At 40.1% G+C, this 72,089-nt stretch overlaps 3 protein-coding genes and 1 pseudogene across 3 annotated transcripts in view; all 4 read left to right on the top strand.

The window, feature by feature from the left end:
- The window catches only part of LOC137262142 (carcinoembryonic antigen-related cell adhesion molecule 6-like), a 12,203-nt gene extending 2,623 nt beyond the window's left edge, over positions 1-9,580 (top strand). Inside the window, exons 2-13 of the mRNA XM_067799956.1 lie at positions 280-298; positions 370-527; positions 1,646-1,945; positions 3,443-3,709; positions 4,549-4,671; positions 5,033-5,051; positions 7,058-7,113; positions 7,461-7,482; positions 7,819-7,874; positions 8,436-8,552; positions 9,035-9,050; positions 9,397-9,580. Of these exons, the coding sequence (XP_067656057.1) occupies positions 280-298; positions 370-527; positions 1,646-1,945; positions 3,443-3,709; positions 4,549-4,671; positions 5,033-5,051; positions 7,058-7,113; positions 7,461-7,482; positions 7,819-7,874; positions 8,436-8,552; positions 9,035-9,050; positions 9,397-9,580 (1,337 nt within the window). The remainder of the gene's footprint in view (positions 1-279; positions 299-369; positions 528-1,645; positions 1,946-3,442; positions 3,710-4,548; positions 4,672-5,032; positions 5,052-7,057; positions 7,114-7,460; positions 7,483-7,818; positions 7,875-8,435; positions 8,553-9,034; positions 9,051-9,396) is intronic.
- A 10,093-nt stretch (positions 9,581-19,673) lies between these two features.
- LOC137262036 (cell adhesion molecule 4-like) lies at positions 19,674-28,528 on the top strand. The gene is made up of 11 exons (XM_067799858.1): positions 19,674-20,004; positions 20,791-21,093; positions 22,690-22,956; positions 23,410-23,540; positions 25,241-25,254; positions 25,953-26,008; positions 26,345-26,366; positions 26,690-26,745; positions 27,306-27,422; positions 27,986-28,001; positions 28,345-28,528. Exons 1-11 carry the CDS (start codon positions 19,722-19,724, stop codon positions 28,526-28,528), a joined length of 1,449 nt encoding a protein of 482 aa, XP_067655959.1. The 5' UTR covers positions 19,674-19,721.
- A 6,962-nt stretch (positions 28,529-35,490) lies between these two features.
- Positions 35,491-52,947, top strand: LOC137261937 (carcinoembryonic antigen-related cell adhesion molecule 1-like; annotated as a pseudogene).
- Positions 52,948-62,000: 9,053 nt separating this feature from the next.
- Positions 62,001-71,839, top strand: LOC137261843 (carcinoembryonic antigen-related cell adhesion molecule 6-like). Its single transcript, XM_067799681.1, has 11 exons — positions 62,001-62,286; positions 63,554-63,853; positions 65,888-66,154; positions 66,722-66,844; positions 68,488-68,509; positions 68,860-68,915; positions 69,315-69,336; positions 69,685-69,740; positions 70,600-70,713; positions 71,315-71,330; positions 71,644-71,839. Exons 1-11 carry the CDS (start codon positions 62,001-62,003, stop codon positions 71,837-71,839), a joined length of 1,458 nt encoding a protein of 485 aa, XP_067655782.1.
- The last annotated feature ends 250 nt before the right edge of the window (positions 71,840-72,089 follow it).

Below are 72,089 nucleotides of genomic sequence, written 5' to 3'. Positions count from 1 at the left end.
CAACAACAACATATATTATTCACAGGACAATATCGTAGCACAACGTAAGGTTCACCGGGAAATGTTTATAAGGAAATATTGTCCAGTGAACCTACATTATGCGACGCATTATATCAGACACTGCATCTGTCAGTTTCTGCTCACCATAGTAATGGCTATGTATCTGATTCTAATTACTTTTTCGTATACTGCTCTTGCCTCCATGATAACTGGATACCCATACACTGTTACACGTGTTGGTGAAGATGTTACCATGACCATGAAACCAGACAGTGTCAGCTTTACATATTATGTATGGGTGGATGTTTCGGTATCTGTGAGACTGTTACTGGTTCACCCCTTGTCACACCGTGTAGTGGTACTCAGTAGGACCAGGAACAGATACACCGGGAAGGACTCACCATCACAGACCGGACAGCTGAGGTTTACCATCTACAATGTCACTGTACAGGACGCTGGTACTTACTACTGTCAGGGAAGCAATGGACAGAAAGTTACTGGGTGTAGACAGGTCCTCGTTGTGGCACGTGAGTAGTATATGAAGAATGAAGCTTAACTGTCTTAATGCATCTCCAACATGAATGAACAGTTGTTCAACCTTGTATTACCAATAGTGAAAGCTTAGGTGAGAGGAAATTATCGGATATGGTGACATGAGTCTGGAGGGAATGTTTGTGTTAATGTGTGTGTGCTTGCGTGTGTGCAAGTGTGTATGGTGTGTATGTCAACTATTTCAGAGAAACGCTGGTTCTTCTGTACCTGCCGAGAAGAAGCTTTATCGCAGGTTAACATGTATAAGTGTATCCGAAGCGATTAGTCTTGCATCTTTCAATGCCTCTCTCTGGAAAATACGCTTAACGCGATTCAGCCAGTAGTTGTTTGGTAACTATCATACGTAATCAACAAAACGGTTTGGAGTATTAAGATATAGCTCTAATGTTCTTAAGCGCGGTGTTAAAAACAACAGTCCGAATCCACTTGTCTTGTTGCTGTAATCCCAAGCGCCAGTCAGGGTAACAAAAACTAGCATACCTAACGTCATTTGCGACGCACCTTGGGATCAACTGGTAGGACAGTCAGGCTCCTTGACATGGTTGACACATGTCATCGTACCCCAAACTGCGTAAATGTATGCTTATGATGTTGATCACTGGATTGTCTGGCCCAGACTCGATTATTTACAGATCTCCGCTATATAGCTCGAATGTTGTTGAGCGCGGTGTTAAAAACAACAGTCTGAATCCACCTGTCTTGTTACAATGATCCCAAGCGCCAGTCAGGGTAACAACAACTAGCATATCTAACGTCATTTTTGCGACGCACCTTGGGATCAATCCAGCAACCCATCTCTCTCCGGGCAAATGATTTATTCATCTGACCAAGGGGAAAGTAGTTGTGTAGTGCATTAATCAACAAATCGGTTAGGAGTATTAGCATCTCGCTAGCGCTTATTTAATTGACAATAAAGGTGAATACTTCATTAATAAAAGTGTCAGAGCATTTAGTTCATTCAGTTTATTATGTCTCAGTGAATTCATATTCTAAAATGTTTTTCACAGACAGGCCAACCACACATTTAGTAAAACCATGTTTATTGGCATTGGTGTTAAGATCTCGGATCATTTGTTATATTTTTTTTTCACAGAGAGACCAACCACACCTACTATCTCCGGACCTGCCTCACTTGTATCAGGTGAGTATGTCACCCTCACATGCTCCTCCTCCTCCCGGAGTCTACCCCCGGACCATCCCCCACTGACCATGACCTACATCTGGAGGAGGGACATAGCCCTGCTAGAATCTGGTGATGAGTCTCCTACAGGTGGAGATGAAATGACAATACCCCACGTCACCAGAGAGAACCAGGGAGACACCTACAGTTGCCAGGCTGTGGAGGAGGGGCTGGAGTCTGACTGGAGTCACCGACATGTACTGGATGTCCTCTGTGAGTAAGAACGTACCCTTGTTTACGGTACAGGAACCTCACATATCTACGCAACTTAGTATGAAACTTACATAGAACCGTTATGTCCTGAATCATTATTATGATAGTATCTTTGTGGTTTGGATGGGACTTAATGACAGCAACATAATAATGTGTCAATATACATATATAGCTCCAAACTCCACACCATGTTTACTCATAGCGCTAACAAAAAGGCATTACTGGCGTCCGTTGATTTAGAACTTTTGGAAGAGAACACAGCCAGAATCTGTGGTGAGGGTTTTCAGCTCCAAAGGCAAGCGGTGTCAGGTGTTATGTCCAATATACACGAACACTTTAAAATTATGTCATGTCATTGTTGCTCACCTGAACATATGTTTTGAATGAGCAAAATCGGGCATGGACCACTCAGCACAAATACAAAAGATCAACACAAAACTAACAATACTTAACATGTACTGAATCAGATTGAATCGGGTTACGGAAAGCGCCAATTTATGTTCCTCGGGTTCGCAATTCTATCGTCAAACATGCAGATTTCAGAGAATGTAAATGTACGGTGACGGACAAAGGTCAAAAGAAGGTTATGTAAAACATCAGGAAAATACGGAAGACAGGAGACTCAATACCAACCACGGGGCTAAATGTTCACGGCATTTCAAGGAAACATTGCTGAGTGGTGGGCGTTCACTAAACGAAGGGGGTTTTAACTGGTTACCTTATTTATAGACCACTGCTATATAGCTGGAAGATTGCTGAGTGCGGCGTAACACTCAACTCAATCACTCACTCACTCATGGGTCTTTTGTCCTCAAAACGCTTCTTTTTAAAATAGTGACAACATTGGGTTTACACTTAAGAATATGGTGAAATGCATGAAACGCTGACAATGTCTGATACAAGCACTGATAATTAGAGATATAATCGTAAGGGCATCAGATGAGATATACAGGAACGTCAAGATAATACATGAATCGAATTGTCAACGTTGGTCACGCGGAGCATACCGATGACAATATTGGGCGTGTACACACAAAATACAGGTGATCGGAGAATCCAGCTGTTAACAAAATCTCAGTTGAGCGGCTGCCCAGCTCGTACAAAGGAAACATTGGACGTTCCCGCCGAGCGGGAAACTCCCGCTCGCGGTCGACCATCCAGTCGGAATACCTGACGGATACGTACACGTATGACTTATAGGAACAAAAACAGATTATGCGTAATGTGTCGTCGTTTGCATTTGAATGTAATGATTCGTGACAACAGTAAGATCTTTGAAACTGGGAGTCTTATATTGGTGAGCCTTGACTCGACAAGGCTAGCAGATGTAGATGTGATCAGCACTAAAAGTAGAATTGGCATGAGAAAAAAATAAAAACTCTAAACCGAAAGTTGATGAAAAATCAATTCAAGTGAAATTGATATATGCTGGTATTGGTATGATAGAAAAAATATCAAGTTAACAAATTGTTATTTCTCATCTCACATGCTTTGCAGATGGACCTGACCAGATACAGTTTGATGGCACAAGGGACAAGCTGGAGGTAGAAGAAGGGAAACCTGTAACAGTGAGATGTTCCGTTGACTGTAACCCTGCCTGCACTGTAACCTGGTGGGACACATCCAGACAGATGGCGATTACAGGACACAGGAAGGCTGTGTTGTCTATACCAGCTGTAGATATGTCTGTATCTGGACAGTACATGTGTCACGTCAACAACAGCCATGGGAATGCATCACGCAGCCTGACACTAGAGATCTTCAGTAAGGCCTCCACAGATTCCGGAAACATATTTCGTCGCAGAATATGTAAAATTCAAGATTACATTTGAATCAGTTATATAATGACTTTTAAGTTTTTACTCCCTTCAAATTTCTCAAAACACACAGACATTCTGAACAGGTATTATACAAACTAGCAATATGGCTCAGGAGGTCAATCTTGACTATTAATGTGATGATATGACTGACTGAGTGACTGACTGAGTGAGTGACTGACTGGCTCACTGACTGGCTCACTGGCTGGTTGAGTGTAAAAACGATGAAGTTCTTAGAATGGTTCTGCTGTTTAATATAATATAATACCTGTGAAGATAGCTTTGGCATCAGCAGTGAAAATGGAACGATTGTCGGGAATTCTAGAGGCGACAGTCTTGGATGCAATGACAGTAGCACTGGCAACTTGACCATTATTATTGGATCCGTGTGTGAAAATGGATTGATTGGTGTTGTATCGAGAACGCAACTGGTTGTATTGCAGTTGGAAAGTGTTATTTCAGATGAACATCGGAAGGGTCAACCCAGTTGACATGTCGTTAACCTAATTAAAATCTTCTTAAGAGGCTTGATGTTACTGGGGTATAAGTATTACTGGGGCATAAAACTCCACTCATTTACTCACTCACTCACCCACCCACTCAAATTCGCAGATACGGTGCAGCACTGGTTATATCTGTAATCCTGGTATAAATTATATCTCTTGTATTTTGTAATCACATCATGTACCTTAAATAAAGCAACATATCTTGGATGTTATTTGTTTCTGTAAAGTAAACAGGATTATACAATGCTAAACTGAATATTGTCCATATTAAATGTTTCAGCACGTGAGCTTAATGAATCTGGTGTCGTTTCCATCGTCCCAGTGACTGCTGTCTCCTCCATCCTGATCGTGGTCATCGCCGTTGTCGTCATAGTTGTTGTTTGTAGAAAACAGAGACGTGGAGGTAATACTGTGTGATGTGACAGTGAATGACTAGAACTCGAGAGTGACGTGAAGTGGTCTCTCTCACAAACACTTCCTTTGCACTTTGGTTCAGTAATTACGTATACCGATCTCACTTAATAGCGTGTTGAGTGTGTGCGTGTGCGTGTGCGTGTGCGTGTGTATGTGTACGTGTTGAGTGCATCGTCACTAGAGAGGGTAGTGGGAGAGGGTAGTGGGGAGCGGGGAAAAGGGCACGTCAGATATTTACCAGAGTAGTACTTTAAAACGTTTTACCCAACAACTCATATACATATATACACCTATAGAAATGTTAAGCAATAGTAATAAGTATTGATTTCATGCCTCTTCTTTGTCTGCAGAAGATACAACAATACTTTGGTATGTCGCGTCTGATGTCTATTGCCACACATACTCAGTAAAGAGTTAGCTAATAATTATTTCACTTCATACTGACATGTGATACATTTTCGACGAAATGATCATTTTGTCCTACCTATATTAACTGATTCTCTCCAGGTGTGATTTGTAACGTGTCTGTGGTGTATCTTGACTAAATGTAAAAGTGTCCTTGATGGTGACAATTGGTATTCATCAAGGAAGAAGGCCATGTCTGTTGTGGGGAGATGGAATTTGAGCCAGGCCTTTAAGGAAGAGTTTGACAGAGAGGATAGATTATAAGAGAAGGCGGTGAAAGTATACTGAACTACTTTAAAAACGCATCACTGGGATAAGACCTTGAATCTCCGTGATAAACGAAGAAAAGAACTTGTCCTTGTTGAAACCGAAGTCGTCAAACAAGATTGAAACACGAGTAAAATCAAAATTAGTCATTCTCAGTTTAGTGCAAACATGAATTAGCGATAACGTTGAAGGGGGTCACATTTATTTCCAAACGCGCTCAAAAGTTTCACAGTCAGTGTCAGTAACGGGTATGGCCATCATTTGCATCATCCTGCTGGAAAATGTGAAGTCGTTGATCTGCCTTCCTGTTGGGAAAAGGAACGACTCTTGTTCTCAGTACGTATTCATTTGAGCTGTAACTCGACCACGACAGACGTGCACGTGTGTCCTGCCATCACTACACTCGCTACAAATCATTACGCCTCCATCATCCCTGCTGAACTCAACAATGGGCGTTACGCTGTCCACGTCGCCCTTGTATATGCATGACTGAGATGAGATCAGGACTCGTCAGTAAAGAGAATACTTATGCGCACACAGTCCCAGCTGACGTAATCACAATCGTACCGTCTGGAGACTGACGATATCCCTTCTTCCGTGAATGGTAATGTCTCTTCTGGAGATTGACTTGAACCTGTTCCTTAGAAAAGAGTGAAGACAATGCGGCGATCTCGAGCTGGACACATGGTTGTCAGGATGTGCTCGATCACGTGTGGTGCCAAAGTCAACAATTTGGTGCAGTTCACAATTTCGGTGTGATTTTGGTGCACAGTTGACTGATCTGACAATGTGTCGTGAAAACGTCACGTTTTATGCACGTTTACGCGATTTGCAGGTGAAAAGGTGATTTCCAACAAATGGTGGGTCACTTGACCATACAGGAATGCACGCATTTCTTGGTGTGCATCAAGTTCATCTGTGAAAGTCAGATTACATCAAGGACAGATTCTGTTCGTTTTGCCTCCTCCATAATGAATGATAATAATATGATACGCGCGTTTCTAAAGTGGTTCAGTATGGAACCTTCAAGTTGATGCTTGAAGAGGATATAAATCAACAGTGTGCACAAATTTACATGTTTAATGGACTTCAGTTTCCAAGTGTTTGCTTCAAGACACTGGTGTTAATCAGCTGACATTTGTTCTACAAACATGTCGTTCTACAAATAGCAAGATATTTATTTCCACTTCAAAGATGTATAATTATACAGGAAATTCGTTTATCTTCTATTTTTCATCTAACATTGTATATATGTCATTATTTACACAAAAGGATTTGTTTCAGGTAGAGGATGCACATATAATCGGTGAGTAAGGCTAAATGTGTAAACAGGTGACTTAAAATTTTGTAGTAGCTGCTAATTGTCAAGGGTATTGTGGAAACACTTAATCAGAAATACAGTGATTTGATTAGCTATACTTCACTTATTAGTAGCAGTATATGTGGAGCATAAGCCCAAACAGAATTAATGGCACATCGCTAATGAGCTGTTGGTGTCAAAAAGATTTCGTTCTTTCAGGTAAATGTTAGAAGAGCGTGAAATACCGATAAGGCAGAACTTGCTTACCCATTTTGTGAACACATTCATGCATATAACTGTAACAGCAATATTTGTTCCTTGCAAGATTCTGTGTCTGAGGAAAGCTGATTGTTTTTTGTAAATATTCTTGATTCCAACCACTTTCTACATTTCCTTCCACCAGCGTTGTCACATACACCCGTGACGCAAACACAGACGGAGGCTACGAGGAGATAGTAGGTTGGTGCAGGACGTCACTGTTATACGCCACGTCAGTTAAATCTGATGACGTTAAAGAGGTCATACGAATTGTTAAAGGGGTAGTGTTATGTAGAATGTCTGAAAAACAGTCCTGGACTTGTTGCAAGCTGTCAACATTCAAAACTATGGGTCTTTAACATTTTAAAATCCGTGACAACTGTTAGCACTGATTGACCTTCTACTGAAACTCATACCGTATGATGTACAGTTTCCCTTAAACTCTTAAACTTCTAAATGGAGAAAAAATGGTAACATCAGTGTGCAAGAAATAAATATATACTTTAAGTTTGTATGCATAATTGTTCCCACACACTTTAAACTTTCAGAGAGAGGATGTGCTCGTCATCGGTGAGTATGTTCATCAATCTTCAAGTAAGATGAATAATGTTTCATCACCACATTGGTGTAATTACCCGTGGTAAAGTGGTTTTCATCAACCCATGCTTGTCGTAAAAGGTGATGAACGGGATCGATGCTTATGTTGTTGAACACTGGATTATCTGGTCCAGAACCATTTATTTACAGACCGTTGACATATACCTGTGATATTGCTGAGTGCGGCGTTAAACAACAAACCAACCAGACAGAACTATACACGACTTGGAGCGCGATATGAACTGAGAATGTGTCACAGCTTAATAATTTCCTCTCATTATGCTCACGTTCAATGTTCACTTTTACCAGTCTGGTGTCGTATCACAGGGAAGACGAAAACGATGGGAGCTACCAGGAAATAGAAGGTTGGTGTCTGAAGGTTAACAACTAGCGTGATTTGTAAGGATTGTGAAACTCGAACTGCCGTATAGGGTACTGATATGTCAAGTAAACGTAGCTCGAACTGTCTAGTGTCTGAAGCCTGGAACGGGAGTCGTGTCTCAAACCAACCAAGGAGACCAAAACCCCCGATTATTTAGTCTGAAATAGCCATAATAGAATAGTTAAAGCATTGTAAATAGACTCGGATATTCTAGATGTGCGAGTAGTTATGACATTTCTCAGTGTTCATAAAGCACTACTGGATATTGGTGATAGGCCGTGTTAGGGAAAAGGATCCACTAGTCTGGAGAGCTGTAATGGTCATCCCGGTGAATGATTCTTCCTTATTCATCGCTTACTTACTTTATTACGTTATAGTTCTTGTAGAGGAAGATACTAGTTTGTCAGTTGACATTATTTATGTCATCAAGTTAATCAGTGCTGTAACAGGAACTAGAAAGTACACCATGATGAAATACGTCGCTGCATTGTCACTTGAATTATCACACTTAATACAGATATGTGTCATCTTTGTCTTATATCAGAAGGTGATGCTAACGTAGACGACCTCGTCCCCATCGTAGCTGTCTACTCCGTTATGCTGACTGCTGTGGCAGTTGTGGTGGCAGCAGTCACTGTTCTTGTCTGCAAGGACGTGAAAGGTACAAAGAGTGCATGAACATTTTTGCAGGCAGTGTAACTTTCAATCCACCTCCAATCCCCAACACACCACAACCAACAAAAAATTACCTCAACGTGCAGGGCCTGGTCAGAACCTGTCTTCAACAACATATATATCATCTATATGCAGCATATATGAAACAAGCGTAGTCTAGCTGGGATATTGTTGAATGCAGCGTCGAACAGTATACGGGCATATCCATATTTTGTTCCCATTTTAGTTTGTGAAGTTTGTTTTGATTCTTTTATTGAGTAATGGAGCGGTCGGTAGGCCAGTGGAAAAGGTGTTCACGCCACAGACTCAGGTTGGATTCCCAATATGGGTATAGCCATATTTATGGTGTTCTGGTTTTGGTGATGTTGATGGACTATTCTGAGAGCGACTAATTCTTTACTGTTACTCAGTGTTGGATGAATCGATCCGTTTAGAAATGTACAAGTTTGTGTTTTGTTTTACTTGCAGAGAACCAGGACAACAGGTACACGTTTTCATGTTTTTATCTTAAGTGCTGGAGTCAGTCATCGTAATAACTAGTGAACAAATCTTGATATAAACGGTTGCTGTCTTCTGTGTCAAACACCATTTACTCAACGTACCATTAGAAATCTTAGACTATAAGCCGGCATTGATTACCTGTGGAAATGACAGAGAAAGTAGCAATTGTACCTATGTAACTGATGCACAATTTGCTAAAAAAAAGTGTTGGAAATCTATGATCATAGTTGAAGTGGTTTATAGGAGTTGATTTCCTCTACACACCGCTTGAAAGAAAAATACATGCACCTATGGGCAAGTGCAATATAAGTGTAATGTTGTGATTACAGATGTGGTGAATATCTCACTGTGATGGCAGAGAGATTATCCCATGACTTCAGTCATGTACCTCGTGCTTCCAACAACGATGTCTTGCCCCTATACGGTTATGAACGACTCCTGCGGGATCAGTTCCCCATCTACACGTCTCTCCACCCTTCATCTTCCTCAACAAATGACCTCGGTACCAGGTGAAGCCCAAACTGATGGTAGAGTTCCACATCTGGACGTGTCTCCACTTTTCAACAGAGCCGATGCATTTTAACATCTCAACAAGCTAACGTTTCAGCTGTCAAAACAAGAGTACTTGATTTACTAATCACCCAACAACAGGAAATGTTTTCCACGATGCCATTTTTAACAGAGGATTGTACTGGTATCGATCTAGGAGCTTAACTGATGTATATCAAAGTATATTAACAACACTGATTTAGCATAAACATTTTTATTCAATTAATAAAGTTAACACCTTTTATTTTCGTTTCATGAAACTTATGTTATATTTCATCAACAGCGATAATGTGAAAACACAATTTTTCAATCAATATAGCTTTAACCTGTTTTATCAGAAACATTTAACTCTTATGCTTTCTCAGCACACCGATCAACATTTTATTACTCATCCGTTGTAGATATCACTGTTAGATAATTTTAGAAAGTTATTACACATTGTGTAATAACATCACGTGATGGCGTACGTATGACGTCAAAGTGTTTTATTGTTATGACGTCAAAATGCTAATACCTCGGTCACAATAGCATAAGACCTTGCTTGACTCTCGGAAAGCTTAGTGTCATCACACTAGTGGAATTCCCAGTAAAGAAGTACTTTGCTCGATATTATTTTGCTAATGCTGGGTGGGTAATTAATAAAATACGGGAGTGTGTCCCGTGTAACACCATATTTATGAAATTGGTGAATGGTATCGGTATCTAACGAGCGAAAGCGATTTAGATACCAAACCATTCACTCGTTTGATAAACATGGTATTACACGGGACATAGTTTAGGTTTCTCTATATATCAAACACTACACACACAATAGGATTGCACATGGTAATTTGCACATGAGCTAAATGGATGGGCTTGTCGACTAAGGCTCCACAATTTCTTAATTCCATAAGTCATCAATAACGGATCGGTTTCCGATTGTGATCTTTTGATTGTCAGCACCTCAAATAAAACTCTACATAAGTATAATACCCATTTGCAACATACATGCACACGCGCACGTGGATGCACAGGCACACGCGCATGCACGCACGCACGCACGCACGGACTAACAGTCTCACACACGATTCAATAAGAATCGTTAAAAATCTTTGAATCGTTGTTTTTATGTCTTCTATAAATGCTTTAAAAGTTTTACATTATTTTTAAATGCTGCAAATTTGATCAACCAGATTACTTCAAACAGATCTCCCTTATTGTACAGGAATGAACAGAATTCACAGTACTGCTTTCCTACTTCTGTATTGGTATCACTCTGCCTAGAATGTATTCCTCAGGAAGTATTTGTCTTAGGACTGACGTATCGTGATCTGTAGCTTAACACCAGCTGACATTTGAACAACTGTTAACAACCCGTTTCCTGCAGATATCAGTCAACCACTCTGGTAAAAGACAATAGAAAATCTCATCGAAATGTCTACTGATATCAAATATATCAACACAAGTTGGTAACAAATATCCGAGGCTTGGCAAGGATATTTTCACCTTTACCAACGGGTATTGATATAATTGATATCAGTAGACACGAGAGTGAGATTCTGTTTATCATCCAAAAATCAATCTTGATTAGTTTTCAGTGAAAACTGTACATGTCTGAACAGAGCACTGCCATCAGACTTCCAGTGCATCGATGTCATAACATTGTGACGTTATCAAGTTCATGACGTCATAGCATTGTCAGGGCTTTGTGGAAAATCTACTGTCAAAACGATATCTCCTACGAGATGTCGTCTGATCTGACACAGTCCATATCTCCCGTGGAACACAGTTTTGGATGATAAATGCTGAAGTTACAAATGGAATGTGAAATAACACCCTTCGAAAACGATACAGCCTTGTATTTCTGTACTGTGACACAGAAAACGATCTTAACTGTACGTGTTTTCAGATCGGACAAAGGCACGAGACAGTTTTCAGTCGAGCTGGGCGTAATAGATCGTTAATGACCAGGAAGGAAGACGTCATTACAGACTGGTTCTTAAAATATGGTTTCCAACTACTTCATGTTTCCACTTATTTACCAGTCTGTCATTAACACGTCCAGTCATCAAAGACATGCTCTTCTAGTACCACCACTGCTTTCTGTTTCCTGTCTTTAATTCCTGTCTGACACTTTTCTTCCAAGGCGAATTTGCAATTGTTAGTTACTTGAGGTATGCTGCCAAAAGTACCCTTTCAGAAAGTTTAACTTCTAGGTTTAGAACTGCAGGAGAGAGTGGAGTGATAGTCCGGTTCAAGGGAACATTTTAATCTTACCACATGTTCTGCATTAAATATGCTATCTTAAATTAGGTATATATAATAGTCCAATTCAATATTTCATGGAACATTTAAATGTAAGAATATAGAAAGGATTTTTGTCACATATACCCAATACTGTGTAGGTTGGTGTCAATGTTTTCACTCCAAGAAAGCTTCTACATACAAAGATGTGAATGGTTTGTATATTTGTTACGCTCTCTAACTCAGCAAATCTCAGACACATGGAGTAAAATAAGAATAATTTTAGTGTCAAATATCATGAAGAATTATTCAAACTGATGGCATGAATCTATGTAATATTTGTCATAGTACAGTGCGAGAGAGTTAGGGAATCAGTTCTCTTGGTAAGAGGTTTGACCGTACCAACCCATACACAACATATTAGTAAAGGGAAATAAGAATGTTCTAATTATCGCCATGAATTTATTGTAAATTATGTTGAAACTGATGTGGCAATATGAGTAATCTTTACCTAGTTAATGGACCAGAAACTATTTGCTTCACTTTATTCATTCTTCTTGTATTTCAGTAACCCCATGTTTCCAGAAGACTGAGTCATGCATCAACTTTTTGCAATTAAATGGTTGCACTTCCCGACAGAATTAAGAGGAAATGAAATCTGGAAATAGTCCATCTTATGATTCTGTTGTGAGATGTGAAAAAAGAAATTTTCCAACCGATTATATGTCTTTGACAGATGAGTCAAGATCTGGCCACCATTTTGACGTCACCAGTGAGGTCATTGAAGGAACGGCGTGTTGGTTAGGCTTTAACAGAAAGGTTTACAATTAATTATTACAACATGTTCACAAAGCAATCAGCCATTAAAGGACCTGAACATCACATGTAGATTTGTTACAGATACTAGAATGGTCAGGATAATTGTTCAATTAATACTCTACACATCACCACTGTGGACGTTCACAGAATCTACATTTTCACAAAACAACGTAGTGTTAAGAGTCTTATATAAACAATTTTAAACATTAATGCAGAATATATGAACCATACGATAAAGGCTGAACCGTTGCACATCAACCTGAAGTTAGTGTAAAGGGAAACAAACAGTAAAGAGATGTCCATTAGATTTAAGTTAACATAGAATAGCAATAGTAAAGACTTCTCGGACTAGAAGAAAGTAAGGTTATATACTTGACTGAATTTACTAGGCTCTCTGATTTGTGACTGTAATCCATATTCTATTCTATTCTAGCTATCACAGATAATCGCGTTTACAGACAAAAAAAACCCCAACTTACGACGACGTTGTTTTGTTGTGAAATTGAGATTATATCATATAGTTGGGACGAAGCATCGATGGTCAGTCGCAAGTATTCCACGAAGGCATATGTGGCAGGGGATTTGGCCCTGGGCCATATACACTCAATACAGAAAAACGCACAACGCCTTGGTTCTGTTAGCTTTAGAGATACTGGGCCCGGATATTCGTTACCAGTGTGAACTTTGACATGGTTAAGACTGGGACGCATGGTCAGTTAGTTTTAAAATCTCCATTTTTCAATAACACATCAAATATGCTTATTCCACGATGATATATTAGAAGCAATTAATACCCAGATACGTATACAATGGCACGCTCTCGAGAGATTTTCTACCAATTATACCAACTGCCACTTCTCGAGAGAATACTACCACTTATTAAAACACCAACTTCAGTCTTATCCCATTTAAAATGCGTATCCCTTTCGGCAAACCATAGTGAAAACAGTTCAATCATCTCTGGACGAAACTAGATATTAGGTTTACATGTGTATTCAGTTCACATGCTATTTAGAAAGAGAATAGATATTGGCTAAGGATATAACCCTGTCGTCAAATCAAGGCTTAACACATGAAGGTTCTCGAGTGTATATAGCTTGTACGCCATTTAACATTTTTGAAGAAACTCCTATCCTTCCCAAAATCATTCATGGTTGATCAAATCTACAAATAGAGAATAAACTTCCCACTTTTCTTTTCTATAAAAACCGTGAAATCACGGGAATAAATATACATGTCAATGTGGACTATCTCTCGTCAAAATCCGGCCTTGTCGTAGGCAATTGTCCAAAATATACGACGTTTTTCTCTAAATAGATGCCTATTTTATTCTAAAGATGCTTGAAATTATGAGATCGGAAAGAGTCACGACATAAACTGAAAGTCTGCAGATTCGTGACCTTACTATGGACGGCAGCTATAATACTAGGACACGCCATCAGCACACGAACAGTCTTTCCACGACTTGGTATGGCTGGCACGCTCCTTCCGTGTAATGACATTGACCCCCCGTCTACACCGTCAACGCCGACTGCAAGTGGAAGAGGGTGGCAGCGACGTGATTGGTAGAGAGTGCTGTCTACTGATGAATGTTGGATCAGTCTGTTCAGAAACGGCGGCTGGGTTTATCGATGTCTCGGAGGGTCTTCAAGGAAAGAGACGTCTTGGTATAAGGCGGCATTTGTGGCGACAGAACAACTAAAACTGTACTTTTATCGTCGGACCTCTAGACCTCCGTAGTCCCCCTCTGTCCTCCTGTGGAATCCCTTTAATTTCTCATTTCAGTCAGTGAACTTCTTCCTTCGTCGGGTGAACCTTGCGAGTTAATGTCTTAACATGTGGCAGTTTTAGCACTTGGGACTTTATTGAGCTATTCCAGGCCGGTTTGAGAAAATACAATAAAAGCAGGAAAGAAAAAGCAGAGTATACTGAAGTGCTCCTTGCCTAATTTCTGTGAGGTGATGAAAGTCTCACGGCTCTTTCTCGGGGATCATTAACAACAACAGAATTTTGGTCGGCCTGAAACTCAAACTGAAAACCTCATGTTTCACATTTGTCAGAAGAAACAGCACATACGGCATGACTAGTTTTCACTGCTACAAAATGTTTATAATAGCCAACTAACTATTCCAGTCGAATATTCAAATAACCGCTTTATTCCCTCACAATATCGTCAAACTGTAAACTGTATTATGGGCAAATATGCCGGCATAATGAATAAAACAATCTGTCTGACTAACGAAATCTGGTGACTCGCTGACCTGGTTGAGAAATACCATGGTATTCCGACTGAGCAGGTTGATGTTCATACTATTGATCACTAGATTGTCTGATCCAGGCTCGATTATATACAGAACTGTGCGATATAGCTGCAATATTACCTACCAAAAGCAGTTTTGTGAATAATCTGTCATCAACGTTACTTGTCTGTCCATATGAATGTAAACACCTAATTACTGACTATTAAAGGTTAAGACCTCGTAGGCATGTGTTAAAATTCAACGGGAAGTTACCGTTTTTTCTAGGGAAATATTATCCATCGAAACTAAATATTTCATCTCTTGTAAACAATTGTTAAAGTGCGTGATGTGTCAGTATGAATTTACCACGCCAGTAGCTAGGTTTTTGACTTACATTCTGTTTTTGGGCTTACGTGCGTGCGACATGTACCTGTCAGCTGAAAAGAACATTATTTGAATTACATGAGCTTTACATGACTTTTTATAAGTGACCAGATTTCTCTAATAAAATATTATTCAGAGAAACTAGATAGTTTGACGCCTTAATTTCTGGTTTACATATCGTTTGCTTGCCTGTATACGTGCCATGTATCTGTCAGCTTGTAATATATTGAGAGGGTTTAAATAATGTGCTTGAATATTTATGTCAGCCTTGTTTTCATGAGTAATATTTGTTTTGAGTGCAGCTCTAGTCTCCATGACAACTGGATACCCATACACTGTTACACGTGTTGGTGAAGATGTTACCATGGCCATGAACCCAGACAATGTCAGCTTCTTATATTTTGTATGGGTGAATGGTTCGGTATCTAAGAGACTGTTACTGGTCCAGTCCAAGTCACACCGTCTAGAGGTACTCAACAGTAGTTGGCTACAGCACCAGGATCAGATACACCGAGGAGGACTCACCATCATAGACCGGACAACTGAGGTTTACCATCTACAATGTTACTGTACAGGACGCTGGTACTTACTACTGTCAAGGAACCAATGGACAGGAAGTTACTGGATGTAGACATGTCCTCGTTGTAGCACGTGAGTGGAGTTAACAGAACGGTATATAAGTAAATGAATGTAAAACGTAATTAACCATACGTGTGTGTTGTATACGTGCGTGTGTACATGCGTGTGCATGCGTGTGCTTTTTAGGAGTTAAAGATGGAAGTATACATGTGAAGATCAGGGCGGGAATTGGTCTTCATTACCCATTGCTTGTCGTAAAAGACGACTAAGGGGATCGGGTACTCAGGCTCTCTGACTTGGTTGACACATGTCATCGTATCCCAATTGCGTATATGTATGCTCATGGTGCTGATCACCGGACTGTCTGGTCCAGACTCGATTATTTACAGATCGCCGCCATATATATGGAATGTTTATGAGTGTTAACAGCCATGCAACCAACTACTCACTCGCAGTATTTTAGACTTGTCTGTGTAATATTTTGATATTTCGAAGGATATTTCTTATACCTTCTTATACCAATTTATCAACCGTAACAATTATGATATTAGTTGAAAATGGTTCCCAAAATAATTAAGGATTAGAGCTTGTTAATTTGTTTTTGATTCGAAAGTATATTTGAAGAGTGTTCGTAACTGTCTTTCTTCATTGTGATCTCTTTGAGCTCAGAGTGCTGCATATTTCTCATGCTTTATATTTTGAATTCCTAATCCCACCACAGCGGTTGTGTTCTCATTTGTTAAAGCAAATGTACCATCATGTATGTTTTTGTGTAATCAGCTGCTTTCGGAAAAAGAGTTACCAGTGTGAAAGTGTAACCTAATGTTTGTAAAGAATGCACTATTTTCACCCTCGTGCCACATGTATTTTGTCCATTTGTCCGGTTTATCCTCATGTGTATTGCTGTTAGAGGTGAATGTGTGTCAAAGAGCGATGTGGGGAGCTTGACTGTGCATGAGACGAGCAAGTGACATGAGTTAAAGTGTATGATGAAGGGAAGCAACGAGGAAGAACCTAACATACGCAACAGCACTGAGACTATTATAAGCAAAGCATATAAACTGGTCACATAATGTACCATTTATGGCATGAATGCCAAAAATGCAACATACTTCAACAAGTTTTCATACGAGGAGAATCGAACCTACCTATACTCAAACAGCCCTTGACTTTTCATTTCAAAGTGTCGTTTCACTAAGGTTTTGGCAACACTTCAGACAGAACTTAACTGTACTTGTAGACGCTGTATTAACTTTTTCAGATACTGAGTTTTCAATGTCATCTAGTTCTTTCCATATTGCAACACATTGACTCACTTTGGTTCGTGCTTAATCCATAAATCACCAATGTTACTGTCTGTAATGGCCATGTTGCAGTGCAGCACATACAGCTGTTTCCTTTATTCTTATTAGTCAAAAATACCTTTCAAACATGGTGATTCACTGTTTTAGAATTTTCCATTCTAACGCTTCTAAGTCTGTTAATCCTTTGTGTATGCCAATCAATTCGGAAGGCCGGGTTTTGATTAATGTGGAGGCTCTTCATGGCAGAATCTTATTGTGTACTTTTGCACATATGTATTTATGTGATGATCCTCTGATGATGCATGTCAAGACTCATAACGAAAACAAGGAATTCCACAGCTATTCTCTGTGTGCCAAGGTTTGAATTTGGAAGGTTTTGTTGATGGTGATGTACAGTGATGATCGACAGTACAGTGATGTACATCAAGTGAAATCCTTCACCAAGTCTACCAGGAGTCGGTCACTGTGGAGAAGCTGTCTGACAAACCACTGCATCGTGTATGGATTTACAACGTCTTTATTATTTACAACACGACTTTTCTGGGCTACTTCCTTCCCTTCATCAAGTGAAGGACAGAATATGATCACAAGTATCGCAGGCATTTTGCAATGAGGTTTATAAGGACTATTTGTATATTCCTTGAGGTATGTAGATTGAATATCTCTCTAAATAATCACCCTGCTGTCAATAGGAACGAACCATTAAGACAAAAGTCATCAATATCCCCTGCAACTGTATGCCAGTGTTTTGCTGTGCATATGGTAGAGTGGGAGGCTTGTAAGGTTTTACAGTTGTGCTCCTAGAAAGAACACTACCACCAAAGTCAGTCGAGGTCGAAGTTGTTGCCATCTAAACGCCCAAAATATTTTATTCAGATATCCAAACCTAAAAGAAGGCGTCACTATACCACCAGGCCTATCCATATGCCAAGTTTGGTGAAGTAATAGTGAACAGTTTTAAGGTTCTGTTCCAATTTCAATGTCAAACGTCTTCTCAAGGTAACAAAGAAAAAAAACCCAACCAACCAACCAAACAAAAAATAACAAACAAATTTCACACACTGGTGCAACACCCGAAAGACACATCTAGGGATGATGGTGAACAAAGCGAACATGTGTACCACGTTTGATAAAGCAAACGTTTGGGTGATCTGCAAAGGACATGGAAACCTAAAAAAAATTCGTGTCCGGGTCTAATCCCCGAAAGGGATCAATTATGCTTGGCATGTGTTCCAAGTTCTACGAAGCTAGCTACGAGATCTGCTCTGAACAAGTTGACATCCCCTTAATCACAGGCTAAGTCATTTCCAAACGGGGAAACCATATGAAACCATATCTGGGTCTAACCTCGAAAACACACATCTTGGGATCATGTTTGACATGTGTACCAAGCTATCACAAATAGTTCAGGAGACCTGCTTCGCACAAAGTTTACGGAAGTACGGAACTCGTTTCTATATCCCTGGGATTTTCCCTCCCCCGCTGGTTTACACTTGCTATCAAAATTTCGGAGTGGTGTTTCATTCTTCACATCAAAACGCTACCTGCCATATTCGTACTGCATTATATTTTGTATGTGTGTACGTGAGAGGAGAAAGACGTGGCTGGTCAAATAGTAAATGTTTGATAGAGGGAATATTACTCTTGACAGTTCACGAGAGGGTGAATCTCGGTGTGAGTGGTTGGGTTGCAGTGGTGTGTGGGTAGAGAGGTGTATTCAAATTAAGCAGCCATGCTGTGGAGGAGGTGAAAATATGTATTTGTAAGCACTGAGATTTTAACATTTAATACTCATTTGTCAGCGAAATTATATTTAGCGTTATCGCGTCATGTCAGATTTGTAGACAGATTATCAATATTTTAAATAGGTATCACTTGTAGCGATACCCCGAGTCAAACACAGTACTTTTCCGTACAAGCAGTAAAACTGATTGGTGAATCAGTGGGTGAATGGGTGTGTGAATAGGTGGGTTGGTGAGTGAGTGTTTGGGTAGGTAAATATGGGTGGGTGAATGGGTAGGTGAATGAGTGAGTGGGTGATTTGGTGAGTAGTTGAATCGGTGGGTGAGTGAGTGGATGAATCTGTGCGTGAGTGGGTGATCACCAGAGATGGGTTTGACACATTGTATCCATGTGGGCGTTGATGGAGGACATATTCACAAAAAAACGTATATCATTCACAGTGAAATATCGTCGCACAACGTAAGGTTCACCGGGAAATGTTTATCAGGAAATATTGCTTAGTGAAACTACATTATGTGACGCATTATATCAGAGACTGTATCTGTCAGTTTCTGCTCACCGTAGTAGTGACAATGTTTCTGGGTTCCATTGTGTCCGTAGCACTATGTGGGTTCGGTATGTATCTGTTTTCGAAAACTGAAATATATATTGAATCTCTGATTAAGTTGCTTTTCACTTTAATCTTACGCAATGTCTAACGTCTGTATCTAGTGTTGTTGAGTTCTGATTCTAATTACCTTTTCGTATACAGCTCTAGTGTCCATGACAATTGGATACCCACACACTGTTACACGTGCTGGTGAAGATGTTACCATGGCCATGAACCCAGAAAATGTCAGCTTCCAGTATTATTTAGCGGGGAATGGTTCTGTATCTAAGAGACTGTTACTGGTCCAGCCCAAGACACACCGTGTACGGGTATTCAACAATGGCTACATTACCAGGATACGATACACCGGGGAGGACTCACCATCACAGACCGGACAGCTGAGGTTTACCATCTACAATGTTACTGTACAGGACGCTGGTACTTACTACTGTCACGGAAGCAATGGAGAGAAAGTTACTGGATGTAGACATGTCCTCGTTGTAGCACGTGAGTACTGAGTGGAGTTAACAGAACGGTAGATAAGTAAAAGAATGCGTCTAAACTAAAACGTAATTAACCATATATAAAGACTCGTGTGTGTGTACGTGCGTGTGCATGCATGTGCTTTTGTCGAGTTACACATGGCAAGCCTACTCACAGTATACCCGTGAAGATCCGGGTTAGAATTGGTCTTCTTTACCCCTTGCTTGTCGCACGAGACGACTAATGGGATTGGGTAGTCAGACTCGCTGACTTGGTTGACACATGTTATCGTATCCCAATTGCGTAGATGTATGCTCATGATGCTGGTCACGGGATTGTCCGGTCCAGACTTGATTATTTACAGATCGCAGCCACATATATATATATATATAAGGAATGTTCTTACGTGTTAACAACAGTCCAACCAACTACTCACTCGCAGTATATCCGAATCCACCTGTCTTGTTGCTATAATCCCGAGCGCCAGTCAAGGTAACAACAACGAGCATATCTAATGTCATTTTTACGCCGCACCTTGGGATTAGTCCAGCCAACTGATTAAATGTTGTGTAGAACATTTAATCAACAAACCGATTAGGAGTATTAGCGTGTCGCTGGCGCTTATTTGATTGACAATAAAGGTGAATACGTCATTAATAAAAGTGTCAGAGCATTTAGTTCATTCAGTTCATTTAGTTCATTATGTCTCAGTGGATTCATATTTTAAAATGTTTTTCACACATTTCGTAAAACCATGTTGATTAGTACTGGTGTTAAGGTCTCGGCGAAGCTGTTAAATTTTTTTCACAGAGAGGCCAACCACACCTACCATCACCGGACCTGCCTCACCTGTATCAGGTGAGAATGTCACCCTCACATGCTCCAACTCCTCGTCCCGGAGTCTGCCCCCGGACCACCCCCAACTGACCATGACCTACATCTGGAGGAGGGACAGGACCCTCCTAGAATCTGGTGATGAGTCTCCAACAGGTGGAGATAACTTGACAATAACCCAGGTCAGCGGAGAGAACCAGGGAGACACCTACAGCTGCCAGGCTGTGGAGGAGGGGCTGGAGTCTGACTGGAGTCACGAACATGTACTGGATGTCCTCTGTGAGTAAGAACGTACCTTTGTTTACGGTACAGGAACCTCGCATATCTATGCAACTTAGCATACAACTTACATAGAACCGTTATGTTCTAAATCATTATTATGATAGTACCTTTGTGGTTCTGATAGGACTTAATGACAGCTACACAATAATGTGTCAATTTATATAGCTCCAAACTCCACACCATGTTTACTCATAGCGCTAACAAAAAGGCATTACTGGCGTCCGTTGATATAGAACTTTCGGAAGAGAACACAGCCAGAATCTGTGGTGAAGGCTTTCAGCTTCAAAGGCAAGCGGTGTCAGGTGTTATGTCCAATATACACGAACACTTTAAAATTATGTAATGTCATTGTTTCTCACCTGGACATATATTTTAAATGAGCAAAAAACGGGCACGGGCCACTCAGCTGAAATACGAAAGATCAACACAAAACTAACAATACATAATATGTACTGAATCAGATCAAAGCGATTGAAAGTATGGCATGAAAATTTCATGTTTACAATTTTCAGTCAGGAGTGTGTGATTTGACCCTGAAAACTCTGACCATGCACAGATGCAAGAAAATTATGGGAAAAATAATCTACAGTGATTTATCGACGAGTACCCGTAAAGGTCCCGGGGTAGAATAGGCCTTCAGCAACCTATGCTTGCCATAAAAAGCGACTCTGCTTGTCGTAGGACGCGACTAACGGAACGGGGTGGTCAGGCTCGCTGACTTAGTTGACACATGTCATCGGTTCCCATTTGCGCAGATCGATGGTCATGTTATTGATCACTGGATTGTCTGGTCCAGACTCGATTATTTATAGGCCGCTGCTATATAGCTGGAATATTGCTGAGTGCGGCGTAAAACTCAACCTACTCACTCACTCACTCATGGGGTTTTTGTCCTCAAAAACGCTTCTTTTTAAAATCGTGACAATATTGGGTTTACAATTAAGAATACGGTAAAATGCATGAAACGTTGACAATATCTGGTACAGGCACTGATCATTAGAGATACAATCGTAAGGGCATCAGATGAGATATACAGGAACGTCAAGATAATACATGACTCGAACTGTCAACGTTGGTCAGGCGGAGCATACAAATGACAATATCGGACGTGTACATACAAAATACAGTTGACTGTAGATTCCCACTGTTAACAAAATCACAGTTGAGCGGCTATCCAGCTCGTACAAAGAAAACATTGGACGTTTCCCCTGCTGCGGTCGCGGTCGACCATCCAGTCGGAATACCTGACTGATACGTACACGTATGACTTAGAGGAACAAAAACAGAATGTGCGTAATGTGTCGTCGTTTGCATTTGAATGTAATATTTTCGTGACAACAGTAAGATCTTTGAAACTGGGAGTCTTATATTGGTGAGCCTAGACTCGACAAGGCTAGCAGATGTAGATGTGATCAACACTAAAAGTAGAATAGGCATTGAGTAAAAAATAAAACATAACCAACTTCAAAAGTCTAAACCGAAAGTTGATGAAATATTAATTCAAGTGAAATTGATATAAGGTGGTATTGGTATGATAGAAGGAAATATCAAGTTATCAAATTATTATTTCTGATTATATCACATGCTTTGCAGATGGACCTGACCAGATACAGTTTCACGGCACAAGGGACGATCTGGAGGTAGAAGAAGGGAAACCTGTAACAGTGAGATGTTCTGCTGACTGTAACCCTGCCTGCACTGTAACCTGGTGGGACACATCCAGACAGATGGTGATTACAGGACACAGGAAGGCTGTGTTGTCTATACCAGCTATAGATGTGTCTGTGTCTGGACAGTACACGTGTCACGTCAACAACAGCCATGGGAGTGCATCACGCAACCTGACACTAGAGGTCTTCAGTAAGGCCTCCACAGATTCCGGAAACATGCTTTGTGACAGAATATGTAAAATTCAAGATTATATTTGCATGAGATATGTAATAAAGTTTTTACTCCCTTCAAATTGATGCAATGACAGTAGCACTGGTAACTTGACCATTATTATTGGATCCCTCTATGAAGATGGATCGATGGGTGTTGTATCGAGAACGCAACTGGTTATATTGCAGTTGGAAAGTGTCATTTTAGATGAACATCGGAAGGGTCAACCCGGTTGACATGCCATGAACCTAATTAAAATCTTCTTAAGAGGGGTGATGTTTCTGGGTTATAAGTGATATAAAACTCCACTCATTTACTCACTCACATCATGTACCTTAAATAAAGCAACATATCTTGGATGTTATTTGTTTCTGTAAAGTAAACAGGATTATACAATGCTAAACTGAATGTTGTCCATATTAAATGTTTCAGCACGTGAGCTGAATGAATCTGGTGTCGTTTCCATCGTCCCAGTGACTGCTGTCTGCTCCATCCTGATCGTGATCATCACTGTCGTCGTCATGGTTGTTGTTTGTAGAAAACAGAGACGTGGAGGTAAAACGGTGTGATGTGACAGTGAATGACTAGAACTCACAAACACTTTGGTTCAGTAATTACATATACCGATCTCACTTAATAGCGTGTTGAGTGGATGCTTGTGCGTGTGCGTGAGTGTGCGTGTGCGTGTGTGCGTGTGTGCGTGTGTATGTGTTCAGTGCATCGTCAGTAAGTTATCCCTTTGCACTTTCTTATATGTAGTGAATAATGTATGACAGTCTGGGAAAACGACGCGCTGGTTAGGAAGGTGGGGATGGGGGATCAGATAGTTACCAGAGTAGTACTTTAAATAGTTTTACCCCACAACTCATATACATCTATGCACCTATAGAAATGTTAAGCAGTACTAATAAGTATTGATTTCAAGCCTCTTCTTTGTCTGTAAAACATGTAACAATACTTTGGTATGTAGAGGCTGATGTCTATTTCCACCCATACTCAGTAGAAAGCTAGCTGATAATTATTTCACTTCATACTGACATGTGATACATTTTCAAGGAAATGATGATTTTGTCCTACCTATATTACTGATTCTCTCTAGGTGTGATTTGTTACGTGTCTGCTGTGTATCTTGATTAAATGTAAAAGTGTCCTTGATGGTAACAATTCATCAAGGAAGAAGACTAAGTCTCTTGTGGGGAAATGGAATCTGAGACCGTCTTTAAGGAAGAGTTTGAAAGAGGACAGATTGTGAGAGGAGACTGTGAAGTATACTGAACTACTTTAGAAACGCACCATTGGGATAAGACGTTGAATCTCCGTTTTAAACGAAGAAAAGAACTTGTCCCTCTTGACACTGAAATTGTCAATCAGGGTTGAAACACAAGAAAAAACAAAAGTAGTCAGTGCAAAGTTGAATTAACGATAACGTTGAAGGGATCAAATTTATTTCCAAACGCGCTCAAAACTTTCACAGAGCCAATGTCAGTAACGGTTATGACCGTCATTTGCATAATCCTGCTGCAAAATGTGAAGACGTTGATCTGGCGCCATGCTGGGAGCAGGAACGACTCTTGTTCTCAGTAAGTATCATTTTGAGCTGTAACTCGACTACGGCAGACGTCCACACGTGTCCTGTCATGACTATCAGTCTCTCAACAAATCATTAGTCATACGCTTCCCTCAGCCCTGCTGAACTCAACAATCACCGTTACGCTGTCCACGTCACTCTGATCCTTGTATACGCATGACTGAGATGAAATCAGGACTCGTCAGTGAATAGAATACTTATGCGCACGCAGCCCTTGCTGACGTAATCGCTATCGTACCGTCTGGAGACTGACGATATCCCTTCTTCCATGAATGGTAATATCTGTTCTGGAGGCTGGCTTGAACTTGTATGCGGCGATCTCGGGCTAGACACATGGTTGGCAAAGATGTGCTCGATCACATGTTGTACCCAAGTCAACAATTTGGTGCAGTTCAAAATTTCGGTGTGATTTTGGTATACAGTTGACTGATCTGACAATGTGTTGTGAAAACGCCACGTTTATGCATTTTCACGGATTTTGCAGGTGAAAAGTTGATTTCCAGCAAATGGTGGGTCACGTGGGCATTTCTTGGTATGCGTCAAGTTCATCTGTGAAAGTCAGATTAATTTGAGCACAGTTTCTGTTCGTTTTGCCTCCTCCATAATGAATGATAATATGATACTCGCGTTTCTAAAGTAATTCTGTATGGAACCTTCAAGATGATGCTTGAAGAGGATATATATCAACAGTGTGCACAAATTTACATGTTTAATGGACTTCAGTTTCCAAGTTTATGTTTACATTGGCTGCAGGACACTAGTTTTAATCGACATTCATGCCTCAAGACACTGGTGTTACTCAGGTTGCGTTTGTTCTACAAACATGTCGTTGTACAAACATGTCGTTCTATAAACATGTCGTTCTACAAATAGCAAGATATTTATTTCCACTTCAAAGATGTATAATTATACCGGAAATTCGTTTATCTTCTATTTTGCATCTAACATTGTGGATATGTCATTATTTACACAAAATTATTTGTTTCAGGTAAAGGATGCACATGTAATCGGTGAGTAAGGCCAAATGTGTAAACAGCTGACTTAAAATTATGTAGTAGCTGCTATTGTGGAAACACTTAATCACAAATACAGTGATTTGATTAGCTCTATTTCACTTATCAGTAGCAGTATATGTGAGGCATAAGCCCAAGCAGAATTAATGGCACATCGTTAATGAGCTGTTGGTGTCAAAAAGATTTCGTTCTTTCAGGCAAACGTTAGAAGAGCTTCAAATACTATTAACTTACTTACCCATTTTGCTAACACATTCATGCATATAACTGTAACAACTTTTTTGTCCTTTTGCAAAATTTTGTGTCTGAGGACAGCGGATTGCTTTTTGTAAATATCCTTGATTCCAACTACCTTCTACATTTCCTTCCCCCAGCGTTGTCACTTACACCCGTGACGCAGACACAGGCGGAGGCTACGAGGAGATAGTAGGTTGGTGCTGGACGTCATTCTAGTACGTCACGTCGGTTGATTCAGATGACGTTAAACAGGTCATACGAAGTATTTAAGGGGTAGTGTTATGTAGAATGTCTGAAAAACAGTCCGGAACCGTTTGCAACCAAGACTACAGGTCTATTAACATTTTATAATTCTGACAACTATTAGCACTGATTGACCTTCTACTGAAACTCATACCGTATGATGTACAGTATCTCTTAAACTCTTAAACTTCTAAATGGAGAAAAAATGGTAACATCAGTGTGCAAGAAATAAATATATACTTTAAGTTGGTATGCATAATTGTTCCCACCCACTTTAAACTTTCAGAGAGAGGATGTGCTCGTCATCGGTGAGTATGTTCATCAATCTTCAAGTAAGATGAATAAATATTTCATCACCACATGGGTGTAATTACCCGTGGTAAAGTGATTTTCATCAACCCATACTTGTCGTAAAAGCTGACGAACAGCTGTTGAACACTGGATTATGTGATCCAAGACCATTTATTTATAGATCGTCAACATATAGTTGTCATATTGTTGAGTGTGGCGTTAAACAACAAACCAACCAGACAAAACTATACACGACTAGGAGCGCGACATGAACTGAGAGCGTGTCACAGCTTAATAATTTCCTCTCATTATGCTCACGTTCAATGTTCCCTTTTACCAGTGTGGTGTCGTATCACAGGGAAGACGAAAATGATGGGAGCTACCAGGAAATAGAAGGTTGGTGTCTGAAGGTTAACAACTAGCATGATGTGTAACCACTGTGAAACTCGAACTGCCGTATAGGGTACTGATATGTCGAGTAAACGTAGCACGAACTGGCTAGTGTCTGAAGCCTGGAACAGGACTGTGTCTCAAACCAACCAAGGAGACCAAAACCCCCGATTATTTAGTCTGAAATAGCCATAATAGAATAGCTATAACATTGTAAATAGAGTCGGATATTCCAGATGTCCGAATACGTAGGACATTTCTCAGTGTTCATAAAGGACGACCAGATATTGGTGATAGGACGTGTTGGGGAAAAGGATCCACTAGTCTGGAGAGCTGTAATGGTCATCCCGGTGAATGATTCTTCCTTATTCATCGCTTGCTTACTTTATTGTGTCATAGTTCTTGTAGAGCAAAATACTGTTTTGTCAGTTGACATTATTTATGTCATAAAGTTATTTAGTGCTGTAACAGGAACTAGAAAATACACCATGGTGAAATACGTCGCTATATTGTCACATGAATTATCATACTTAATACTGATATGTGTCATCTTTGTCTTGTATCAGAAGGTGATGCAAACGTAGACGACATCGTCCCCATCGTAGCTGTCTACTCCATTATGCTGACTGCTGTGGCAGTTGTGGTGGCAGCAGTCACTGTTCTTGTTTGCAGGGACGTGAAAGGTACAACGAATGCATGAATATTTTTGCATGCAATGTAAGTTTCAACCCCCACCCCTCCAATCCCCAACACACCACAACCAACAAAAATTTACCCCAACGTGAGGGCCTGGTCAGAACTTCAACAACCATGCTTGTTACAACAGGTGAGAAACGCTGGTTGATTATGCTCATGCATGTTTTTCCGACGTATCCCAGTTGCGTAAATCTTTATATCAACCACTGGGTGTTCTCGGCAAGTCTGGCGTGTATCAGACAAGCGTAGTCTAGCTGGGATATTGTTGAATGCAGCGTCGAACAGTATACGGGCATATCCGTGGTTCACCTTGACGTGCTGCAATATTTTGTTCTCATTTTAGTTTGTGAAGTTGTTTTGATTCCTTTATTCAGTAATGGAGCGGTCGGTAGGCCAGTGGATAGGGTGTTCACGCCACAGACGCAGGTTCGATTCCCCATATGAGCATAATGAAGCCATATTTATAGTGTTCTAGTTTTAGTGATATTGATGGACTAGTCTGAGAGCGACTAATTCTTTACTGTTACTCAGTCTTTTGTTTTACTTGCAGAGAACCAGGACAACAGGTACACGTTTTCATGTTTTTATCTTAAGTGCTGGAGTCAGTCATCGTAATAACTAGTGAACAAATCTTCATATGAACGGTTGCTGTCTTCTGTGTCAAACACCATTTACTCAACGTACCTTTAGAAATCTTAGATAAACGCCGGCATCGATTACCTGTGGAAATGACAGAGAAAGTAGCAAATGTATCTATGTAACTGATGCACAATTTGCTAAAAAAGTGTTGGAAATCTATGACCATAGTTGAAGTGGTTTATAGGAGGTGATTTCCGTTGCACACTGCTTGAAAGAAAAATACATACACCTATGGGCAAGTGCAACATAAGTGTAATGTTGTGATTACAGATTTGGTGAATATCTCACTGTGATGGCAGAGAGATTATCCCATGACTTCAGTGATGTACCTCGTGCTTCCAACAACGATGTCTTACCCCTATACGATTACGAACGACTAATGCGGGATCAGTTCCACATCTACACATCTCTCCATCCTTCATCTTCCTCAAAAGAGGACCACAGTACCAGGTGAAACCTAAACTGACGGTACAGTTCCACGGCTACACGTCTCTCCATCCTTCATCTTCCTCATCAATGGACCACAGTACCAGGTGAAACCTAAACTGACGGTACAGTTCCACGGCTACACGTCTCTCCATCCTTCATCTTCCTCAACAGGGGACCACAGTACCAGCTAAAACCTATACTGACGGTACAGTTCCACATCTACACGTCTCTCCATCCTTCATCTTCCTCAACAGAGGACCACAGTACTAGGTGAAACCCAAACTGACGGTACAGTTCCACATCTGCACGTCTTTCCATCCTTCATCTTCCTCAACAGAGGACCACAGTACTAGGTGAAACCTAAACTGACGGTACAGTTCCACATCTACACGTCTTTCCATCCTTCATCTTCCTCAACAGAGGACCACAGTACTAGGTGAAACCCAAACTGACGGTACAGTTCCACATCTGCACGTGTCTCCACTTTTCAACACAGCCTATACAGTTTAACATCTCAACAAGCTAACGTTTCAGCTGCCAAAACAAAAGTACTTCATTTACTAATCACCCAGCAACAGGAAATGTTTTCCACGATGCTATTTTTAACAGAGGATTGTGCACACAATTTGTCAATCAATATAGCTTTAACCTTTTTTATCAGAAAGATTTAACTCTTATGCTTTCTCAACACACCGATCGACATTTTATTACTCATCCGTTGTAGATATCACTGTTAGGTAATTTTAGAAAGTTACACATTGTGTAATAACATCACGTGATGGCGTACGTATGACGTCAAAGTGTTTTATTGTTATGACGTGCTAATACCTCGGTCACAATAGCATTAGACCTTGCTTGACTTTCGGAAAGCTTAGTGTCATCACACTCGTTGAATTCCTAGTAAAGAAGTACTTTGCTCGATATTATTTTGCTAATGCTGGGTGAGTAATAAATAAAATACGAAACTGTGTCCCGTGTAACACCATATTTATAAAACTCGTGAATGGCATCGGTATCTAACGAGCGAAAGCGATTTAGATACCAAACCATTCACTCGGTTGATAAATAAGGTATTACATGGGACATAGTTTAGGTTTCTCTACATATCAAACACTACACACATAATAGGATTGCACATGGTAATTTGCACATGAGCTAAATGGATGGGCTTGTCGGCTAAGGCTCCACAATTTCTTAATTCCATAAATCATAAGTAACAGATCGGTTTCCGATTGTGATCTTTTGATTGTCAGCACCTCAAATAAAACTCTACATAAATATAATACCCATTCTTAACATACATGCACACGCGCGCATGGACACACACGCACTCACGCACGCACGCACTCACGCACGCACGCACGGACTAACACTCTCACACACGATTCAATAAGAATCGCTAAAAATCGTTAAATCGTTGTTTTTATGTCTTCTATAAATGTTTTAAAAGTTTTACTTTAGTTTTAAATGCTGCAAATTTGATGAACCAGATTACTTCAAACAGATGTCCCACATTATACAGGAATTCACATTACTGCTATCCTACTTCCGGATTGGTATCACTCTGCCTAGAATGTATTCCTCAGGAGGTATTTGTCTTAGGACTGACGTATCGTGATCTGTAGCTTAACACCAGCTGACATTTGAACAACTGTTAACAACCCGTTTCATGCAGATATCAGTCAACCACTCGTGTAAAGAAATAGAGAATCTCATCGAAATGTCTACTGATATCAAGTATATCAACACAAGTTGATAAAGTAACAAATATCCGATGCTTGGCAAGGATATTATCACCTTTACCAACGGGTATTGATATAATTGATATCAGTAAACACGAGAGTGAGATTCTGTTTATCATCCAAAATCATTCTTGATTAGTTTTCAGTGAAAACTGTACATGTCTGAAGACTGCACTGCCATCAGACTTCCGGTGCATCGATGTCATAACATTGTGACGTTATCGAGTTCATGACGTCATAGCATTGTCAGGGCTTTGTGCAAAATCTACTGTTAAAATGATATCTCCTACGAGATGTTGTCTGATCTGGCACAATCCATATCTCCTGTTGTACACAGTTTTGGATGATAAATGCTGAAGTTACAAATGGAATGTGAAATAACACCCTTCGAAAACGATACAGCTGTGTATTTCTGTACTGTGGCACAGAAAACGATTTTAACTGTACGTGGTTTCAGATCGGACAAAGGCACGAGGCAGTTTTCAATGGAGCTGGGCGTAATAGATTGTTAATGACCAGGAAGGAAGACGTCATTACATACTGGTTCTTAAAATATGTATTCCAACCACTTCATGTTTCCACTTGTTTACCAGTCTGTCATTAACACGTCCAGTCATCAAAGACATGCTCTTCTAGTTCCACCACTGCTTTCTGTTTCCTGTCTTTAATTCCTGTCTGACACTTCTCTTCCTAGGGGATTTTGCAATTGTTTGTTACTTGAGGTATGCTGCCAAAAGTACCCTTTCAGAAAGTATAACTTCTAGGTTTAGAACTGCAGAAGCGATGGGAGTGAGAGTCCGGTTCAAGCGAACATTGTATTCTTGCCACTTGCATTAAATATGCTATCTTAAATTAGGTACATATAATACTCTAATTCAATATTTCATGGAACATTTATATGTAAGAATATACAAAGGATTTCTGCCACATATACCCAATACTGTGTAGGTTGGTGTCAATGTCTTCACTCCAAGAAAGCTTCTACATACAAAGATGTGAATGGTTTGTATATTTGTTACGCTCTCTAACTCAGCAAACCTCAGACTCATGCAGTAAAATAGGAATAATTTTATCGCCAGGAATGTATTGTAAATTGTGCTGAAAACGACAAGGCAATATCAGTAATCCCTATCTAATTAATGGACCAGTAACGTCTTGCTTCACTTTATTAATTCTTCTGGTAGTTCATCCTAAACACAAGTAACCCCATGTTTCCAGAAGATTGAGTCATGCAGTGTTATCAACCTTTTGCAATTGAATGGTTGCACTGCCCGACAGAATCAAAAGGAGATGAAATCTGTTTATGATGAAGACAGTCCATCTTTTGATACTTGTGAGATGTAAAACGGAATTTTCAAACTGAACATATGTCCCTGACAAATGAGCCAAGATGTGGACACCATTATGATGATACCTTTGAGGTCATTGAAGAGACGGAGTGTTTACATGAAATTAGGGGGTCTATTTAAGAGGTCTGCACAAGGTCAAGAAATGTTGGGAGAAATATGTTACTGTGGATGGTGACAATGTAAAGAGGTCTTAAGGTCCAAAAATCAAAAATGAAGTTTCTACCCTGAAAACGTCTTGGTGATAATTAGAACCTCCTTTATATTCCCTCGTACATAAACGACCAGTAGCTGAATGGTGTGCTACGTAGTCATTAACAGAATGGTTTACAATGAATTATCACAGCATGTTCACAAAGCAATCAGCTAACAGAGAACATAAACATCACATGTAGATTTGTTACAGATACTACATTGGTCTCGATAACATTCAAAAGTATACAGGTAAAGCAATTGTTCAGTTAATACTCACACATCAGCACGGTGGACGTTCACTCAACCTACATTTTCACAAAACAGCGTAGCGTTAACCGTATTAAATGAACTTTCTTAAACAGTAATGCAGAATACGTGAGCCATATTATACAACCAACTTTATCATACGATTCAGGGGTATGGGGATTCCAGCGGTATGAATGTTTGGAGAACGTTCTTAGTGTTGGCTCCTCTACACCAAATTGTATGGTGCATGGTGAATGTGGGAGAAAGCCAATATATATTAATTCCCAGATGTTTAAAACACTGGTTCAAACTTCTCCATATGCATGGACACCGTCTTCCCAGTATAGCTACAACGTGATTTTACATTCAGATAACATGGGGGAAATTACACAGGTATCGCGTGTAAGGAATCTTCTATTTGTCCATGGCTATGGTTGTATATGGTTTGGTGATTCAGTTGGAAATGTAGACATGTTTCTCAAAGAATTTTGAACTCGGTCTGTAAATATATTTAGCTCGAGTGGCATTCAACTTTAGAAGATGATTCACGTTATGCCTATTACAAAACGTTCAAGACTTTATTTCAACCGGAATTTTTTTCATCAATACTCACGCCGGAAACTGTAGGGAACCGTTTCATCTAATATGGGCTAGGTTCATTAGACCATGTCGAAAATGAGGGAAGAAAATTGTTCATTGCAAAATCGGAACGAATATGTCAGTTATGCATATACAAATAGGAAATGAAATTCACTCTGTGTGCGTCTGTCCATTATATAGTGATCTTCGAAAGAAATATATTACAAATCATTTGATAAGGACTAAGAACGAACCTCAGATATCAAACCTTTCACTATACATTATTATAATAAACATGCACTAGTTAAAAGTAACAAAGTCTTTAAAGAATGTGTCATTCCCGTGTGAAACAGTATGATATGTATATGAGTGGGTTGCCGTTTGTACAATAAACCTTTTGACTTTGGTAGAGGTTGCACCGTTGCACATCAACGTGAAGGTAGTGCCAAGGGAAACAAATAGTAAAGCGATGTCCGTTAGATTGAAGTTAAAATAGAATAGCAGTAGTAAAAATTTATCGAACCAGAAGGAAGCAACGTTACATACCTGACTGAATTTACTACACCCCTTAAGTTGCGACTGTTATTCGTATTCTGTTCTGTTCTAGCTATCGCAGATAATCGCGTTCACATATAAAACTTACTTTTGTGAACTTGAGATTAGTTTGGACTATAGTCAGTCGCAAGCATTCCACGGGCATATGTGGTAGGGGATTTGACCCTGGGATATATCCATTCAAAACAGATAAACGTACAACGCCTTGGTTCTATTAGCTTTAGAGATACTGGGCCCGGATACTCGTTACCAGTGTGAACTTTGACATATTTAAGACTGAGAAGCATGGTCAGTTAGTTTTAATATCTCCAGTTTTCAATAACACATATCAAATCTGCTTATACTACGAAAACATATTAGGAGAAGCAAACGAGTGAGTGAGTTTAGTTTTACGCCTCACTCAGCAATAATCCAGCTATATGATGGTGGTCTGTAAATAGTCGAGTGTGGATCAGACAATCCAGTGACCAACAACGTGAGCATCGATCTGCGCAATTGGGAACCGATGACGTATGTCAACCAAGTCATCGAGCCTGACCATCCGATCCCGTTAGTCGCCTTTTATGGCAAGCATGGGTTGCTGAAGGTCTATTCTACCCCGAACCTTCACTAGTCGGAGAAGCAAGTAATACCCAAATACGTATACAGTGGCACGCACTCGAGACATTTCGCTTAAAATGCGTGTCCCTTTAGGCAAACCATAATGAAAACGGTTGAATCATCTCTGGACAAAAGTAGATATTAGGTTTACATGTGGATTCAGTTCATGTGCTAATTAGATAGACAATAGATATTGGCTAAGAAAATATAATCCGTTCGTCGACTCAAGGCTTAACACATGAACGTTCTGGATTGAATATAGCTTGTAGGCCATTTAACTCATTTCCTAGTTGTAAGTCTATGTAACATCATCTATGGTCTCCAAAGACAATTGAATTTTCTGGAATCGTTTTGCCCCAGTGGGTTTGGAACTGAATCTCGACACATCAGCTATTATTGTGCTCCGTAACGACGTCATCATTGTCAGTGACTGTTAGTGACACATTATAAATATCTCAGTATAATATTTTCATCGAGACTGGTTCAACAAGCGTATAAAGTCTGTTTGTCTGTATTTAGAATTTTCAATAATAAGAAGGAACTCCACGTACCCAAATAAAAGTAAGTAAGTTCTGTTTCAAGTTGTTGTTAATGAATGAACATTATTACGCTCGAAACTAGAACTCATCATTTGATCCAGGGATTTTGTAAATATAGAGCATCCCACAACCATTTCAAAGTCAACATATATAGGAATGACGATGATACACCAATAACAGAATTTTACCGTTCACACTGTGATGGTCGGCACAAACTCAAACATACAACCCTATTTTTTTCATTTGTTAGGAAAAAAACAGGATATACGAGATGAATAGTTTTCACTGCTACAAAATGTTTATTATGGACAACTAACTGTTCCTGCCGAATGTTCAATATAACCACTTTATTCCCTCACAATATCTTCAAACATCGATCAACCTTTCTATACCCATATTTTGACCATTCGTAGATGATTTGTAAACTGTACAGGCAAACATGACCCCATAACCAATACAACAATCTGTCTGATTAACGGTATCGGGTGACTAGTTGACTTGGTTGAGCAGTTGATGTTCATGCTATTGATCACTGGATTCTCTATTCCAGACTCGATTATATACAAACCGCCGCCATATAGCTGCAATAATACTTAACAAAAGCAGTTTTGTGAGTAATTTGTCACCAACATTATTTGTCTGTGGATATGAATGTAAACAACTCATTACTGACTATGTAACGTTAAGCGCACGTAAACATAGGTTCAAATTCAACGGGAAGTTACCCGCTTTTTTAGGGAAATATTATCCAGCGAAACTAAATATTTCAACGCTTAAAAACAAATGTCAAAGTGCGTGATGTGTCAGTATGAATTTACCACGCCAGTAGATATGTCTGTGACTCACATTCTGTTTTGGGGCTTACATGTGTGTGGTATGTATGTGCTAGCTGAAAAGAGCATTTGAATTATCCTGAGCTTTACATGACTTTTTATAAGTGACCAGTGTTTTCTATGAAAATAGTATTGCTTCATATTTTGACGCTTTAATTTGTGACTTACATTTCGTTTGCGTGCCTGTATATGTGGTATGTATCTGTGAACTTGTATTATATGGAGCAGGCTTAGATAATGTGCTTCAATATTTATGTCAACCTAGTGAGTATTATTTGTTTTGAGTGCAGGTCTTGTCTCCATGACAACTGGATACCCATACATTGTTACACGTGTTCGTGAAGATGTTACCATGACCATGAAGCCAAAGAATGTCAGCTTCGTATATTTTGTATGGCTGAATGGTTCGGTAGCTGAGAGACTGTTACTGGTCCAGCCCAGGACACACCGTGTAAAGGTAATTAACAGCAGTCACACCGGCTACAGGACCAGGATCAGATACACCGGGGAGGACTCACCATTACAGACCGGACAGCTGAGGTTTACCACCTACAATGTTACTGTACAGGATGCTGGTACTTACTACTGTCAGAGAATCAATGGACAGGAAGTTACTGGATGTAGACAGGTCCTCGTTGTAGTACGTGAGTAGTATATGAAGAATAAAGGTTGACTGTTGCAATGCATCTCCAACATGACTGAATAGCTGTTTAACCTTCTATTGCCAATAGTGAAAGCTGAGGAGAGGAAATTATCGTATGCTGGTATATAGCGACATGGGTCCGAATATGTGTGTGTTAGTGTGCAGTGAGTGTGTACATGTGTGCATTGTGTGTGAGCATGTGTGTAGTGTATGGAATAATGCTTAAAGCCGCGTCAGTTCGCAGCTAGTCGCAGCAACACCGGCAGTCACAGAAATAATCACAGACCAGTGAGTTTCTCCATTATGTAATATCATATGAGGCCAGCATTAGTCTGTCTCACAGTCCCTGAAGACATTATCTTTCTCTACTGTCCAGCCCTCACTGCAATGGTTTAGCCCTAAATGAAGCAAGTCTTGATTTTCCTCGGGTTCAGGTCTAGTCTGTCTTGGGCGCGTTTTCAGTTTAAATGGGTATACAATCAAAAATTTATATATTCACAGGCAAAACGTTAATGCCAGGCTAACATATAATATACACTATGTACATAACATTAAAACACATCTGATGAACATGCCTTCATAATAAACAGAGGGCGTATACATGTATTACGCCATGCAATATAACACAGGTCACTTTCGTGATTACATGTTTACAGTGATCAACAAAATGAACGTTGCGTAAAGAGTTTTAGAGCTGAAATGGATAGAATTATTATCGCACGTTATCGGAAATGAGCGGTCAATGTAGCTTGCTAATGTCTGTAAAATGCTTGATGAGGGTCATTATCCATCCCGTTGTTAGGTGACGTCATAAGTAGCTCAGCAGTTGAAGTTCAATCACCTACGGCTCGTTTGAACCTGAGCTCATTATTGACAATATAATTATCACATTCGTCACATACACATGTGTCATCATGCACTTTCTTGCTTGTGCCAACCATCACAATCGTTCCATAAATTACAACACAGCAATAAAAATATCGACTGGAAGGCTAACGTTGTTGAGCACTGAAAACAGTGACGTCATCTGTGCTGTGTCTATATTTGTAAAATGTGTGTCATTGATCTTCGTCGTTTGTTGTTAGCAGTAAATGCTTCTAAACCGATGCCGTTGCTTGTGTTCTTTTTCACTAAAAATTATATTTATTTTAGATATAATAACGGTAACGCTAATTGTCAGGGCATTATCATTTACAGGATCCCTCGGTCCTTTCTAACTGCGCTCCTTCGTCGGGCATTTAGTGAAAGACCTCGGGCTTTCGCAAATGATATGCCCTGAAAATAGCGCTACCTTAAAATAACATGTGGCCTAATGGTGAAAATAGGGGATAATTGTACTGTGTTTGACGGACTGGGCATATGTACCGTAGGTTATATAACTTCGTAACGTCCCTAATTCGTCAACCACAGTACATTATCCCAATTCTAATTCAACTCGTTTTATGCTTTTTTTTAGTGAAAACAAAATTATTTTTTAAAATCAGGTCAAAGTTCCCCTAGCTCAAAGGTTAATCATATCACTCCATGAACTAAGACAATCACCAGACAAATTAGTTCCCTTCAGCACGGTTGTTATGTTCACACTGACTAAGCCTGACTATGATGAATAAATCATAGTGTTACAGTTAAAATAAAATGGAATTAACATGAAACCGCCCTCTGGTTATCAGAAATGAGCGGACCGCTGTAAATGATAATGGTCCTTTGATTCCTTACCGACGGACCGTTACAGTTCTTTAGTCAAATGACGTTATAGTGGTTGACGTGACACTCCATAATGACGTCATGAATCTTGTTCCATGATCTAACAATGATGGGTGAACAGCCCGTTGCAAGTAAATTGTTTGATCTTACAACAAAATTTATGATACTGCGCTGTCTTTCCATCCATTTTTTGCGGGATAGGTGAGTTACCTGACCTAATGCTTCTGCAAATGTATACAAAATATGAAAAAAACAGCGTTACCCTGACAGTGTTGGGATTCATTCAAAGGTCGGAAATTCATAGCATTGATCAGTCAGAAGTCGTGTTACATACTAAGCTGAATTAGAATATACTAAAAATATTGTACAACGAAACCTATCTTGTGGGTGACACGGGACTGTGTCCACACATCCAGCATCCGCACAGTCAACGTATGCAATAACCTCGCGTAAGTGCCATACACTGGTCAAATGTATTCATACTTATAGGATAGAGAAAATAGTACCAAACACGAACTACTACAATTTGTTAAATGATATTCCGAGTGCTGAGTTTTATTTGGTTTACAAGCATATTAATACCTGTTGTGTTCAATGATTAAAGGTCACATGCAACCAAAAAATCAAACATAATTAAAACACATTCATCACTTATTCATGATATGTAATATACATTGCTGCTTTTACAAAAAAGAAATAAACAAAATTATAAGTGTACAATCGCGATTCAAAAGTGCAATATGTTGTACTTGGACTTACTTCCCCCGAAACGAAGTCCTCGGGAGACCGAACCCAGTCTTAGCACCTGGATGTGCACTCAGGAGTAACGACGGCTTCTGATTGGCTGTTTCATTTGCTGATATGCTGAGGGTTCATTGTGTGTACAGACAGATGATCTGATTGATGGGCATTTTAGAAGTATAACGAGTCACAAGAAAGTAAGATTCTTTATGGATAACAACTTCTTTTTGTGTACTTGATGCGTCGTTTCAGTATGGATTCATATAATGTTGTCAAACAAAATCATACACACTAAAACAAGTCGTTATCCATGAAGAATGTATATAGAGATGTTGGGTTTGGAAAACACATGAATTCTCTGAATTTGCGCTCGATCCAATCAAAAATCATGTCAGTAGAGATGGTAAACTACTGCGTGGCTGGAATCTGTCATTCGTCCAAGTACAAAGCATGACTTGAAACTGACAAGAGTTTGCATCAGTTATATCTCGCAGTCTCGCGTTCACGTGCTTTTGTGTCCATGGCCCATACAGTTCCAGGTAATGATTTCTGAGATCGCGACATTTGACAGATCTCGTGATTTCGCTATCTCGCGATCTCGTGCTTTTGCAGGAGTTGCCCGTACTCTTCTATTTTATGTACCGATCTCAATAAACATACGAACGCGAGAACACTTGATTGCGGGATGGCCTAAATGGGGCCACCGGGTACTACTAAAACTGGAATGCAGAATAATAAAACGAAATCTGAATTCCAGGTATGGTTTGGTTGAAAATGTATAGTTAACGATGAAAAACCAACATTCATAACATACCGAGAGTCCCAGAGAAAAGATACTATCTTGTTGTTATGTGTTGTCTAGCTGTGTGAGAAGGTTCCTTACTTCTCTTAGCTTGTGAGGGTGTGACATCCTGGGGTCCTGGGCAGGAAGTGACAGTGTTTTGACAGCTTTTCTTTCCTTAATTAAAACTCTTGGGGTTTCCTAATTAACCTTTATTGTCTCATGCTGAATCAGCACGTTTATGTTAAAGAAGAGTGGCCATGGGCAACTGTGAAATGATTATTAATATGTCTTAAAAGAAATATGTTAAATCACAACATTTTGTACTATGTTATAAAGGATCAAACCAAGCATTCGCACGTACAAAAATCGTATGTATTTCCACTGTATTCTGAAAAGCATAAATTGAGCCGAAAGCCGTTAGCCCGCGAGTATGCAAATGCATAAATTTACTAGTACACATGACAGACAAAATGCAATTATATCTACCTAAATAAAACTTAATAGAGCATGTGCCAACAAGTTTGCTCAAAGCACAGCACTCTTTTCTGTATAGTCTCAACAGACACACTATATCACAAGCGTTCTGTCCGGCTTGGCACGTTCCTTCAGAAGCATCTTTGACCTCTCAAATGTATCTTCAAGTGTATTTCAAGCCATAGATTGGAATCATATTTACGTAAACATCTGTAGATATGATACCAATCTAGGGATTTAACTACAATTCAAGATCCATGTTCTAGATTTAAGCTTTGAGAGCTCGGCCCTAGCCGAAGTAATATTTTGGGGGTTCTAAATAAATGAAAGTATGTCTGTAAGTATCCTGACAAATTTCAGCTCATGTTTATTTAATTCCGCTAAAATCCGTCTTTAGGGACTGTGAGACAAACTAATGATAGCCGTATGTGATATTACGTTATGAGGATTCTCACTGGTCTGTGAATTTTGCTGTAACTGCCGGTCTTGCTGCGAATAGCTGCGAACCGATGCGACCTTAAGCATTATTTTATCGCTCACTGACGTAAATATTTTCCTCAGCTTCCAGACACTTTCATGATTTTACTTATATTTGACACTTAAGTTCACTATTTCGTTTGTTAAAGTATAATGAACATGTTGAGGATTCTGAAGTACATAGGAAATTCTATCAACGGGAGCGGGCTTATATACACTACCATACACTTCGTTATGCAAATTACAAAGGATTTTCAAGCTATGTCATGAATTCACAATTAATTTTGTCTGGCAGCGTGACACAATTCATAGGAAAGCACACCAAACGCAGAAGAATGTGTCGTAGCACAAAGGAGCGTAATTGATCGTGATAGAACGTGGACACTATTCGTTGTATTGCGAGCGCCAGTAAACAACAACACCAACGCTTCAATACAGACACGGCGAGAGCCGGACGTTTAATGAAAAAAACAAAACAAAACAAGGGAATAGGATAGCATAGGAAACGAAACGAAACGTAGTGGCGGTGATAAAACGTTCATAGAAGCGCAATGAAGATTGATAACGATCTCTTATTAACCTATCTCCGATTTTGTCTGCAGTAAACTAGGTTTCTTCCATAATCAGGTAGTGCTCTGCTGTGACGTTGCACTGATCATTTCTAAACCTAGGACCCGTGAAGGTCCCGGGGTAGAATAGGCCTCCAGCAACCCATGCTTGCCATAAAAGGCGACTCAGCTGGTCGTAAGAGGCGACTAACGAGATCGGGTGGTCACATGTCATCGGTTCCCAAATGCGCAGATCGATGCTCATGTTGTTGATCACTGGATTGTCTGGTCCAGACTCAATTATTTACAGACCACCGCCATATAGCTGTAATATTGCTGAGTGCGGCGTAAAACTAAACTCACTCAATCTAAACCTAGGTTTTGAAGAACACGTTTTGAAATCTCATGTCAGGTTACATTTGGACCATGTCATAATTTAGGCTTGGAAATGGTCATTATTTAACCAAATGAAAGGTGGAATGACCATGCTTTTTATGACAGATACAGCTATCACAAAATATTACATTACTGAAAACTTTCAAAATACAGGGGATCAGGTAGTCAGGCTCGCTGACTTGCTTGACACATGTCATCGGTTCCCAGTTGGACAGATCTCTGCTCATGTTGTTGCTCATTAGATTGTCTGGTCCAGACTCGATTATTTGCAGACCGCTTCCAAATAGCTGGAATATTGGTGAGTGCGGCGTAAAACTATACTCACTCACACACTCCAAAATACAGCTGGTAACTGGTTTGGAATCCGCAACCGTTCGCTCTCTTGCGTGGAGGTTTTATCCACTAGACTACGAAGGATACCAGAGAAGAATGAGCAGCCGCACGTGCAGGGCACGTTTAGCACGTGTTATGAACGTGCAAGACAAGGTTTTGAATGCCAGGCTGATCCATCATGAGGGCTGTTCCATCAATATAGTGTTCACACAAGAAAAATTGCACAAATCTGAATTAATACAAACTAGTATTTGTGTTTTACATTCATGACTGTTCAAATTTGGATAAAATACTCCTCCTCGGGTTTGGTAGCATATGTAACCCTACTACTAGACTGTGATTTCAAAAACACGAGAACGCGAGATGGCGACACTTGACAAATCTCGCGATCTCGCAATATCGCGTTCTCGTAGTTTTGGTTTCATTTACCTATTCAGTTCTATGTAATCATTAGCAAAAACACGAGAACGCGAGATTGCGACAATTGAAAAGTCTCGCGATCTTGCATTCTCGTGCTTTTGTACCAATTGCATAAAATTATACAGTTCTAGATAGCCATTTTCAAAAACACGAGAACGCGAGAACACAAGATTGCGACACTTGACAAATCTCGCGATCTCGCAATGTCGCGTTCTCGTGCTTTTGTACCAATTGCCTATACAGTTCTAGATACCCATTTTCAAAAACACGAGAACGCGAGAACACGAGATCTCGCGATCTCGCAATGTCGCGTTCTCGTGCTTTTGTACCAATTGCATATACAGTTCTAGATAGCCATTTTCAAAAACACGAGAACGCGAGGACGTGAGAACGCGAGATTGCGACACTTGACAAATCTCGCGATCTCGCAATCTCGCAATCTCGCGCTTTTCTGCCAGTTACCTATACAGTCATGTTGAATTGAGATCACGGGTAGCTCAGAGAGGTTGATTAATTTCTAAAAAGCATGGAAGACGGAAGGAATATTAAACCACATTTACTTTTTTGTAGGCGAACTTTTTTGGGTACCTGTGTAAATTACTGTCGTACGATACGTTTGTGGAGTATTTCACCAAGCAAAGAACGTATGGTGTAATAGGGATGAATTAAGTGGTTGCACATTGTGTACACAAAAAAATAAATAATAGGCATATATTATCTTATATCAGGATATAGTGGTCTCGTAGACCACGAATGCTTTATGTATTTAAGCTGCAAATAGTTGTCAGCTGCCTCTTTTCTTTTAGTTTCATTTACAATTCTGTGTCACAGTTAGATCAGAGTCAAAGGTTAGTTGCTATGCATTTTAATTGTGACACACATAGTCAATTAAACCCTAATATTAATCAATACACAAAGTAGGTACAAATGTGCTCATGGTAAACAAAACAAAAGTCAATATACAGCGTACCATTTAACTTGTATGAATCAGTTTGAATCATTTATGGTTAAGTTGTTTACTGATTAGTCAATATGCTGGCTAGAGTTCTTGTTTGCTATCTAGTTTCTGTATCTTCAAAGATTGATCTATCTCATCTAGCATGTATATATTATATACTTGACACAGATTACATTTGATCAGTGTGTTGTACATATATGCGTTTAATGCATGCGTTGACTGTGGTGTTGTTGGATATGCAGACCCACTCTCGTGTCACTCACATGTTATAGGTTTCTTTGTACAATATCTTTCGCGTTACCCCCAGGTTCTGTACACAGTATCTCTAGTCCATTTCAGTATTATACTATGTATTAATATAAATATTTTTGCTAACTCTCGTTTTGTATATCACTGTAAACCTGTGATAACGTAAGTCATCTGTGCTATATTGCGGCGCTTAATCACTGTACGTGCACCTTTATGCATTAATATGCATTTACGAGGATGATGATTATGACGACAAGTTCATTAGATGTGATGCTATGTTATGCATATTGTGTATATTTGTGTTATAACAGAGAGCCTTCTTCCACCCCGATATGGAACAGTTATGTCACTCATAACCCGTAGTCTGCGTTAATAAAGCATTGGACTCACTGTGTCATGGCCGCTACAGGAACACAAATATTAGCGACACAAATGTATTTCTATTTCTTGGAGCCAGGAGACAAAGAACTGTGTAAGTCAGGATGTTTTGCAGTCAGGAGGGAGCGGAAGACAAACTAGTATTTTGGGCCGAAAGTAGTTAATATGGTGTCGAATAAACACCAGACAAGCACATTTTAGCAGCCTGCTACACACTACTAGCATAGACTAAGGCTTTGTCTGTGAATATATAATTTTGATTGTGACAAATAGATTGGTATAAAATGAAAAGGAGTTCAAGGGAGACCAGACCTGAACCTGACCTGATGAAATCTATACTTGTTTCACTTAGGGCTTAAGCATTGCACTGAGGGTTAGGCAGTAGGGAAAATATTGTGTTTAGGGACTGTGAGACAGACTAATGCTAGCTTTACATGAGATTACATCATGTAGAAAAGCCCAGGTCAGTGATTAGTTCTATACAGTGTAGCTGCGAATAGTCGCGAATTGATGCGGCTTTATCCAATAGTTTATCACTCACTGACGTTAACCTTTTCCAGCTTCAGCACACTTTAGTGTTTCTGCTTATATTTGACATCCATGTTCACGATTTCGTTTATTAAATTATATCGAACATGTTCTGGATTTTGAAGTACATAAGAAATTATAACAACAGCAGCGGGCTTACATACACTACAAAGGATTTTCAAGCATTGTCATAAATTTGTTAAATGCTTGGGCAGTAAAAAGCGTGAATGAAGCATGACCACAACGCTACTAACATGCGCATGCGCTTTGACCTCGAGATAATGCGCATGCGCAACACCAACGTCTAAAACGCGAGATCGTGAGATCGCGAGAATGCGAGAAAATGAAACGTCGCATTCTCGTTTTCTCGTGATTTCGTGTTTTTGTGGCCTTATTTGACAAGTCGAGTTTGCGAGTTTGCGAGATCTGACAGCATGTACAAATGTCGAATTCTCATGTTATCGACTTTTGACAGAAACGTGCTCTGTACCAAAAACACGAGAATGCGAGATCGCGAGAACGCGAGATTTTGGCCAAATCTCACGTTCACGCGATCTCGCATTCTCGCACTTTTGGCTTTTTTAAAATTGCTTCCAAAGGTCGAGATCGCGAGAATGCCCCTTACAGTATTCCATAGTATTGTGTGTACATGTGTGCATTGTGTGTGTGCATGTGTGCATTGTGTGTGCATGGGTATATTGTGTGTGTATTGTGTGTGTGTATTGTGTGTGGTATTTATGTCAACTATTCCAGAGATATGCTGGTTCTTCTGTATTTATCATAAAGCCAACGGATATTTTCGGTATCCCTTGCGGTCATATGCATATACCGATGCAAATTAGAGAGGTCATATGCAAATTTTAGTGACTACTTTCACACTGTAAACAAACACGCCCATCTATTGGCGATCGTGTCCAGATTGACGGCCGTGCACTGTGAGTGCCTTGATGAGAGAAAATTGTTGTCTCGTAATGAGAGATATGATCTCTCTAATTTACATCTGAGAACTAGTGGTTCGGGGTCAGATCCGTTCTTTTTCATGATGCCGATGAGTAATTTACACATGAGACTGGAGAGTTCATAAGGGGTATTGTTTCGATGGGGAGAACATTATATTTGTTGTTCAAAAGTTTAACTGAAAGTTTCCCAAATTCCATATGTGTTTCTTGTCATTTTTCAAACTAAGTTAATATTTGGTGACAACAATACGTTCTTTAACATAAAAGTTGACTGGGAACTACATAATGTAACGCAGTCAAATGAGTGATCATTAGAAAACTGAGCTTGTGACGTCACGCATTACTACGCACAAGGGTCGCTAAATACAATGTTTATTCCCAGTGCAGGATATTAACCATGCCAAAAGACATATATAAGCCGACAAAGAAGCTTTATCGCAGGTTAACATGAATAAGTGTATCCGAGTGCACCAGTCTTGCATCTTTTACCGCCTCTCTATGGAAAATACTGTTAACTCGATTCAGTAAGTAGTTGCGCGGTAACTATCATATTTAATCAACAAAACGGTTTCAAGCATTAAGATCCAGTCAAAACGTATTCCCTGTTGTAACTGTGGAACACTGAGTGAGTGAGTGAGTGAGGATCCTTGGCGTGACGAGGGAACACTTAAACTGTTTAACATTTAATAGATGGAAAATTAATGAACAAGTATAGAGGATTTAGTAAAAACATTGACATTGTAGTACATTGACACAAGCGTTAAGGTTAAGGTCTTTGCTATATTTTTTCACAGAGAGGCCAACCACACCTACCATCACCGGCCCTGCCTCACCTGTATCAGGTGAGAATGTCACCCTTACATGTTCCTCCACCTCCCGGAGTCTACCCCCGGACCACCCCCTACTGACCATGACCTACATCTGGAGAAGGGACAGGACCCTGCTAGAATCTGGTGATGAGTCTCCTACAGGTGGAGATGACCTGACAATAATTCACGCCAGCAGAGAGAACTGGGGAGACATCTACAGTTGCCAGGCTGTGGAGGAGGGACTGAAGTCTGACTGGAGCCACGAACATGTGCTGAATGTTCTCTGTGAGTAAGAACCTACCTTGCTTTAGGTAACAGAACCTCGTATTAAGTATCCTTGAAACTCTGCTGAGTCACACTTTTGTGACAAGTTTCTTTCGCAGAAGTTCTGTGTAAACAGAACAGAAATCATTATTGTGAAAGTCCTGATAGGAATGAGCGACAAGTTTGCTTCAATGATCAGTTGAAAGTTTCAAAACTGCGGCTGGACCCCGTTCCTCAAAGCGAACTGTCGTACGTCTGTGGTAAAGTATGGGAATTACGATCGCTTTGAGGAACGGGGCGCTGGTATGATCACCCGGATATGTTGTCAAGAGTTGCGCATAGCAACAGAGTGGGTGGGTGAGTTACAACGGTGTCCCAGCTGTAGACGGTACTTATTGTTAGAGGAAAACAACTTGATACGATCGCGAGACAGGGAGGTTTGCCATTCTTATGAATCCCAAGAGCACAGGCCAAACCAAGCAGCTGGTCTTTATTCAGACATTTACGTCACAGACGGAAACTAGACTTATATCTCAGAAAAAGACTTCCTTCCTAGCTGACCATCTCACATGCATTGCAGATGGACCTGACCAGATACACTTTGACGGCATAAGGGGCAAACTGGAGGAAGGGAAACCTGTAACGACGAGATGTTCTGCTGACTGTAACCCTGCCTGCACTGTAACCTGGTGGGACACATCAAGACAGATGGTGATGACAGGACACAGGAAGGCTGTGTTGTCTATACCAGCTGTAGATGTGTCTGTGTCTAGACAGTACATGTGTCACGTCAACAACACACATGGGAGTGCATCACGGAACCTGACACTGGATGTCTTCTGTAAGTCAACACTTCTATAATAGAATCTATAACATACAGCCTGTCTTTTGGATGACATCTGCCCTTCCATTCACCTTAACGTGATGAAACAGCTGCGAGAACACCAACGGCAGTGGTACCCAACGATTCAAAATCATTAGCCGTATCAACTCGTAATATTGATAAGAACGTCAATCAAATGTCAATATCACGACAATGTTTTTGTAAAATCAAAAAGCAGCCAAGCGGCACAGATGCCTCCTAATCTTCCCTTTATATGTGACACCAAATTCGACACTTTTCCGCCTCTTTAGAACTTCGCCTGCACTAGTTAGATCGCTGATGTTTCCAACGTTGCATGGCCTCCTGTTGAACTGGCGTAGACAGTGAGGTTGATGGGGATGTCCTGTGAGAAAGATTATTTGAGATGAACATCGCATGTGTCAACCCATTAAATATGTCTGAATCAGATTGAAGTCTCATGAAGACCCGTGATGTTACTTGGAAATTGTTGAACGCTGACGTTGCATGGTCTCTTGTAGTGCTGACGTAGAGAGTGACGTTGTTGCATCAACTTGACTGACTCTCTGACTGACTCTCTGACTGACTCTCTGACTGACTGACTGACTGACTGGTTGACTCGCTGACTAACTGGCTGATTAACTGACTGGCTGGTTGACTGTAAAAGCGATGAAGTTCTTAGAATGGTTTTGGATCGTGTCGTTGTTGTGTCAAGTTGACTGACTCTCTGACTGACTGACTGACTGTCTGACTCGCTGACTAACTGGCTGATTGACTGACTGGCTGGTTGACTGTAAAATCGATGAAGTTCTTAGAATGGTTTTGGATCCAATGACTGCATCACTTGCAATTTGACCATTACCGTTGAATCCGTCTGTGAAAATAGATCGATGGGCGTTGTAGCGAGAACGCAACAGGTTGTAATGCAGTTGGAAAGTGTTATTTCAAATGAACTTCTCACCCACCCACCCACTCAATTTCGCAGATACGGGGCAGCCCTGGTTATATTTCTAATCCTGGTGTACATTATATGTCTGGTATTTTGTAAGCACGTCATGTACCTTAAATAAAGCAACGTGTCTTGCATCTTTTTTTTTTCTGATAAGTAAACATGATTATTCTTTACTGAACTGAATATTGTCCAAATTAAATGTTTCAGCACGTGAGGTCACTGAATCTGGTGTCGTTTCCACCGTCCCCGTGACTGCTGTCTGTTCGGTCCTCATCGTGGTCATCGCCGTTGTCGTCATAGTTGTTGTTTGTAGAAAACACAGACGTGGAGGTAATACGGTGTGATGTGATAGCGTCTTGCCTGAGTGTGTGCACGTATACATCGTCACTAAGTTATCCCACTGCACATTTTTATATGTGGTGAATAATGTATGACAGTCAGGGATAAGGGCGAGGTGGTGAGGAAGGGTGAAGGGTGAAGGGGGTGGGGTGAGGAAGGGTGAAGGGTGAAGGGGGTGGGTGGCGAGGAGGGATGGTGGGGGTTGTGGGGGTTGTGGGTGGCTGGGTGGGGTTTGGGGACAGGGGGTGGATGGGTGGGGTGAATGAGGTGTCTAGAGCAAAGCATATAACAATACATTTGTATGTAGCGCCTGATGTCTAGATGTCTATTTGCACTCACACTCAGTAGAAAGCTAGCTAATAAGTATTTCCATTCATACTGACATTTTCGACGATATGATCATTTTGTCCTATCTATAGTGACTGATCCTGTTTAGGTCTGATTTGCAACGTGTCTGTGGTGTATCTTGATTAAATGTTAAAGTGTCCTTGATGGTGACAATTCACCAAGGAAGAAGACTAAGTCTCTTGTTGGGAGATGGAATCTGAGACCGGCCTTTAAGGAAGAGTCTGAGAGAGAGGATAGATTGTAAGAGAAGGCGGTGCAAGTATACTGAACTAATTTAGAAACGCACCACTGAGATAAAATGTTTAATGTCCGTGGTACACGAAGAAAAGAACTTGTCCCCGTTGACACTGAAATTGTCAATGAGGATTGAAACACAAGTAAAAGCTAAAGTAATCTTTCTCAAATTAGTGCAAAAATGAATTAACGATAACGTTGAAGGGTGTCAAACTTATTTCCAACCGTGGTCAAATGTTTCACACAGTCAATGTCAGTAACGGGTATGGTCATCATTTGCATAAGCCTTCTACAAATGTGGAGGTGTTCATCTCCACCATGCTGGGAACAGAAACGACAGTGGCTCTCAGTATGTATGCGTTTGAGCTGTAGCTCGACCACGACAGACGTGTATATGTGTCCTGTCATGATTACCAGTCTCTCTACAGATCAGTACGCTTCCATCAACCCTGCTGTTACACTTTCCACGTCACTGTGATCCTTCTATACCCCTGACTGAGATGAAATCAGGACTTGTAAAGAGAATACACTCAGTCCTGTTCCTTCAATGAGTGAAGACAATGTGGCGATCTCGGGCTGGACAAATGGTTGTCAAGGGTGTGCTCGATCACGTGTTGTGCCAAAGACAACAATTTGGTGCTGTTGAAAATTTCGGTATCATTTTGATACACAGTTGACTGATCTGACAATGTGTTATGGAAACGCCACGTTTTATGTATTTCTACGTGATTTGCAGGTAAAATGGTCATTTTCAACAAATGGTGGGTCACGTCACCAGACAGAAATGCACGCATTTCTTAGTGTGCATCATGTTTATCTGTCAGAGTCAGATTACTTCAAGCACAGTTTGGGTTCAAAATTCGTTTTACATCTTCGATGATTAATGATAATAAGGGCATGCTGGTGTTTCAGAAGTAGTTCAGTATGGAGTCAAGCCAAGGTGCTTGAAGAGGATATGAATCAACAGTGTGCACATATTTACAGATTTAATGACCTTCAGTCTCCAAGACACTAATTTTAATCGACATTTGTTAAAAGAACATGTCGGTCTACAAATTTCAAGCTGTTTATTTCTAACTATACGGGAAACTTGCTTATCTTATATTTTTCATCTAACATTGCGCATATGTAACTATTTACACAGACTTATTTGTTTCAGGTAAAGGATACACATTTAATCGGTGAGTACCTGCTATCCAGTACAAGTAAGACAAATGACTAAACACCGGACTTAAAACTTGGTAGTATCTGCTATTTTCCAAGTTACTGTAGAAACACTTAATCACAAACACAGTGATTTGATTGGCTATGCTACACTAATCAGTAGCAGTATATATGGAATACTGAACCCAATATGACTTAATAGCACATCGCTAATGAGCTGCTGGTATCACAGGTTTTGTCATTTCAGGCAAATGTTAGAAGATCATTAACTAACCATAACTCAGAACGTGCTTACCCTTTTTGTGAACACATTCATGGATTTAACTGTTACAACTATTTTGTCCTTTGCAAGATTCTGCGTCTAAGGAAAGCGGATTGGGGTTTTTTATATATCCTTTCTACATTTCCTTCCCCCAGCGTTGTCACATACACCCGTGACGCAGACACAGACGGAGGCTACGAGGAGATAGTAGGTTGGTGCTGGACGTCATTGTTGTACTCCACGTCAGTTGATTCAGATGACGTTAAACAGGTCATACGAATTATTAAAGGGGTAGTGTTATGTACAATGTCTGAAAATCAGTCTTGGACTTTTGGTAAGCTGTCAACATACAAAACTAAAGTTGTAGAAGCATTTTCAAATTCTGACAACTATGAGCAGTGATTGACCATACTGAAACTCATGCCGTATGATGTAAATATCGCTTAAACTCTTAAACTTCTAAGTAGAGAAAAATAATAACATCAGTGTGCAATGTATGGGGGTGGTATATACAGATGTGCACAACACATCCGTGATGAAACTTAAAGTTAGTAATTAATTAGTTAATTTTGTATGCATAATTGTTTCCACACACTTTAAACTTTCAGAGAGAGAATGTGCTCGTCATCGGTGAGTATGTTCATCAATCTTCAAGTAAGATGAATAAATATTTCATCACCACATAGGTGTAATTACCCGTGGTAAAGTGGTCTTCATCAACCCATGCTTGTCGCAAAAGCTGACGAACCGGATCGATGCTTATGCTTTTGAACACTGGATTATCTGGCCCAGAACCATTTATTTACAGACCGTCGACATATATCTGTGATATTGCTGCTTGTGGCGTTAAACAACAAACCAACCAGGCAAGAATATACACGATTTGGGGCGTGATATAAATTGAGAGTGTGTCCCAGCTTAATAATTTCCTCTCATTATGCTCACGTTCAATGTTCACTTTCATCAGCCTGGTGTCGTATCACAGGGAAGACGAAAACGATGGGAGCTACCAGGAAATAGAAGGTTGGTGTCTGAAGGTTAACAACTAGCATGATGTGTAACGACTGTGAAACTCGAACTGCCGTATAGGGTACTGATATGTCGAGTAAACGTAGCTCGACTTATCTCCCATCGGAAGGACCCTTGAAGATCTGGTTTAGATAGCCTTCAGATACCCATGCTTGCAATACCCACATGTCATCGGTTCCCATTTGAGCAGATCGGTGGTCATGCTGTTGATCACTGGATTGTCTGGTCGAGACTCGATTAATCACAGACAGTGCATGGGCTGTGAAACACGAACTACCATGTATGGTATAATGAAACGTAGCTCTAACTGTCTAATGTCTGAAGCCTGGAACAGGAGTCGTGTCTCAAACCAAGGAAAGACACCCAAACCCCCGATTATTTAGTTTGAAATAGCCATAATAGAATAGCTACAACATTGTAAATAGAGTCAAATTCGTTGATATTCTAGATGTCCCAATACTTAAGACATTTTTCAGTGTTCAAGCAGAAATTGGTGATGGGTCGTGTTGGGGAAAAGGATCCACTAGTTTGGACAGCTGTAACGGTCATCCCGAATGATTCGTCCTTATTCATGGCTTGCTTACTTTATTGCTTTACCGTTCCTGTAGAGAAAAAATACTATTTTCTCAGTTTAAAAACATTATTTATGCCATAAAGTTGATTAATGCTTTAATAGGAACAAGAAAATACTCCATGGTGAATACGTCGCTGTATTGTCACTTGAATTGTCATACTTAACACAGATATGTGTCATCTTATATGTGTCTTATATCAGAGGGTGAAGCAAACGTAGACGACATCGTCCCTGTCGTAGCTGTCTACTCCGTTATGCTGACTGCTGTGGCAGTTGTGGTGGCAGCAGTCGCTGCTCTTGTCTTCAAGGACATAAAAGGTACAAAGAATGCATGAATAATTTTGCATGCAATGTAAGTGTCAACCCCCTTCAATTCCCAACACACCACAGCCGACACAATATTACCCCAACGTGCACGATCTGGTCAGAACCTGTCTTATACAACCATGCATGTTACAACAGGTTACAATCTGGGTGTTCTCGACATATTTCAGACAAGCGTAGTATTGGTGGGATATTGCTGAAAGCAGCGTCGAACAGTATGGGAGCATATCCGCGGTTCACCTTCATGTGCTGCAAAAGTTTGTCCTCATTTTAGTTTGTAAATGTTGTTTTGATTTTTTGATTCAGTACGGAAGTTGTCGGTAGGCCACTGGATAAGGTGTTCACGCCAAAGACTTAGGTTCGATTCCCCACATGGTTATCATGAAGCACAATTGTGGTGTTCTGGTTTTGGTGATGTTGATGGACTATTCTAAAAGCGACTTATTCTTTACTGTTACTCTGTGTGGACGAACCGATCTGTTCAGAAATGTTCAAGTTTGTCTTTTGTTTTACTTGCAGAGAACCAGGACAACAGGTACATGTTTTTACGTTTTCATCTGGACTCGTATGTCAGACATCGTAATAACCAGAGAACAAGTCAGCATATTAACGATTGTTGTCTTTGGTGTGAAACACCATTTACTCAACTTACTTCAGAAATCTTAGACTATAAGCCTTCACAGATTAACTGTGGAAATGACTGAAAAAGTAACAATTGTATCTATGTAACTTATGCACAGTTTGTTAAAAAAGGGTAGGAAATGTATGATCATGGTTGAAGTGGGAGGTGATTTCCATTGCACACTACTTGAAAGAAAAATGCAGGCACTTATGGACAAGTCAAAATTAAGGGCAATATAAGCGTAATGTTGTAATTACAGATGTGGCGACTACCTTACTGTGATGGCAGAGAGATTAAGCATCGACTTCAGTGATGTACCTCGTGCTTCCAACAACGATTTCTTACCTCTACATGATTACGAGCTACCCCTGAGGGAACAGTTCCACATCTATACGTCTCTCTATCCTTCATCTTCCTCAGCACATGGCAACAGTACCAGGTGAAGCCTATACTGACATTTCAGTTCCACATCTACACGTCTCACCACTCTTCATCTTCCTCAACAGAGGACCACAGTACCAGGTGAAGCCTAAACTGACGGAACAGTTCCACATCTATACGTCTCTCCACTCTTCAACTTCTTCCACAGAACCTATACAGTTTAACACCTCAGCTAGCTCATCATTTCAGCTGGAAAAACAAGAGTACTCCACTTGCTACACACCCAATAAGAGAAAATGTTTTCCACGATTGCCTCTTTTACAGAGGTACTCTTAAAGAGGACTGTACCGATATCCACAGAAATGTGAGATTTGTTCCTGCTTGTCCTTTACATACCCGGCGAATGCTGATGTCTGTACAACGCCATGATGTATGCAGTTACCGAACAGTATGTCCTTTCAGAAAACGGACGCTTGTGAGGAAAAGCTTTGAGCTTTACTCACAGTATATCATAGCATATCAACAACACTGACTTGGCAAAAACAGTTTTGATCAATCAATAAAGCTGTACCTTTCATTTTCATTTCATAACATTTATGTTTTATTTCATCAACATCGATAATGTGAAAACACATTTTTTCAATCAGTATAGCAGCTTTAACCTGTTTTTTTCAAAAAGACTATACTCTTACGCTTTCTGAACACACTGCCCAATATAATATCAAACACTGCACACCTAATAGTATTTTGAAGATACTGTTGAAGAGGTGGAGTGTTGGTTTTCCATGAAATTAGGTGGTCTATTTAAGGGGTCTACACAAGGTCAAGAAATGTTGGGAGAAACGTGTAACTCTGGATGGTGACAATGTAAAGATGTCTTAAGGACCAACAATCAAAACTGAAGTTTCTACTATGAAAACGTCTTGGTGATAGTTAGAACCTTTTTGATTTCCCCTCGTAAATAAACGGCCAGTAACTGACTGATGTGCTACGTAATCAGGCATTGGTAGAATAGTTTACAATTCATCATAACAGCATGTTCACAAAGCAATCAGCTAAGAACCTAACCATCACATGTAGATTTGCCACATATTCTGCAATGGTCACGATAACATTGAAAAGTATACAAGTTATGAAATTGTTTAATTAATACTCTACACATCACCACGGTGGACGTTCACACAATCTACATGTTCACAAAACAGCATAGAGTTAACAGTGTTGATTAAACAATATTAGACATTAAGGCTAAATATGTGAGTCATATGATAAAGTTTGCACTGTTCCACATCAACCTGATGTTAGTGCCAAGGAAAGGCAATAATAAAGAGATGTCCATTAGATTAAAGCTAACACAGAATAGCACCAGTAAGGACTTCTGGGACTAGAAGAAAGTAACGTTAGACACGAAGCAACGACGGGCAGTCCCAAGTATTCCACAAAGACATATATGGCAGGGGATTTGACCCTGGGAGATATACATTCAATATAGATAAACGCACAACGCATGGCTCTCTAGGCTTTAGAGATACTGGGCCCGGATACTCGTTACCAGTGTGAACTTTGACATGTTTATGGTCAGTTAGCTTTAAGATCTTCTGTTTTCAATAGCACATATCAAATATGCTTATTCCACAATAACATATTAGGAGAAGCATTTAATACCCAAATACATATACAATGGCACGCACTCGAGACATTTCCCTCCAGTTATACTAATTGCCACTTCTCAAAGGAATACCACCACTTTTGTTTTGTTTTTGTTTTAAACATACTTTATTCATGAGAAAAGGATTGGGTACATGTTGTACAACTTAGAACACCTTCTCCGTAGTATTTACATAATATTATTTACATTCATTATACAAGATAGACAGACAAGAACAGAAAGATGAGAAAGATTGGGGCAATTGCAATAATTAAGAACATTTTTTTGATTGACAAATATATGTTTGAACAAGTTTAAATATGTTTTAATTTGCATGATCAGTCAGATCTGCATTGCCACGTAGCAGTAACTCAGAGTTTATAGTAACATTGGTAACACTGCGTAAATTAGCCATCATGGTAGATCTCTGTTGAGGATATAGTTGACAGCCAAATAGGTAATGATAAGAATTTTCACATATATATCTACAAGAAAATTTGGGGTTATCTATTATGCCAGCACGGAATAGATCGAAATTCAGTTGACTACACATGTAACGTAGTTTTGTAAGGGTGATATTAGTGATTCTCGGTCCAAAATCAAAGTATTTGGGAGCTGTGTTTTGTGTTACAACAATATTTGATTTAAAAGAATTCAGTGACACGCTTTTCTAACTTCAACTGGAAATTCATTCCACATTCTAATTTTGGATGGAAAATACGAATTATAAGAAAACTTCAAACGGGAGAAGGGAAGCGAGACATCGTCAGACGTACGAAGATTATAGTTACTTTTAGACGCTACCTTCCCAGGAACAAGATCATTAAGGTACGATGGTGCCATATTATGCTGTATTTTGTAAAAAAGACAACGTTTTCGCTTTCTCCTACGCTCTGCTAAAGATTCCCAACCAGTTTCATAATACATATGTTCATGATGTGTATATTTGGGTAAGCCTGTTACAATTCTTGCTGCTTCTAATTGCTTGGTATTGAGAACACCCATCCCATACCTCACACGCATATTCGAAATGGGGTCTTATGAACAATACATAAATTCTATTCAATACACAGCGCGGTAATAAAAATTTGAGTTTACGTAGAGAAGATATCATTTTTGAAGTTGTTTTTACAATATCATCAATGTGGTCAGACCATATACAATCTTTTGTAAACGTTAATCCCAAATGTTTATGATTTTCAACGGTTTTGACCCGAACCCCGTTGAAGTAGAGATTGAATGCCTCAATATTATTATGTAAGGTGAAAATAATTGCCTCAGTTTTATCAGGATTATATGTTATAAGCCACCGCTTTGCCCAAGCCCGCAGTCTTTCCAAGTTTGAATTCAGTTCTCTTTCAATGAATAGATGATCATGAGAAGATAAGCCTAGCGACGCATCATCAGCAAATAATCGTGTCAAGCAGTCTAAGTCATCAGCAATGTCATTGACATAAACAAGAAATACGAAAGGACCGAGGACTGACGCTTGTGGGACACCAGCTTGTAAATACCTCGGCTTGGATAGGGCTCCATTTACAAAGACGCTTTGTAAACGATTACTTATGTAATCAGCTAGCCAATTTAACAATGAACCATGAATTCCGTACTTTTCTAATTTCAACAATAAACCTTTAGGCGACACACGATCAAAAGCTTTAGAGACATCACAAAACACCATACAATAGTGTTTTTTATCATCTAAGGCCTCACATATTTGGTCATAAATTTCAATTAATTGATGGACAGTTGAATGACCAGACTGAAATCCTGATTGGTACTTATATAACAATAATTGATTTACATGAAAATAGTTGTACAGATGTTTGAACATCACTGTCTCAAACACCTTGCCCACACAACTGATCAAGGACATAGGTCGATAGTTAGAGACAATTGAGCGGTCGCCCTTTTTAATAAGGGATTTACATGTGATTCTTTCCTCATACTTGATTTATATACGAGTCTTTAATGATTGATTGAATAACATGCATAGTGGAATACTTATTGAATGTGCTACACTTTTAAGAAACTTATGACTGATTCTGTCCGGGCCAGAAGCTTTTTCAAGATGTAAACATTGGATTATATCAGACACTTCATTTACATAAATAGTTACACAATCCAAAATAGAACCAGTGCGTTTGTCAGAGAATGGCAAATCAGTGTTTACTTCGTTAATACTAGATATAGACTGAAAATACTGATTAAGTTTCTCTGCTTTCTGCGTATAAATAATAATAAAGTTGGATTTTCATCTGCATCATTTTGTTTCAAAGGCGGAATACAAATGATGGATCCTGAATCTTTAATCAAAAACCGAAGTAATTTCCAGTAGGAATTGTTATTACTGCAATACAAATCAAGTAAAAAACCGTTTGTAAAACTGACATAAAATGAATCCTTTGCATTACATTTCATATTGTAATCACCACTTTTTAAAACAACCACTTCAGTCTTATCCCAGTTAAAATGCGTATCCCTTTCGGCAAACCATAATAAAACAGTTCTGTCATCTCTGGATGAAACTAAATAATAGGTTTACACGTGGATTGAACTCATGTGCTAATTAGATAGACAATAGATATTGGTTAGCGATATGTAACGGCATTTGTGGCCACAGAACAACTAAAACTGTACTTTCGTCGTCGGACCTCTAGACGCCCCCTTTAGTCTTCTTCTGTCCTCCTGTGGAATCCATGTAATTTCTCATTACACTCAATGAACTTTTTTCTCCCTCGGGTCAACCTTACGATTAATGTCTTAACATGTGGCAGTTTCAGCACTTGGGACTTTGTTGAGACAATCCAGGCCGGTCTGAGAAAATACAATAAAGGCAGCCGAGAAAAGCAGAGTATACTGAAGTGTTGCTTGCCTAATTTCTGTGAGGTGATGAAAGTCTCACGGCTCATTCTCAGGGCTCATTACCAATAACAGAATTGTACCGTCCACACTGTAATGGTCGGCCTGAAACTCAAACTGAAAACCTCATTTTTTCACATTTGTCAGAAAAACCAGCACATACGACTTGAATAGTTTTCACTGCTACAAAATACTGATAATAGCCAACTAACTATTCCAGCCGAATACTCCATATGACAGCATTATTCCCTCACAATATCTTCAAACTTGTAAACTGTATTTGTAAACTGTATTATAGACAAACATGCCCGCATAATGAATAAAACAATCTGTCTGACTAACGGAATCGGGTGACTCGCTGACCTGGTTGAAAAATACCATGGTATTCCGATTGACCAGGTTGATGCTCATGCTGTTGATCACTGGATTCTCTGGTCCAGGCTCGATTATATACAGCGCTCTGCGATATAGCTGCGACATTACCTACCAAAAGTAGGTTTCTGAGTAGTCTGTCATCAAAGTTACTTGTCTGTCCATATGAATGTAAACAACTAGTTACTGATTATTAAAGGCTAAGACCTCGTAAGCATGTGTTTAAATGCAACGGGAAGTTACCCATTTTTTCTAGGGAAAAATTGTCCAGTGAAACTAAATATTTCATCTCTTGAAAACAATTGTGAAGGTGCGTGATGTGTCAGTATGAATTTACCACGCTAGTAGCCATGTCTGTGACTCACATTCTCTTTTGGGGCTTACATATGTGCGGTATGTACCCGTCAGCTGAAAAAACCCATTAAATGAGCTTTACATGACTTTTTATAAGTAACCAGTTTCGTCTAAGAAAATAGTTTTGAGAGAAACTAGATATTTTGACACGATAATTTCTGGTTTACATTTCGTTTGCGTGCCTGTATATGTGGTATGTATCTGTCAAGTTGTAATATATTGAGCGAGCTTAAATAGTGTGTTTGAATATTCATGTCAACTGTTAGCCTTGTTTTCATGAGTAATATTTGTTTTGAGTGCAGGTCTTGCCTCCATGACAACTGGATATACATACACTGTTACACGTGTTGGTGAAGATGTTAACATGACCATGAACCAGGAGAATGTTAGCTCAGTATACTCCGTGTTTATGAATGGTTCGGTATCTTAGAAACTGTTAGTAGTCATCCCTAGCTCACACCGACTAGAGGGACTCAACAACAGTTATACCGGCTACAGGACCAGGATCAGATACACCAGACAGCTGAGGTTTACCATCTACAATGTCACTGTACAGGACGCTGGTACTTACTACTGTCAAAGAAGTGTTATAGTGTCTACTTCAGGACAGTCATGTCCAAATATTTCTACAGACAAAAAGCTATGTAGCCAGGCTATATGATATTTAGTTATTATTATTCAATCTACAATCTTGATCTTTATCACTACCGCAGAGTACATTGTTATGTCAGTTACCTTGTTCCTCTCTGTCACTTCCATTAATTACTGTGTATGACATTTATGGCCTTTATTGGTCATCCCCCTTGGCTGTGTCTGTCATCACATCAACTGTAAAAGGAAGTGCTATTGTTTCTCTATCTGTCCTTTGTTGAATTTTTGTCTGTCTATTGTTGTTAAAAACTATATATATGTATGCTCACATCTATACTGTACGTGAGACGTGAGATGTGAGTGTGGAGACCGGCATTCCGACTGTCTGTGTAGGGACGATCGTGAGCAGGATTATCGCATGAAAGGCCCTGGGGTTGAGCTGGAAGTCCGCTCATCTCATTCATGTATACTTTTTTGTCATATCTTGTGAAACCAACTAAAGAAGTTTGAACGACTAAACTATGCCTTCATTTCGTCAAAGTATTGCATGTAAGTAATCACGTCGATCACATCCACCTGTTGACAGAAGCATTGGACAGGAAGTTACTGGATGTAGACAGGCCCTCGTTGTAGCACGTGAGTGGAGTTAACAGAACGGTAGATAAGTAAATGAATGCGCCTAAACTAAAACGTAATTAATCATATATAAATGCGTGTTCATGCGTGTACTTTTGTGGAGTTAAAGATGGAAGTATACATGTGAAGCTCAGGGCAGGAATTGGTCTTCATTACCCATTGCTGGTCGTACGAGACGACTAACGGAATCGGGTAGTTCTCTGACTTGGTTGACACATGTCATCGTATCCCAATTGCGTATATGTATGTTCATGATGCTGATCACCGGACTGTCTGGTCCAGACTCGATTATTTACAGATCGTCGCCATATATATGGAATGTTGTTAAGTGTTAACAGCCATGCAAGCAACTACTCACTCGCAGTATTTTAGACTTGTCTGTGTAATATTTTGATATTTCGGAGGATATTTCTTATACCTTCTTATACCAATTTATCAACCGTAGCAACTGTGATATTAGTTGAAAATGTTTCCCAAAATAATTTAGGGTTGGAGCTTGTGAATGTGTTTTGGATTTGAAAGTATATTTGAAGAGTGTTCGTAACTGTCTTTCTTCATTGTGATCTCTTTGAGCTCAGAGTGCTGCATATTTCTCATGCTTTATATTTTGAATTCCTAATCCCACCACAGCGTTTGTGTTCTCATTTGTTAAAGCAAATGTACCATCATGTATGTTTTTGTGTGATCAGCTGCTTTCGGAAAAAGAGTTACCAGTGTGAAAGTGTAACGTTAAGTTTGTAAAGAATGCACTATTTTCACCCTCGTGCCATATGTATTTTGTCCATTTGTCCGGCTTATCCTCATGTGTATTGTTGTTAGAGGTGAATGTGTTTCAAAGAGCGATGTGGGGAGCTTGACTGTGCCACGAGCAAGTGACATGAGTTATAAGTGCATGATGAAGGGAAACAACGAGGAAGAACCTAACAAAGGCTACAGCACTGAGACTATTATAAGCAAAGCATATAAACTGGTCACATAATCTACCATTTATGGCATGAATGCCAAAAATGCAACATACTTCAGCAAGTTTTCATAGAAGGAGAATCGAACCTACCTATACTCAAACAGCCCTTGACCTTTCATTTCAAAGCTCTCTCAGTGTCTTTTCACTAACGTTTTGGGAACACTTCAGATAGAACTTAACTGTACTTAACTGTTCAGTTGTGTAGATTCAATATCTCTCTAAATAATTACCCTGCTGTCAAGAGGAACAAACCATAAGGACAAAAGTCATCAATATCCCCCGCAACTGTATGCCAGTGTTTTTGTGTGCAGATGGCAGAGTGGAAGGCTTGTAAGGTTTTACAGTTTTGCTCCTAGAAAGAACACTACCACCAAAGTCAGTCGAGGTCAAAGTTGTTGCCATCTAAACGCCAAAAATATTTTTTTCAGAAATCCAAACCTAAAAGAAGGCGTCACTATACAACCAGGCCTATCCATATGCCAAGTTTGGTGAAGTAATAGTGAACAGTTTTAAGGTTCTGTTCCAATTTCAATGTCAAACGTCTTGTCATGGAAACAAAGAAAAAAAACCCAACCAACCAAACAAAAAAGGAAACAAATTTCACACACTGGTGCATCACCCGAAAGACACATCTAGGAATCATGGTGAACATAGCGAACATATGTACCACGTTTGTTAAAGCAAACGTTTGGGTGATCAGCTAAGGACATGGGAACCTCAAAAAATTCATGTCCGGGTCTAATCCCCGAAAGGGATCAATCATGTTTGCCGTGTGTACCAAAACGTCACCTGCCATATTCGTACTGCTTTATATTTTGTATGTGTGTACGTGAGACGAGAAAGACGTGGCTGGTCAAACAGTAAATGTTTGATAAAGGGAATATTACACTTGAGAGTTCACGAGAGGGTGAATTTGGGTGTGAGTGTTTGGGTTGCAGTGGTGTGTGGGTAGAGGGGTGTTTTCAAATTAAAGCAATCTTGCTGTGGAGGAGGAGAAAATATGTTTTTGTAAGCACTGAGATTTTAGCATTTAATACTCACGTCAAGTCAGATTTATAGGTATAGGTATCACTTGTAGTGATAGCCCGAGTCAAACACAGTACTTTTCAGTACAAGCAGTGCAGTGAAAGGTGATTGGTGAATCAGAGAGTGAATGGGTGAATTCATTTTTGAAAGGCCGAATCAGTGGGTGAGTGAGTGTGTGAAAAAAAGTTGGTGAGTCGGTGAGCGAGTGAGTGGGAGGGTAAATCAGTGGTCGAGGAAGTGTGCGAATAGGTAAGTGGGTGAGTGAGTGAGTGGGTGAGTGGTTGAGTGAGTGGGTAGGCTAATGAATGAGTTGGTGATTTGGTGTGTGAATCGGTTGGTGAATGAGTGGGTGATCACCAGAAATGGGCTTCGCACATTGTACCCATGTAGGCCTTGATGGGGACATATTCACACAAAAAAACAACATATATTATTCACATGACAATATCGTAGCACAACGTAAGGTTCACCGGGAACTGTTTATAAGGAAATATTGTCCAGTGAAACTACATTATGCGACGCATTATATCAGACACTGCATCTGTCAGTTTCTGCTCACCATAGTAATGGCTATGTATCTGATTCTAATTACTTTTTCGTATACAGCTCTTGCCTCCATGATAACTGGATACCCACACACTGTTGCACGTGTTGGTGAAGATGTTACCATAACCATGGAACCAGACAGTGTTATCTTTATATATTATGTATGGGTGGATGGTTCGGTAGCTGAGAGACTGTTAGTGGTCCAGCCCAAGTCACACCGTGCAGTGGTACTCAGCAGTGGTCACACCGGCTACAGGACCGGGATCAGATACACCGGGGAGGACTCACCATTACAGACCGGACAGCTGAGGTTTACCATCTACAATGTTAGTGTACATGACGCTGGTACTTACTACTGTCAGGGAAACAATGGACAGGAAGTTACTGGATGTAGACATGTCCTCGTTGTAGCACGTGAGTGGAGTTAACAGAACAGTATATAAGTAAATGAATGAGCCTAAACTAAAACGTAATTAACCATACGTGTGTGTATGCGTGCGTGTGTTCATGCGTGTGCATGCGTGTGCTTTGTGTGCTGGATGTAGACTTGTCCTCGTTGTAGCACGTGAGTAGTACATGAAGAATACAATTTGACTGTCTTAATGCATCTCCAACATGAATGAACAGCTGTTCAACCTTGTATTGCCAATAGTGAAAGCTTAGGTGAGAGGAAATTATCGGATGTGGTGACATGGGTCTGGAGGGAATGTTTGTGTTAATGTGTGTGTGCTTGCGTGTGCAAGTGTGTATGGTGTGTATGTCAACTATTTCAGAGAAACGCTGGTTCTTCTGTACCTGCCGAGAAGAAGCTTTATCGCAGGTTAACATGTATAAGTGTATCCGAAGCGATTAGTCTTGCATCTTTCAATGCCTCTCTCTGGAAAATACGCTTAACTCGATTCAGCCAGTAGTTGTTTGGTAACTCTCATACGTAATCAACAAAACGGTTTGGAGTATTAAGATATAGCTCTAATGTTGTTAAGCGCGGTGTTGAAAACAACAGTCCGAATCCACTTGTCTTGTTGCTGTAATCCCAAGCGCCAGTCAGGGTAACAACAACTAGCATACCTAACGTCATTTGCGACGCACCTTGGGATCAACTTGTAGGACCGTCAGGCTCCATGACATGGTTGACACATGTAATCGTACCCCAAACTGCGTAAATGTATGCTTATGATGTTGATCAGTGGATTGTCTGGCCCAGACTCGATTATTTACAGATCTCCGCTATATAGCTCGAATGTTGTTGAGCGCGGTGTTAAAAACAACAGTCCAAATCCACCTGTCTTGTTACAATAATCCCAAGCGCCAGTCAGGGTAACAACAACTAGCATATCTAACGTCATTTTTGAGACGCACCTTGGGATCAATCCAGCAACCCATCTCTCTCCGGGCAAATGATTTATTCATCTGACCAACGGGAAAGTAGTTGTGTTGTGCATTAATCAACAAATCGGTTAGGAGTATTAGCGTCTCTCTAGCGCTTATTTAATTGACAATAAAGGTGAATACTTCATTAATAAAAGTGTCAGAGCATTTAGTTCATTCAGTTTATTATGTCTCAGTGAATTCATATTCTAAAATGTTTTTCACAGAGAGGCCAACCACACATTTAGTAAAACCATGTTTATTGGCACTTGTGTTAAGATCTCGGATCATTTGTTATATTTTTTTTTCACAGAGAAGCCAGCCACACCTACTATCACCGGACCTGCCTCACCTGTATCAGGTGAGAATGTCACCCTCACATGTTCCTCCTCCTCCCGGAGTCTGCCCCCGGACCACCCCCCACTGACCATGACCTACATCTGGAGGAGAGTCAGGACCCTGCCAGAATCTGGTGATGAGTTTCCTATAGGTGGAGATGACCTGACAATAACCCACGTCAGCAGAGAGAACCAGGGAGACACCTACAGCTGCCTGGCTGTGGAGGAGGGTCTGGTGTCTGACTGGAGTCATGGACATGTACTGGATGTCCTCTGTGAGTAAGAACGTACCTTTGTTTACGGTACAGGAACCTCACATATCTACGCAACTTAGTATGCAACTTACATGGAACCTTTATGTCCTGAATCATTATTATGATAGTATCTTTGTGGTTCGGATGGGACTTAATGACAGCAAACATAATAATGTGTCCATTTATACAGCTCCACACTCCACACCAGGTTTACTCATAGCGCTAACAAAAAGGCATTACTGGCGTCCGTTGATATAGAACTTTCGGAAGTGAACACAGCCAGAATCTGTGGTGAAGGCTTTCAGCTTCAAAGGCAAGCGGTGTCAGGTGTTATGTCGAATATACACGAACACTTTAAAATTATGGCATGTCATTGTTGCTCACCTGGACATATGTTTTAAATGAGCAAAACCGGGGTCGGACCGCTCAGCTCAAATACAAAAGATCAACACAAAACTAACAGTACATAATATGCACTGAATCAGATGATACGGGCTACGAAAGCGCCAATTTATGTTCCTTAGGCTTGCAATTCTAGCGTCGCGTCAAATATGCAGATTTCAGAGAATGTAAATGCACGGTGACGGGCAAAGGTCAAAACAAGGTTATGTAAAACATCAGGAAAATACGGAAAACAGGAGACTCAATACCAACCACGGGGCTAAAAGTTCACGACATTTCAAGCAGACATTGCTGAGAGGTGGGCGTTCACTAAACGAAGGGGGTTTTAACTGGTTACCTTAGAACTGATATTTCAGCCTTGATCTTGTTTCAACATTATGATTTCATATATACTCTTCCAAAAAGTAGGGGAACTGTACTTTCAATGTACGATTGTCGAAAATGGGAGACATGGGGTTGAATCAATGTTGATACAATAAGAATGGATGTTTTGAGAATGCATCACCACATGGATTTCATTCCAAGCAAAGTTGTTCGTTCAGTTATCCCCCTTGTTAGGTGATTGAACTATGGCATGAAACTTTCAGGTTTACAATTTTCAGTCAGCAGTGTGTGATTTGACCCTGAAAACCCTGACCATGCACAGATGCAAGAAAATTATCGGAAAAAATAGTCTACAGTGATTTATCGACCTGCCTGAGTACCCGTGAAGGTCCCGGGGTAGAATAGACCTTCAGCAACCCATGCTTGCCATAAAAGGCGACTCTGCTTGTCGTAAGAGGCAACTAACAGCACATGTCATCGGTTCCCATTTGCGCAGATCGATGCTCATGTTATTGATCACTGGATTGTCTGGTCCAGACTCGATTATTTATAGACCGCTGCTATAGAGCTGGAATATTGCTGAGTGCGGCGTAAAACTCACCCACCCACTCACTCACTCACTCACTCATGGGGCTTGTGTCCTCAAAAACGCTTCTTTTTAAAATAGTGACAATATTGGATTTACAATTAAGAATACGGTAAAATGCATGAAACGTTGACAATATCTGGTACAGGCACTGATCATTAGAGATATAATCGTAAAGGCATCAAATGAGATATACAGGAACGTCAAGATAATACATGAATCGAATTGTCAACGTTGGTCAGGCGGAGCATACCAATGACAATATCGGACGTGTAAACACAAACTACATGTGAGAGGAGATTCCAGCTGTTAACAAAATCTCAGTTGAGCGGCTATCCAGCTCGTACAAAGAAAACATTGGACGTTTCCCCTGCTGCGGTCGCGGTCGACCATCCAGTCGGAATACCTGACTGATACGTACACGTATGACTTATAGGAACAAAAACAGAATGTGCGTAATGTGTCGTCGTTTGCATTTGAATGTAATATTTTCGTGACAACAGTAAGATCTTTGAAACTGGGAGTCTTATATTGGTGAGCCTAGACTCGACAAGGCTAGCAGATGTAGATGTGATCAGCACTAAAAGTAGAATTGACATGAGTGAAAAATAGAACCTAACCAACTTCAAAAGTCTACACCGAAAGTTGAAGAAAAATTAATTCAGGTGAAATTGATATACGGTGGTATTGGTATGATAGAAGAAATCAAATTATTATTTCTGATTATCTCACATGCTTTGCAGATGGACCTGACCAGATACAGTTTGACGACACAAGGGACAAGCTGGAGGTAGAAGAAGGGAAAGCTGTAACGGTGAAATGTTCCGTTGACTGTAACCCTGCCTGCACTGTAACCTGGTGGGACACATTCAGGATGATGGTGATTACAGGAGAAAGGGAGGCTGTGTTGTACATACCAGCTGTAGATGTGTCTGTGTCTGGACAGTACACGTGTCACGTCAACAACATCCATGGGAGTGCATCACGCAGCCTGACACTAGAGGTCTTCAGTAAGGCCTCCACAGATTCCGGAAACATGCTATGTGACAGAATGTGTAAAATTTTATGACTTTTAAGTTATTACTCCCTTCAAATGGATGCAATGACTGTAGCACCGGCAACTTGACCATTATTACTGAATCCCTCTATGAAAATGGATCGATGGGTGTTGTATCGAGAACGTAACTGGTTGTATTGCAGTTGGAAAGTCTTATTTCAGATGAACATCGGAAGGGTCAACCCAGTTGACATGTCATGAACCTAATTAAAATCTTCTTAAGAGGGGTGGTGTTTCTGGGTTATAAGTGACATAAAACTCCACTCATTTACTCACTGACTCATACCCACCAATTTACCCGCTCACTCCCTCACCCACCCACTCACCCACCCACTCAAATTCGCAGATACGAGGCAGCCCTGGTTATATTTGTACTCCTGGTATGAATTATATCTCTAGTATTTTGTAATCACATCATGTACTTTAAATACAGCAACATATCTTGGATGTTATTTGTTTCTGAAAAGTAAAAAGGATTATACAATGCTGAACTGAATATTGTCCATATCAAATGTTTCAGCAAGTGAGGTTACTGAATCTGGTGTCGTTTCCATCGTCCCAGTGACTGCTGTCTGCTCCGTCCTGGTCGTGGTCATCGCCGTTGTCGTCATAGTTGTTGTTTGTAGAAAACACAGACGTGGAGGTAATACGGTGTGATGTGGCAGTGAATGACTAGAACTCGAGAGGGACGTAAAGTGGCCTCTCTCACAAACACTTCTTTACCATTTTGGTTCAGTAATTACATAATACCGATCTCACTTAATAGCGTGTTGAGTGGATGTGTGTGCGTGCGCGTGTGCGTGCACGTGTGCGTGTGTGTATCTGTTCAGTGCATTGTCAGTAAGTTATCCCTTTGCACTTTCTTATATGTGAATAATGTATGAAAGTCTGGGAAAACGACGCGCTGGTTAGGAAGGTGGGGATGGGGGATCAGATAGTTACCAGAGTAGTACTTTAAAACGTTTTTCCCCACAACTCACATACATATATACTCCTATAGAAATGTTAAGCAGTACTAATAAGGATTGATGTCTACAAAACATATTACAATACTTTGGTATGTAGAGTCTGATGTCTGTTTCCACCCATACCTAGAAAGCTAGCTGAAAATTATTTCACTTCATACTGACATGTGATACATTTTCAAGGAAATGATGATTTTGTCGTACCTATATTAACTGATTCTCTCTAGGTGTGATTTGTAACGTGTCTGTGGTATATCTTGATTAAATGTAAAAGTGTCCTTGATGGTGACTATTCATCAAGGAAGATGATCACGTCTCTTGTGGGGAAACGGAATCTGAGACCGGCTTTAAGGAAGAGGTTGAGAGAGGACAGATTGTGAGAGGAGACGGTGAAGTATACTGAACTACTTTAGAAACGCATCACTGGGATAAGACGTTGAAACTTGATAACGTTGAAGGGATCAAATTTATTTCCAAACGCGCTCAAAAGTTTCACAGAGTCAATGTCAGTAACGGTTATGGCCGTCATTTGCATAATCCTGCTGCAAAATGTGAAGACGTTGATCTGGCGCCAGGTGTAACTCGACTACAGCAGACGTCCACACGTGTCCTGCCATGACTCTCAGCCTCTCAACAAATCATCAGTAATACGCTTCCCTCAACGCTGCTGAACTCAACAATCAGCTTTACGCTGTCCACGTCACTCTGATCCATGTATACGCATGACTGAGATGAAATCAGGACTCATCAGTAAAGAAAATACTTATGTTGACGTAGTCGCTGGAGACTGACGATATCCCTTCTTCCATGAATGGTAATATCTGTTCTGGAGCCTGGCTTGAACTTGTATGCGGCGATCTCGGGCGGGCAGATGGTTGTAAAAGATGTGCCACGTGTTGTGCCAAAGTCAACAATTTGGTGCAGTTCAAAATTTCGGTATGATTTTGGTACACAGTATGTCAATATCTGACAATGTGTTGTGAAAACACCACGTTTTATGCATTTTCACGCGATTTGCAGGTGAAAAGTTGATTTCCAGCAAATGGTGGGTCACTTGACCATACAGAAATGCACGCTTATGCTTGAAGAGGATATAAATCAACAGTGTGCACAAATTTACATGTTTATTTGACTTCAAATGTTTGCTTCAAGACACTGGTGTTACTCAGCTGACATTTGTTCTACAAACATGTCGTTCTACAAATAGCAAGATATTTATTTCCACTTCAAAGATTATAATTATACAGGAAATTCGTTTATCTTATATTTTTCATCTAACATTGTGCATATGTCATTATTTACTCAAAATTATTTGTTTTAGGAAGAGGATGCACATATAATCGGTGAGTAAGGCAAAATGTGTAAACAGCTGACATAAAATTTTGTAGTATTGTGATTTGATTAGCTATACTTCACTTATCAGTAGCAGTATATATGGGGTATGAGAGCAAGCAGAATTAATAGCACATCGCTCATGAGCTGTTGTGTCACAAAGATTTCGTTCTTTCAGGCAAATGTCAGAAGAGCGTGAAATACCGATAAGGCAGAACTTGCTTATCCTTTTTGTGGACACATTCATGCATATAAATGTAACAGCTATTTTGTCCGTTGCAAGATTCTGGGTCTGAGGACAGCGGATTGCTTTTTGTAAATATCCTTGATTCCGACCACTTTCTACATTTCCTCCCCCCAGCGTTGTCACGTACACCGGTGACGCGGACACAGACGGAGGCTACGAGGAGATAGCAGGTTGGTGCTGGACGTCATTCTAGTACGTCACGTCAGTTAAATCAGATGACGTTAAATACCAGGAGATACGAGTTATTAAAGAGGTAGTTTATGTAGAATGTTTGAAAAACAGTCCTAGACCTTTTGCAAGCTGTCAACATTCAAAATAAAGGTCTATCAACATTTTAAAGTTCTGACAACTATTAGCACTGGTTGACCTTCTATTGAAACTCATAGCGTATAATGTACAGTATCTCTTAAACTCTTAAACTTCTAAATGGAGAAAAAATGATAACATCAGTGTGCAAGATTTAAATATACACGGGTGTGGTATGTACAGATGCGCACAATAAAACAGTTATCCGTGATGAAACTTTAAGTTTGTATGCATAATTGTTTTCACACACTTTGAACTTCCAGAGAGAGGATGTGCTCGTCATCGGTGAGTATGTTCATCAATCTTCAAGTAAGATGAATAAATATTTCATCACCATTTAGGTGTAAATACCCGTAAAAATCCAGGCTAGAATTGGTTTTCATCAACCCATACGTGTCGTAAAAACTGACGAACGGGATCGATGCTTATGCTGTTGAACACTGGATTATATGGTCCAGAACCATTTATTTACAGATCGTCGACATATAACTGTGATATTGCTGAGTGCGGCGTTAAACAACAAACCAACCAGGCAAAACTATTCACGACTTGGAGCGCGATATAAAGTGAGAGCGTGTCACAACTTAATAATTTCCTCTCACTATGCTCACGTTCAATGTTCACTTTTATCAGTCTGGTGTCGTATCACAGGGAAGACGAAAACGATGGGAGCTACCAGGAAATGGAAGGTTGGTGTCTGAAGGTTAACAACTAGCATGATGTGTAACGACTGTGAAACTCAAACCGCCGTATAGGGCACTGATATGTCGAGTAAACGTAGCTCGAATTATCTCCTGTCTGAAGGACTCTTGAAGGTCCAGGTTAGATAGTCTTCAGCAACCCATGCTTGCCATAAACGACGACTATGCTTGTCGTAAGAGGCTATTGAAAGGATCGGCACGTCATTCTCGCTCACATGGTTGACACATGTCATCGGTTGGTTCCCATTTGCGCAGATCGATGGTCATGCTGTTGATCACTGGATTGTCTCTTCCATACGCGATTACAGACAGTGGAACGGCTGTGAAACTCGAACAGCTGTGCATTTTATGATGAAACGTAGCTCGAACTGTCTAGTGTCTGAAGCCTGGAACAGGAGTCGTGTCTCAAAACAACCAAGGAGACCAAACCCCCCGATTATTTAGTTTGAAATAGCCATAATAGAATAGCTACAACATTGTAAATAGAGTCGGATAATCTAGATGTCCGAATACTTAAGACATTTCTCAGTGTTCATAAAGCACTACCAGAAATTGGTGATGGGCCGTGTTGGGGAAAACGAACCACTAGTCTGGACAGCTGTAACTGTCATCCCGGTGTACCTCACGAAGGATTCTTCCTTATTCATTGCTTGCTTACTTTATTACGTTATAGTTCTTGTAGAGAAAAACACTATTCGCTCAGTTTAGAAACATTATTTATGTCATAAAGTTAAATAATGCTTTAACAGGAACTAGAAAATACACCATGGTGAAACACGTCGCTGTATTGTCACTTGAATTATCGTACTTAATACAGATATGTGTCATCTTTGTCTTGTATCAGAAGGTGATGGAAACGTAGACGACATCGTCCCCATCGTAGCTGTCTACTCCGTTATGCTGACTGCTGTGGCACTTGTGGTGGCAGCAGTCACTGTTCTTGTCTGCAAGGACGTCAAAGGTACAAAGAACGCATGAATATTTTTACATGCAATGTAAGTTTCAACCCCACCTCTAATCCCCAACACACCGGAACCAGCACAGAGTTACCCTAACGTGCTAGACTTAGTCAGAACTTGTCTTCAACAACCACGCATGCTACAACAGGTGAGAAACGCTGGCTGATTATGCTCATGCATGTTTATTCCCCATATACCAGTTGCGTAAATCGATGCTCATTATATCAACCACTGGGTGTTCTCGGCAAGTCTGGCATATATCAAACAAGCGTAGTCTAGCTGTGATGTTGTTGAATGCAGCGTCGAACAGTATACGGGCATATCCGTGGTTCACATTCACGTGGTGCAATATTTAGTCCTGATTTTAGTTTGTAAAGGTTGTTTGAGTTTTTGATTCAGTAATGGAGCGGTCGGTAGGCCAGGGGATAAGGTATTCACACCAAAGACGCAGGTTCGATTCCCCACATGGGTATAGTGAAGTGGTATTTGTGGTGTTCCGGTCTTGCTGATGATGATGGACTATTCTTAATTGTTTACAGTTACAGTTGTGGACGAATCAATCAGCTGAGAAATGTACGAGTTTGTCTTTTGTTTTACTTGCAGAGAACCAGGACAACAGGTACATGTTTTTAAGCTTTTATCTTAAGTATTGGAGTCAGTCATGGTAATAGCCAGTAAACAAACCATCATATAAACGGTTGCTGTCGTCTTACCCCAGAAGTCTTAGATAAAAGCCGGCATCGATTACCTGTGGAAATGGCAGAGAAAGTAGCAAGTGTACCTATGTAACAGATGTAACAATTTAAGAAAGGGTTGGAAATCCATGATCATGGTTGAGGTGATTTCCACTGCACACTACTTGAAAGGAAAATTCATGCACTTATGGGCAGGCCAACTTTAACTGCAATATAAGTGTAATGTTGTAATTACAGATGTGGTGAATATCTTACTGTGATGGCAGAGAGATTATCCCATGACTTCAGTGATGTACCTCGTGCTTCCAACAACGATGTCTTACCTCTACATGATTACGAGCGACTCCTGAGGGAACAGTTCCACATCTACTCGTCTCTCCATCCTTCATATTCCTCAACAGAGGAACACAGTACCAGACTTGACCTAAACTGACATTACAGTTCCACATCTACACGTCTCTTCAAACTTTATATTCCAGAGAGGATCACAGTACCGCATGAAGTCTAAATTGACCGTACAGTTCCACATCTGCACGTCTCTCCACTCTTTATACTTCAACAGATCCTATACAGTTTAACATCTCAGCTAGCTAACGTTTTCAGCTACCAAAACAAGAGTACTACATTTACTAATCCCGCAACGACGGGAAATGTTTTCCACGATGCCCTCTTTTACAGAGGAC

This window comes from Haliotis asinina, chromosome 1 (genome assembly GCF_037392515.1).
Source record: "Haliotis asinina isolate JCU_RB_2024 chromosome 1, JCU_Hal_asi_v2, whole genome shotgun sequence".
Taxonomy (NCBI): domain Eukaryota; kingdom Metazoa; phylum Mollusca; class Gastropoda; order Lepetellida; family Haliotidae; genus Haliotis; species Haliotis asinina.
This window is presented reverse-complemented; position numbering and strand designations above follow the sequence as displayed.

Excerpts from the sequence above, each read along its gene's own strand:
- LOC137262036 (XM_067799858.1), top strand. The coding sequence starts at position 19,722 with ATGGCCATGAACCCAGAAAATGTCAGCTTCCAGTATTATTTAGCGGGG. Across the intron at positions 26,009-26,344 it reads AGGCTACGAGGAGATAGTAG|AGAGAGGATGTGCTCGTCAT; the intron begins GTTGGTGCTGGA and ends TTAAACTTTCAG. Across the intron at positions 26,746-27,305 it reads GAGCTACCAGGAAATAGAAG|AAGGTGATGCAAACGTAGAC; the intron begins GTTGGTGTCTGA and ends GTCTTGTATCAG.
- LOC137261843 (XM_067799681.1), top strand. The coding sequence starts at position 62,001 with ATGGAACCAGACAGTGTTATCTTTATATATTATGTATGGGTGGATGGT. Across the intron at positions 68,510-68,859 it reads AGAGGATGCACATATAATCG|CGTTGTCACGTACACCGGTG; the intron begins GTGAGTAAGGCA and ends TCCTCCCCCCAG. Across the intron at positions 69,741-70,599 it reads GAGCTACCAGGAAATGGAAG|GTGATGGAAACGTAGACGAC; the intron begins GTTGGTGTCTGA and ends TTGTATCAGAAG.